Source organism: Dasypus novemcinctus, chromosome 5, assembly GCF_030445035.2.
Source record: "Dasypus novemcinctus isolate mDasNov1 chromosome 5, mDasNov1.1.hap2, whole genome shotgun sequence".
Lineage (NCBI taxonomy): Eukaryota > Metazoa > Chordata > Mammalia > Cingulata > Dasypodidae > Dasypus > Dasypus novemcinctus.
The window spans coordinates 12,288,799-12,360,191 of record NC_080677.1 but is presented as its reverse complement, the minus strand read 5'-3'; the positions used below and the strand labels follow the sequence as shown (position 1 = coordinate 12,360,191).

Below are 71,393 nucleotides of genomic sequence, written 5' to 3'. Positions count from 1 at the left end.
ATGCTGCAGAATGAGACTCACCATCCCACTGTTTTGATTACTGTAGGCTCTGTAGTAAGTTTTGGAATAAGGGTATGTAGTCCTCCAACTCTGTCGTTTTTCAGAATTGTTTTGGCTATTTGGGACACCTTATAATTCTGTATGGATGCGAGGATGAGATTTTTCATTTCTGCAAAAACAACTGCTGGAATTTTTATAGAGATTACGTTGAACCTGTAGATTACTTTGAATAGTACTGGCATTTTAACAATATTAAGTTTTTCAATTCATGAACATGGATATTGTTTTAGTTTGCCAAAGGGCTGCCAATGTGACGTACCAGAAATGTGTTGGCTTTTATAAAAGGAGTTTATTTGGGGTAAAAGATTACAATTCCAAGGCCATGAAATGTCCAAATTAAGATACCATCAGAGATGTTTTCTCACCAAAGTCAGCTGCCATATCGCGAAGCAAGATGACCACATATCTCTGCTGAGGTTTGAGCTCAGCTGAGGGCAACCAGGCAAGGGCTTGTCTCTTTCTGGGCCTCTTCTATCAGTCTTGGCTGCTCCGTACTCTTCCCAAGTTCAGCTGCAAGCTATCCGACATCTGGCTTCTCTTTCCTGGGGCCTTAGCTCTTTGAGCTCCTCGGGGGTTTCTCTCCTTGCAGCTCAGCTGTGGGTGAAACTGTTGTTCTTCCTCTCACATGGCAGGTTCAAATTTGGCAACTTCCTTTTCCTATTAGTGACTCTGTCTGTGTATCTCCATTTTTATCAGTAAAAGGGTAGAGACTCAACCTGTGTCACACCTCACTGATATAGCCCAATTGAAAGGGTCTCACACCCACAGGAACGGATTAGTTCACAAACATAATCTTTCCCTTTTGGGAATTCACCAAATTAGAACTACCACAGATATCTTTCCCGTTATTTAGGTCTTTAATTTCTTTCAGCAGAGTTTTATACTTTTCAGCATACAAGTCTTTTACCTCCTTGGTTAAATTTATTCCTAGATATTTTGTACTTTAGATACTATTGTAAATAGAATTGTTTTCTTGATTTCTTCTTTGGATTATTTATTGTTAGTAAATGCAACAACTAATTTTTCTGTATTGATCTTGTGTCCTACAACCTTATTGAATTCATTTCTTAGCTCCAAGTGGACTTTCTATAAGTAGGTTCATGGCATCTGTGACTACAGATAGTTTTGCTTCTTCCTTTTAATTTGGATGCCTTTTGTTTCTTTTTCTTACCTAATTGCTCTGGCTAGGACTTCTAATATGCTGAAAAACAGTGGTAAAAGCAGGCATCCTTGTCTTGTTCTTTATTTAGTCTTTCATCGAGTATAATATTCACTTCAGGTGTAATGTTGAGAAAGTTCCATTCTATTCCTAGTTTTCTGAATGTTTTTAATCATTAAGTGCTGCTGAATTTGTCAAATACTTTTTCTGTATCTATTGAAATAATCATGTGAGTTGATTTTTTAAAAAGATTTATTTATTTCCCCCCATCCCCCTCCTCCCACCCTACTGTTTCTGCTGTCTGTGTTGTCTTCTCTTCTCATTTTCTCTCCTCTAGGATTCACTGGGATTCGATCCTGGAGACCTCTGATGGGAAAAGAGGTTCCCTGTTAATTGTGCCACCTCAGTTCCTGGTTTCTGTTGTGCTTCACCTTAACTCTCCCCTTATCTCTCTTTTTGATGCATCATCATCTTGCTGCGTGACTCACTTGTGCGGGACACTGACTCACCACGAGGGCACTCACGCAGGCACTCATGCGGGCCCTGGTTCACTGTGCGGGCACTCACACAGGTACTGGCTTGCCATGCAGCATACTTTCTCTTCTTTTTCACCAGGAGGCCCCAGGGATCAAACCCAGGTCTTCCCATATGGTAGGTGGAAGCTCTATCACTTGAGCCACATCTGCTTCCCGAAATTGATTGATTTTTGCATGTAGAATCATTGTTGCATTACTGGAATAAATTCCACTTGGTCGTGATGCATAATCCTTTTTTTCCCCTTCTCTGGTTGCATCATTGTCTTTTTGCTGCATTGCTTCACCACACTGGGGCCTGTGCCTCACATGCAGGTCTGGGACACCTTTTTTCTTTTTTTACCTGGAGGTACCAGGGATCGATCCTGGGTCCCCCTAGCCCCATATGGTAAACGAAAGCTCAATTGCTTGAGCCACAGCCACCTCCCCATAATCCTTTTATATGCTGTTGGATTCAGTTTGTCAGTATTTCTTGAGGAATTCTGCGTCTGTATTCAAAAGGGATATTGGTCTGTCATTTTCTTTTCTTGTGCTGTCTTTATCATACTTTGATATCAGAGTATTGCTGGCCTCGCAGAATGAATTAGTAACTGTTCCCTCTTGAATTTTTTATAGGGGTTTGATAAGGATTGTGGTGTCAATTCTTCTTTAAATGGTGGGTAGAATTCACCAGTGATTCCATCTGGTCCTGGACTTTTCTTCATTGGCAGATTTTTTTTTGTGGGGGGGGCGACAAACAGGAGGCCAAGGATTGAACCTGGGACCTCGTAGGTGGGGAGCTAGCACTCAACCACCGAGCCACATCAGCTTCTCTGAGTTGGATTTTTTTTTCTGCTTGTTGTTTGTTTTGTGTTTTCAGAAGGTACCAGGAACCAAACCCAGCACCTCCTGTGTGGGAGGCAGCACTCAACTACTGGAGCCACATCTGCTCCCTGGGAAGTTTTTGATGAGTGATATAATCCCTTTAGTTACTTGTAATTAGCATATAGTTGGATCATATTTCTTTATTCATTCTGCCAGTCTCTGCCATTTGACTGGAGTGTTTAATCCATATGCATTTAAGATAATTATTGTTAAGGCAAGACTTCTGCTATATTACTCATTGTTTTTGTATGTTTTATACCTTGGGGAAAAGTTTAATGGAGTGTTTCATTTTTCTATAACTTCCATTTGTTGGCATTTTGATGCACTTGGCTTTTCCCAACAATCCTATAGATGAGGTGATAGTATTCAGGTTTTACAGATTGGAAGATGGAGGCTCAAAGACTCAACTTAAGTTACAGAGCTAAACTTGAAGCAAGCGTTCTTGTTCTAAAACATGTGCTGTTTCCAAATTGAGGATCCTACAGCATCTTTGCTTCAAGTGTATCACTGGGTACAGGTGGGGGTTCAGAAACACATTCAGAGGGGAAAATGGCCTGGATTTCTGTGGTTGGCATCAGATCATTTCAGACTGGCTTTTATGGACTTCCTGGATATGAAGAAGCCACATCCAGAAATGTAGAAAATCCTCCTGATGGTGACCCCACATGGCGGGCCCACCCTTCTCCCTGCTGAGGCATAGGCACCAGAGGCCTGGAGCCATTGAGGAAACAGAGATGTAAACCAATCTTTTTCTTAATAAAGATTTTATTTATTTATTCTTCCCCCCGCCCCTTGTTGGCACTTGCTGTCTGCTCTCTGTGTCCATTTGCTGCCTGCTCTGTGTCTGTTCATCTTCTCTTTAGGAGGCACCAGGAACTGATTCTGGGACCCCCCATGTGGGAGAGAGGTGCTCAATCATTTGAACCACCTCAGCTCCCTGCTTTGCTGTGTCTCTCATTGTCTTTTCTCTTTGTGTCTCCTTGTTGCATCATCTTGTTGCATCAGCTCGCTGCACCTGCCCATCGTGCCAGCTCAATGTCTTGCTCTTCTTCTCCAGGAGACACTGGGAACTGAACCCAGGACCTCCTGTGTGGGAGGCAGGAACTCAATCTTGAGCCACATCTGCTTCCCTAAAACCAATCGTATCAGACAAGAACCTCTTTCCTCTCCAAGTGATAACCAGAAGGAATCAGAAGTTACCTCTAGGCTTTAAAACCAGTGGTCTCACTTCTGGCTGCATAATAGAATTGCTTGGACAGGTTTTAAATATCCTATCTGATGTCCCATCCCCAGAACAATACCCAGAACACCAGAACAATTAAATAAGTCTTGGGGGGAAGCAAATATGGCTCAAGCAGTTGAGCACCCATGTTCTAGTCAGCCAAAGGAGTGCTGATGCAAAGTACCAGAAATCTGTTGGTTTTTATAATGGGTCTTTATTTGGGGTAGAAACTACAGTTACCAGGGCATAAAGCATAAGTTACCTCCCTCACCAAAGTCTTGCCACATGTTGGAGTAAGGTGGCTGCTGCAAGGATTCAGCCTTCCTCTTCCTTTCAAGGTTCTGTGGTCCCAGCTTCTTCAAATATCAGCTGTAGAGCTGAGAAAAGTCTCGTCTCTCTCCTGGGGTTCATTTCTCTCTGGGCTCAACTACTCTGCTCTCTCCACAAGGTCAGCTGTAGACTATCAGGTGAACTGCTCAACTCTTTTCCTGGGGCCTCTGCCGTGTCTGTGGAGCTGTCTTTCTTCTCTGGGTTCTGTGTGTTTACTTCCCAGGGCTCCAGCATCAAAAATCTCCAACTAACTCCTGTACCATGTAGTTATCTCTGTGAATCCCCGCCCCCCAGTGGGGCAGGGCTTCAACATCCTACTGATGTGACCCAATCAAAGCCTTAATCGTTACTTAAACAAGTAAAAGCGAAACCTCTGAATTTAATACAATCTAATACACCCTGGGAAAAAGACTAGTTTACAAACATAATGCAGTATCTATTTTTGGAATTCATAAATAATACCAAACTACTACAGCCTGCCTCCCACATGGGAGGTCCTGGGTTCAGTTCCCACTGCCTCCTGAAAAAAACAAGACAAGCAGATGAAAAGACCAACTCAGGGATGCAAATGTGGCTCAAGTGATAAAGCCTCTGCCTACCATACAGGAGGACCTGGGTTCGATCCCTGGGGCCTCCTGTTGAAAAGGAAGAGAAAGTGTGCCTACACAGTAAGTCAGTGCCGCATGGCGAGCCAAGTTGTGCGGCAAGCCGAGTGCCCACGTGGCAATCCAGTGCCCACATGGCAAGCTGAGTTTTGCGTGGTGAGCCAGTGCCTGTATGGTAAGCCGATTGCCCATGCAGCAAGCTGAGTGCCCACACAGTAAGCCAGTGCCCATGCAAATGATTCACGAAGCAAGATGATGATGCAACAAAAGAGACGAAGGGAAGAGTCAAGGTGAAGTGCAGCAGAGACCAGGAACTGCGGTGGCACAATTGATAGGGAACCTCTCTCCACATCAGAGGTGCCCAGGATCGAATCCTGGTGAATCCTAGAGGAGAAAGACAAGAAGAAAAGACAAAAAAAGAAATAGAGGGAAGCAGATGTGGTTCAACTGACAGAATGTCTGCCAACCTAATGGAGGGTCCAGGGTTCGATACCCAGGGCCTCCTCACCTGTGTGGTGAGCTGGCCCACACGCAGTGCTGCCGCACGCAAGGAGTGCCGAGCAATGCAGGGGCACCCCCACCTAGGGGTGCCCCACGCACAAGGAGCACACCCCGCAAGGAGAGCTGCCTTGCATGAAAAAATTGCAGCCCACCCAGGAGTGGCACGGCATACACGGAGAGCTGATGCAGCAAGATGACTACAAAAAAGAGACGCTGATTCCTGGTGCTGCCTGACAATGCAAGCGGATGCAGAAGAACACACAGTGAATAGACACAGAGAGCAGATGATGGGGGGGGGGAATAACTCTTTAAAAAAAGAGAGAGAAGTAGATAGAGAAGATCACACAGCAAGTGGACAGGGACAGCAAAAACAACAGGGCAGGGTAAGGGGAGGAGAAGGGGGGAAAATAAATGAAAAAACAAATCTTTAAAAAAAAAAAAAAGACCAACTCAGGAAAGCCGATGTAGTTCAGTGGTTGAGTGCTAGCTTCCCACATACAAGGTCCCAGGGGCCCCCAGTACCTCAAAAATAAATAAATAGATAAATGAATAAATAAATAAGTCTTGGGAGTTGGGACCAGGCGCCACCCTTTTAAAATGCTTCTTAGATTAATTCCACTTTGCACCCAGAGTTGAGAATCAGTGCCCTAATTTCAGAATTTATTTGGGAGAGCTCTAGAACTATATGCAGAGACCCCTTTGGGAGAGAAGGCTGGATGAATGTTCCTTACCCTTCTTCTCTCCCACAGGTTTGATGGGAAAAGACTCTAAGCGTCAGTTTTAACCTTGAGATGACTGGCCTCAGCCCAAGCCCACCACTCTTGGGTCACAAGGCAGGTAAGGGGCCTGGGGGGTGTCTGGAGTTCTTTGAGACGGTCTGTCCAGCTGGGCCCAGTGCAGGCCACCAGGGGCTCACCTAGAGGACACGCAGAGCCAGCAATGGACAGGCAGTGTGAGCACCCTGTGTGAGGGGTGTTCCTCTGAACCTGCTCAGATCTATCGAGCACAGTCCAGCCTGGAGCACAGGTTTATTCCCTGGAACTCCCTAGAATCCAGCCTCAGGGAGAAGGCTCCCCAACCTGAGTAACATCCGCCCCCACTTGGCAAGGATTGTTAGCCAAGACAGTTCTACTCAGGGCAGTCTACTTACAAGGACTGGCTTACCTTAACTCAGAACTGCTGACTTGAAGTTTTGTACATCTGTATTCTTTACACTACCATTGGCAATTCATTTTCTCCTAATACTCAACCCATTCACCAAGACTCCCAGAGGCTCTCAGCTCTAATTTAGGAAATAAGTCAAACCACCACTGAAATCCTATGAGGTAGAGCAGGGAGGTGTTTCAAAACCATCCTGTCTTGCATATAGGCAGACAGAGTAGCTCTGATCACATATCTCCCCTAAAGAGTAAAACCCACAGGCTTGTTCTGTGAGTTCACGCTCCAAGCTGCCACCCCCAATTCTTCCTCTGTTGGGGCAAAGGAAAAGCATGCAGAGGGCAGGTTCCTACCTGAAAATCTATGAAGCTGTAACCATTCAGCTTTGAGCAGTGCATTTCCTCCACCCAGTGAGAGGAGCCCCAGGGATGTCCACTACCCTGACGTTGGAACTGCAGGGAATTAGAAACATCTCCAGCACCCCCAGCATGGCTGGGAGTAGATGCATAGGCATCTGCACCAACAAAGCCAAGATGGAGGACTGTGCCGCACGTTAGCCAATAAGTTCCAAATGTTAAGCCAATCCATTATACGGTATTTGTTGTAGTAGCCGGGAAATTAAAACAGTGTCTCTTGGGTTCCTCAGGCTCTACTCATTTTCTTTATTTCTTCTCCTCACACTGGATAATTTAATCATTTTTGCTTCAAGTTTGTGGATTCTTTCTTTTGCCTGCTCATATCTGCTACTGAATTCCTATAGTGAGTTTTTCGTTTCAATTATTGTACTTTTCAGTCCAGTATTTGTTTCATTCCTTTTTATAATTACCATCTCTATTTGTTCAGACATATTCCTAATTTCCTTTAGTTCTTTTTCCATGATCTCCTTTAGTTCATTGGACACATTTAAGGCAGTTGATTTAGTATCTTTGACTAATTCCATAGTATGAGTTTCCTCGGGAGTGTTTTCTATCAGTTCCTACCCCCTCCCACACGCAAGAAAGTATGGTAAATGGACCATACTTTCCTGTTTTTCTTCATGTTTTAAAATTTTTCTGTTGAGAACTGGACATTTTTGTGGTGCTTCTGAAAAATCTAATTCAGTCCTCTGGAATTTGCTGGATTTTTTGCATTAAGAGCTGGAGCCATATTTTTTTTGGTTTTTCCAAATTATTCTTGCTCCAAAATGTGGAGAGGAAAGGAAAAAAGTGTATTGTCTGTCTCTTTTAAGTTTCCTCTGCCATTTGAGTCTGTTGGGGTTGAAGCAGTGGCTAATCTTTGTGGAAGCCTCCCAGTAATCAAAAGCCATGATCAACAGTCAGACTACACATTCCGATTTTTGGAAAGCAAGGTCTTTATGCATACCCTGGCATTAGCAAGCCACACAAGGATGGTAGGCTGTGGTCCACACAGCTGCCTGCCACAAGGATGGGGGGTGGGGTTGGGGATAGTAGCTGCTACACAGAAGTTGAAATTCACTGTTATTTACTGACCTTTACCAGCCTCTTCATCCAGCTTTTCCCTAGATGCTGCAAGTGTTCCACTAGACTCCAGAATTCCAAAATAGTTAATTCAGACAGTTCTGCCAGTTCAATAATTGTTTCAGTGGAGAGAAAATTTCACTTTACCATCTTTCCACAGTCCTTCTCTGACAGTAAACACAATCTTGGATTGAGACAAGGAACAAGAAACAGTGGGATACCTGGCCTGGTTTCATATCCTGGCCTTTCTGTCTGATAATTACATGACCCTTGAACAAGCTGTGTTATGTGTCTTCTCTAAGCATTAGTCCCCCCACCACACACACACACCCCTAGTACCCACTTAGTAATGGAAATGCCTTCATCATGCCTGCATGTCATAAATGAGGAAGAAGCCCCGTGGTGCCTGAGGTGACAATGCTCCAGGCTGGTCATGGACAAGGCAGTGCTGACCACCAGCCTGTCCACTCGTGAACCTCACACGAGGAAATGGCCTGCCTTCTGTATCGGTCTCTCACTTGCTGTATCTTATCCGCTCAGATCTACTGAGCACAGTCCAGCCTGGAACACAGGTTTATTCCCTGGAACTCCCCAGAATCCAGCCTCAGGGAGAAGGCTCCCCAACCCAAGTAACATCCGCCCCCCACTTGGCCAGGATTGTTAGCCAAGACAATTCTACTCAGGACAGTCTATTTACAAGGACTGGCTTACCTTAACTCCGAACTGCTGACTTGAAGTTTTGTAGATCGATGTTCTTTACACTACTACTGGCAATTCATTTTCTCCTAATACTCAACCCATCCACCAAGAAGACTCCCAGAGGCTGTCAGCTCTGATTTAGGAAATAAGTCAAACCACCACTGAAATCCTGTGAGGTAGAGCAGGGAGGTGTTTCAAAACCATCCTCTCTAGCATATAGGCAGACAGAGTAGCTCTGATCACATATCTCCCCTAAACAGAGTAAAACCCACAGGCTTTTCCTGTGAGTTCATGCTCCAAGCTGCCACCCCCAATTCTTCCTCTGTTGGAGCATGAATGTTTTGACATTATTCATAATAGCCAAAAAGTGGAAACAACCCAAATGTCCATCAACTGAAGAATGGATGGACAAAACATGGGATAGTCATACGATGGAATATTATTCTACAACCAAAAGCAATGAAGTTTCTGACACATGCTACATAAGGATAGCAGCATGTGACCTGGAGGAAGCCAGGCCCAGAAGGCTACTTCCTGTATGGTTCTATTGGCATGAAATGTCCAGAAAAGGCAAATCCATAGAGACAGAAAGTAGATTCGTAGTTGCCAGGGGTGGAGGGAGGGAGAACTGGAGTGACTTCTCACAGATACAGGGTTTCTTTTTAGGGTGGCAGAAAAGTCTGCATTGTATAGTGGCGATGGTTGCACAACCTTTGAATTTTAAGGTATGTGAACTATATCCCAATGAAATACATTCATAATTTTTTAAAATTAAATGATACAGATTTTTTAAAAACTCACATACACAGCCACAGATATTTACTTGTTCATTCTTTCATCCAAGGAACTGTATTCCCTTCCGAGCATGCAGCCCTTTTCTGATGAACAACCTGCTCCACTGTCCATGGGCTACTACTCATTACACAACTCTGAGAGGTTCTGCCACCACCAAGCTCTGCTCCAAGAGCATCACCACCTGTAGCACTAGTCCCAAGGCAAATTCTGGGGCCTCTCTGGTCCTGGAGATGTCTTTAGGTCTAACGCAGGAGCGGCCTCTGCTGTTGTGGACACTCCAGAATGGGGAGGGAAGACGAAGTTACCAGTTTGACCCCAAGACTTGGGTCATGTGGCAGTTTGAGCAGCACTGGCCTCCAAGTCTGACCGCTTTTCCCTTTAGCAGGTCAGAGAATTTCAGCATCAACCCTCGAAAGGGGGACTCTTGGAAGAACTCTCGACCCAGGCCAGACTCTCCTCCTACACCTGGGAGAGTCACTCCCACACTGCTTGGGGCAGAGTCTCCCGAGTCTTCCCTGGGGCTGCCCAGGCTAACCTCTAGCTCACCTTTAGATCAGTCTTTCTGTTTAAAAGTTTAAATACTTGGGTCAAATGTTTGCTAAGCAGCTATTAATCTATTTTGGGCTCTGCACCTCTTCAAACATCTGGTATAAGTGATAAATTCTCCCCAGAAAAAAAAGATCCACACACCTGATAGTCAGGAACTTACTGACTGGATCCTATCTTTGGACAATGATCAGCCCCCATGTAAAACCTTGATCCACAGGGAGCCACTAGGACTGGCTTCTGTGTGGGCCCTTGAGATGCTGATAACATACTTTAAAACTATCCCCAGGACAAAAGAAGTAGTTTGAATCAATCTTTAAAGGAACTGGTTAATATTCAGGGACACGAAGAGAAGTTTCCAGAGCCTGAAACTGAGGTCCAGGAATAAGCAGGGTGAAGCTCCCACTGGAGTTCAGTTCAAAGATGGCACCTGGGAGTGTCCGTGGCTCTGGGTGGGTGGGGTGGGGGGAGGTTTTGGTATGTACAGGTCCACCAACTTCTTAAAATTAGTGTAAATCCAGGGAGCAACGGAAGCTTCTAAAGCCTGCAGCTACTGGAGATTCCCTTTTGCATTTCTGAGAGGAAAGGCTGCCTTAAATTTGTTAGTGAGACCTCAGAATTCCAGAGCTGGGTACTCTGGTCCCTGGTTTCAGACCTCAGGGGAACCCGGCTCCCAGAGCCCAGGGCAGGTGCGACACTGGGAGGCCGCGTGCCACTCTGGGCCCCAGAGCCACGGCAGCGGGTGTCGGCAAAGGGGCCTGGGGCGGCCATCGGAGCCGGGGCCTTGCTGGCTCGGGCCGAGGGTCCGAGCACCATGGTGGGGGCCTCAGTCAGCACGTGGTGGGGGGGGGGAGCCCGGCGTTTCTGAAGCCAGGAAGTAAGAATCAGGGGCTCTCAGGAGAGGGCTGGTGCCGCTGGGATCAGGCCCCAGGTCCAAGGGGCGGCGGGCGGCCCTGGCAAGGGCCCGCCAGGCAGGAACACGGGCTCAGGGTGGCAGTGGGCCGAGATGGTGTCAGGGAGGCCAGGCCAAGAGAAAAGCCCAGGGGGAGTTCCCGGGAGGAGCCAGCCGGGGCTGAGCCTGGAAGATGGGCAGTTTGGGAGAAGGCAGAGAGCAGGTGGGCAGGCCCAGCAGGGCAGGACACCAGCTCAGCCGCTCAGGCTCACAGCATACGGCAAGTCGCTCCCTGCCTTTACAGTGGGGATCGGCATCCTTTATGGTGGTGAGACCTGCCTGGGCCCAGGGTCTGCACCCCAGCTTTCTAGCTGAGAAGCCTGATTGTTTTTTTCCTGTGCAGCAAACACAAAACTCTCTTTCAGGAAGGGGCCCCAAGTACACCAAACTTACAAAATTGACACCCTGTGGGCAAGAGACAGGGTATACGGCAACATTATACTTCCCGCATGGTATTCCTGTAAAACTATAGCAGTCCTGTTTGAAAAAATTAAAAAAATTGTGGAGCGGGTGTAGCTCAGGGGTTGAGCACCTGCTTCACACGTACAAGGTCCCAGGTTCAATGCCCAGCACCTCCTAAAAATAAAAAGCCAAAAAAGTAAATTTAAAAACAAACGAATAACAAAAAACAACAAATATCCTGACACAAACCTGACAGCCAACGTATGGGTTTATGAGAAATGTAACCTGGCCGACCCGCCGACCACGCGGCCACCCTCACTTGGGGATGTGCCATGGGTGGGCAAGGGGGGCTGGCGGGCTCGTCCCCCTCTGCTGCCCGGACTAGGTGCCATGGTGCCCCCACTGCCCCGGGCGCTGGGCCCCACAAACCTGCAGGTCCAGGGAGCACCAGCGGCCACAGGTACTGTGAGCCACAGGCACGGGACATCCAAGTCAGGAGACAATGCCGGACTGGGCAGTGAGGCTGGTGGTCAGCAGGTTCTGGACGGTCACGCCAGGGGGCCAAAGCCCAGTGCCGTAGCCCACCCACAAAGAAGGGCAGGTTCGGGGGGGGGGGGTCGGGGGTGCCCGGGCTGCTCCCTGGGTCAGGGCCTCTGCCGTGAGCGGGCCCGGCTGGAGGGAAGCGAGGGGCCCTTTGCCCCGAGGCTGGCGGTGCAGTGCAGGCTGGGCACGGGCAGGGCAGCACAGCCTTAGGGCCCCTGTCCGGCCTGTGAAGGCGCCCGCTGTCCCTTACCATCCCCAAAGCCAACGGCCCAGGCCGCCCCGCCGGAGCAGCGCCTGCAGACACGCAGGGCAGCGGGAGCCAGGCCAGAGGCTGCAGGCTGCAGGGCAAGAGGGCGCCCAAGCCCAGCTCAGCTGCCCCCGGCATTTACCGCTGAGCTTCTCACTAGTTTCGGGGTGTCGGAAGAGACGCGATATGGGCGAACCCCACAGGGCAGGAGCAGAAAGCCAAGGCCTCTCCTGGACAGTGGAGGGCTCGGAGATGAAGCAGACGTGGTCGTGCACGGAGAGGCGGGAGAGGCTGCTCCGAGGGCCTCCCGTGACAGGGCAGGGGCTTCGGGGCAGGCGCCCTTAAAGTGGCGTCTGAGACGTGGCTCGTGGGGCACAGAGGCATTCTGGGCAAAGGAACGGGGGGGAGCAGCAGTGAGGAGTGGGGCTTCTCTAGAACTAGGACTTGGCCACCAGCCCAAGGGCCACACCTGCCTTGCATGGCCTGCAGAATCAGAACGCTTTAAACAGGCAGAAAATTTCATGACCCATGAAAATTACATGAAATTCAAATGTCGGTGTCCACAAATAAAGTTTTATTGAACACAGCCACACCCACTCTTTTCCACGTGGTCTACTGGTTGCTTCCGCGCCACAGCGAGCGACCGCCCAGCCGTGAGCCTGCACAGGCACCTCCGGGCCCTTTGCGGTTTGCCAGCCCTGGGCCAATGGTGATTACAGAAACACGAGGGAGGAGCGGCAAGCAGCACTGGCTGAGAGGCCCAGTCCCTCCGGCCTGACGAGGACAACGGCACCCAGGTATGGAGTCACCTGCCTCGGAGACGTGAGCCAGTGCTGCTCGGTGCAACCCCCACGGTCCAGAGCAGGACCCTCCGTCCCCGCCAGCCCCTAGAGCCTGCACACTAGAGGGGGAAGGGGCGGTGTGTTGTCTGAGCACGTATATCCGTATTCCTGAATAAAAAATATTTATTCTCCACGCCCCCTCAAACCCCAGCCAACCACATCCCATTTTAACTGACGCTCCTAAGCCTTCGCCGGCACCAGTCAAGCCCGCCTCCGTGACACTCTCCCGCGCCAAGGACGGGGCCCGGGCTTCGAGGGGTCACCCCTCCAGGGGCCCCTTCCAGACCCCCGATGCAGGCCCCATCATCCTCAGAGCAGGAACACTAAGGCACAGGGAGGTGGAAGTGCCACGCTGCCAGCCGTGCAGTCAGTCACTTCATTCATTCACCAAGCATTTATTAAGTGCCGACGACCTGCCGGCACCGTGGGGGTACAACAGGGTGGGGGGATTCTGTGCAGTCAGACCTGCCCTCAAGGAGCTCACAGCCTGGGGGCAGACGTGTAAACAGGCCATCAAACGCGCCGAGCTGCGTGGAGGTAAAGACAAAGTGCGGTGGGCCCTGGGCGGGTACGGCCGGCCCCTCCAGGGCAGGGAAGGCCTCACACTCCATCCACGAACCCCGCGCCAGGCCTTCCTCAGGACCGCCTCGCTCCCCCACCCCGGGTGGCCTCTGCTGCCCGGCATGGAGAGGCTGCGACGGCCACGGTGCGGTTCGGTGGGAGTGGTGGGCTCAGAGGGAACCGAGGGGCTCCGAGCCGGGAAACAAGCGCCTGCCTGTGAGCAAGCCCATGCCCAGGCACTGGGGGCCTCCTAAGAGCCCGGCGGGTGGGGGGGGGGGCTCTCACACCCATGGGCATCTCAGCGCTTGTTTCTCTTGCTAACGCTGCCCGGGAGCCCCCGAGCCCCCATCTCTCGTCCACCGTCTCTCCCGCGCCCGGCCGGGTCCAGTCCTGGCCGCACGCCGCACCCAGTGGACCCCTCCTGCGCGCAGCATCCCCCACGGGTGACTGCGCCCGCCCGCTCACAGCCGCCTCACCACCTCAATGAGCTGCTGGATGTTTTTGTTCTGGTTGGAGAGCCCGTTCCTGATGTTCTCGAGCAGGCACCTCTTCAGCTCCAGCACGGCCTCGCTGTACCCCCGGCTCACGGAGGCCATGGGGGGCGCGCCCTGCCACAGGCCGGGGATGTGCCACACGTGCTGCCGCGCGGGGTCGCAGAAGGCCCTGTGGGCCGACGTCCGGGCGCTGGCCCCTGGCCTCTCCGCGCCGCCCATCTGCTCCAGGAGCGGCCGCCTATCCCGCGGCCTGGGGCCGGGGGCCAGCGTGTCCTGCAGGTTCTGGAACACAAACTGGAAGCTGGGCAGGTGCCCCGTCTCCTCCAGCCTCAGGAAGGCGTGCAGCACGGCCAAGGGCACGTCCCTCGCCTCGGCCAGGCTGACCACCGTGACGGTGCTCAGGCCCATCAGCAGCGTGGCCAGGGACGTCTCCAGCTCCAGCCGCTCCCCGGCCGTGGGCGCGGCCCCGATGAGCCCCCCGGAGTCTATCACCAGGATGTGGTCACAGCCCAGGTCCTGGCTGAAGCCCTCGGCCACCCCCACCAGCTGCATGAAGGCCCCCCGGGGGCGGCAGCTCCTGCCCGTGGCGAACCGCAGGCCGAACATGGTGTTGAGGAGGGTGGACTTGCCCGTGGCCGGTGCCCCCAGGGCGGCCAGCACCACCAGGCGCGCCCGCCGCTCCAGCCGCAGGTGCAGCTCCTTCAGGAGCCCGGTGACCCAGCGCAGCGGGACGCTCAGCACGCTGCCATCCACCAGCTCCAGCGGCTGCCCCTGCAGCAGCAGCTCCAGCGCCAGCCCCGGGAAGTGGGCAAAGCGCCTCTGGGCGGCCGGCAGCCGGCCCGCCTCCACCAGGTGGCTCTCGGCCTCGAAGCACTGCGCCATCTCCCGCACGAAGTGCTCCACGCCCACGGGGTCGGGCCGCTCGGGGGGGCCGTCGGGCGCCCCGCAGCGCTTGGCGCGCAGGCTGAGGAGGGCCTCGGGGGGTGGCCGGGGCCTGCGCTGGGCCACGCGGGCCAGCCCCAGCTCCATCCAGCGCAGGAAGTACTGCCTCTCGCCCGGCGAGGCACTGCTCACGCCGGCCACGAACTCCTGCACACCTGCCGCGGGCGGGTGGCGGTGCTGCTGCAGCCGCAGCTCCAGCAGCCGGGCCCGCAGCTCGGCCCGCGGCCTCTCGGCGGGGTCCCCGGCCCAGGGCGGCCGGCCCAGCTCCTTCTCCACCTGCGCCGCCTTCCGCCAAGGCTCGCCCTGCAGCCTCAGCTCGTCCCTCCGGTAGCCCTCGGGGTCCTTGACCCTGCGGGTGATCCTCTCCGCCCGGTCCTTGGCCTTCTGGCACTCCCCGCAGTCCTCATCCACCTTGAGGCCCAGCCTGCGGGCCGCACTGGCCATGTCCTCCACGGACACGCGCCTGCAGGGCGGCCGCAGCACATCGCGCACGATGGCCTGCACTCTGCGCACGAAGCCCTCGCCGTCGGTGCTGCTGACCTTCACCAGCACGTGCGAGCAGTCGATCTTCAGCACGGGGATGAGTTTGTTGAGGAACCGCAGGTTCGAGTTGCGCTTCCCGCGGTAGGGGCTCAGGACGAAGTAGAATTTCGCGGCGGAGCCCTTCATGGAGTACAGCAGCTTGTACTCCTTGCGGCTGATGTTGTCGGTCAGGATGAACACGGCCGCGGAGACTTCGGCCAGCAGCTTGAACTGCAGCCAGTGCGACCCGAGGTCGCCCCTCAGGTTCAGGAAGGCCACAGGCTCCGCGAAGACGTCCGCGTCCTCCCCGCCGCTCGGGAAGAACCAGGAAATCTCCACCAGCCCGTCGGCGATCTCCCGCGGGCCGGCGCCCAGGGTGAGGTCGCGGTGCCAGAAGCAGTCCCGCGGCCGGGGGCCCGCGCCCAGGACGGCGTTGAGCAGCTGGGACTTGGAGTTGCTGCTGACCTCCATGCGCACGAAGGCGAAGGCGGGCATCCTGGAGAGGACCACGCCGTCCTCCTGCAGGCCCCCCGCCCCCCGAGGGGGCTGCGTCCACCACGTCCTGACGACGCCGCGCAGCGCCCACAGCAGAAACGTGTGCTGGTGGCTGTCCGAGTCGGGCAGCACGAGGGGGAGCGCAAACTGGCAGAGCGCCATCCGCAGGAGGATCTCCTGCTGCAGGAAGCCGTCCGAGGAGAGCAGGAGGGCGCACAGGAGGTCCAGGGGGTTCACGGGCGCCTCGGGGGCCGGCAGCTCCGAGAAGGAGTAGATGTCGGCGGCCAGGTCCTCGGCCGGGCCCCAGTCCACCGCCTCCTCCTCCAGGCGGCTCTCCTTCTCGGCGGGCCGGGCGTCCAGCGGCGTGTCCAGCACCATGGTGGTGCTCCTGGCCTCGGCGTTGAGGGCCTGCAGCTTCCTGAGGAAGTTCCAGGGCAGGTCTTTGGGCACCTGCGGCGCCCAGTTCTTGAGGCTGTCAAAGCTGATCTGCAGGGACTCGGGGAGGCTGAGCTTCTGCACCTGGTACGTCTCGAGGCCCAAAAGCGACAGCATCTCTTGGAGCCTGCTTCTCTCCACTGCGGGAAGAAGGGAACTCATTAGGGCGGCAGTCGGGCGGCGAGGGACCCACGCCGGCACCGGGCCCACTGACACCCAGCGGCGGCCCAGGAGCCAAAGCAACCGCGAAAGGAAAGACAAAGGCAACCGAGGGGCCCCGCCTAGGAAACGGGGGACTTCCTGGAAAAGCCGGGACTGCGGTGCCCCTGGAGAAGCGGGACGTTCCCAGCAACACGGAACCGGAATTTAAGGGGCTCCACTGAACGGGCCGCTGCCCCCAGGCGCTGCGCGCAGCCCATCTCCCACCAACTCTCACCGGGGCGCCTGCGCTTCCAGGCGCACACACTGAGGCGCAGCGGAGCGCTCAAAATCAGAGCGAAATGGCCATTTTGTAAATCTGAGGCCAAGAACACAGCTTTAAATGCCTTCCACGTTAAAAATGCCCAGTGCAACGCAGAGGTGGATGAGAATCGTGGTTGACAGCACAAATGCACGCGTGTCCCTCTGAACTAGAACGGATGTATGTCACTATTGCAGGGAGGTGGGAAAAATACAATTAATGAAACCTATGACTATAGTTAACAGCAACACTGTACCATTCTTGTATCAGCACAAGGAAGTACTGTGTCAATAATGAAGAGTTTGGAAAAATATGCCAAATGTATGCTATGGACCATAGTCTGATGATATTATTTTATAATCCGTAACAAATACTCTACCACAGTGTGGTGTGTTGTGAAGGGATGTTGTACGGGAATTCTACACATGCGTAAGATAAAAAAAAATGTTCGGTGCAGACTGTTTTAAGTCTGCACTTATTTGTGCAGATCTACAAATGTCACCACCTTGATCCAATATAAAATCTTACAACTAGTAAATGTTCAGAACAGCAGAGCTACTTCCAAAAGTATGATGCCTCCATCCCCAGTTCCTGTCCACAGCATCTTACCAACTTTCAAACCAGTGCAACTGGCACACTTTATGTTTGTGCACAAAACAGATAAATACAAATCTCCCTGAGCTCTGGCCTTTCCCCAACCCCTTCCTCAAAAGAGGACGCAGCGCTTGTGATCGGCTGCCTCAGACGCTCGTGGTAAATACTGGATGAGCACTGGCTAGCTGACCAATTTCTGATCTTGCCCTAGAAGGTAAAATGACAGATTTAAGAGGATCTCGTTCCTTGGTAGGGCCTCTGTCTACAACCTAATGTCTTTTCTTCCTTTTTTTTTTTTTAATTATTTTTTTCTTATATTTTTCCTTAAATTCACCCAGGGGATTAGAGTTCCAAGGACAGGTGGCTGAAGAGTTCAGAGTACTGGGGAACTTGGGGCAAAAACCAAAAGCCAAGTCACGCTGCACAGAAACTCCAGTTTCTGAGTTCTGCCTGAAGGAACCCAGGGACATCGTTTTTCTTACCCCAGCTTGGAACAGCTGCTTCTGTCAAGTGGCGTGGAAGTGAAGGGCAATGAGGGAAGGGTAGAGCAAACAACTTGCTGACACACTGTCAGGCCAGGCAGGGGGTGGGCGGCGCTGGGCCCGGCTCCTGCCGGTGGAAGGAGCCCCTTGCCAGGGGGACGGTCCTCACACCCGGCTGGGCGTCAGAATCACTTTCACTTTCGTGAGCTTGGTAAAAATAGCAGCTTCCCCACTCATCTCCAAAGATGCTTATCACTGTGTCTGGGTGGAGCTGGGTTATTCTAGGTCGTTAACAAGCTCCCCAGAGGTAGTGGCAAATTATCATGACTGATACAGGGAGGTTTTGTGGCCGAGGGCACCGGTCAGTTGGAGTGGACGCAGCACGTGCCTCCCCCCGATAATTCTGATGCACAGTCAGACTGGAAAACCCCCAGCCTTTCAGTGGAATAGAGACAGAAAAAAACGAGAAAGAGAGAAAATGGCATACCTGCTGGGAAGTCATTGTCCTGAGCCTCATTTGAACCATCTAGGGAAAAAGAAAGGAAAAAGGAAGTGTGAATCAAGTAATGTGACTTTGTCAAAAATGTGATTTGAGCCCAACTCAGAACCCTCCCTCTTTCTAAGACAGCAACTTTTCTCAATTGTTCGAACTACAAAATTCTAGTTATTTGCCACTTTACCCATTCCCTCTCTCTGCCCGCAATCCAGTCTGTTGCCGAACCCCCCATAGTTTCTACCTCCATAATGAAACTCGCAATCATCTCCTTCCATCTCTCTCCATTCCAAATCTAGAAGGAAAAAAAGACAAAACATGTATACATACGCATTGAATTTCATCAGCAAGTTAGAACCTTTCACTCAAAAGCTCAAGAGAGGCTCTGGTAGTGGATTTTTATTTTTAGTACAATTATTAGCTTCAGTTAGTCCTATGTTAATTTTATTTATATGGCACAAAGAAGTAATAGCTACTACACAGGAGAGTGGTTTGTTCTAGGATATAAGCCTTGTGGAATTTACTAAACTTCTTGAAAACAAAATATAAACAATTTGGTAAAACTTCTGTAGATTACTCTCTTGATTTTATAAACTATTATACAATTTAAGTTTATACAAATTCTTCGGCTCAATTTCAAGATTCACCACCTCCTATGAACATTATGTTTACTCTATCGCAAGGAGTTTTGTAATCTCTTAAAATGATGCTCATATCAAAGTGTAAATACAGCGGGGGATGGTTTGCAGAGTGGGGGAAGGGCTGTGACTTGCAAGTGTAGTGATTTGTCCATCACCACTAATACCTAGATATGTCCATCTATGCTAATATTTTCATTACAGAATGGATAGTGCTATTCAAGTGTTTACATTAGGGAGGAAAGAGACCTTAAAAACCCTGTATCTTGGCTTACAACTACATAATAAGAATGACAGGAGATGGCTGGGAGCAAACACATCTGTTTGTCTTGTTCTGACTTTTGATCCACTCTCAAATCCTCAGAGAAAGAAAAACTAGAAAGACCGCCATTCCCAGTCTGCCCTGGGACAACTGCAGTTTACATCTGTTGTCCCAAAATAACCCCCCTTTCTACTCTAAATGGCACGGCACCGGCGTGGCAGTTACACACGCTCAGATCGGGGTGCTGTGTTCCTCACAAGTGCAAATATTCATTGGTTTAAAAGGGAATTCTTTTTCGAGCACGTAAGGGAAGCCTACAAGACCCTCAGATCAAATCTTCCTGTAAAGGGAAAGCCAAAAGCCTTGAGCTTCTGTTATTTTTGAGGCCGGTGATTTCCACTCATGTGCTGGGCTGATGCCCAAATCCCATTAGCATCTGCTCCGGGGAAGGCCCATCCACCGACTCTACCTGCAATGGCCAGGGCTGTTCGTCCTCCTGACGCTTTTATTTCTGGGGCCACTTCTCCCAAATCTGAATGTCTGAAACAATTTGAGAAGAAAACGACCATTAAAATAACGAAACCACTTCCACCTGTCAAATCAACTACATATGAAAATTCTCTTGGAGAGCTTTTAAAAACTACAAACCCTGGGTCCCACCCCCAGATCCACCAAATCAGAATCTCTGGGAGCCAGGCCTGGGTGTCGCTGCTTTTAAAAACGCCCTCGATGGTGCTAGTGTGCAGCCACGGGTGAGACGCGCCCGCCAGTCTAAAGCCAGCGCCCTCTCGGACGGCTGCCAGGGCAGGACAGCCAATCAGAAAGACATAAAAATGTACATACCCTCTGACCAGTAATTCCACTTCTGGCCTAAGGAAATAATTAAGATTTAGTTACAAAGGTGCTGATGCCAGCTTTATATATAATAGTGAAAAACTGGACGCCTTTTAAAAATCAAAGTCCAACCGAGGGCATTATGGCACAGTCTTAACTCTGCAGCCACGACAAGAGAGCCTGTGGATCTCTTCTGGTGAGTGTGGACAGGTGTGGATGATGTGTTCATCGGTAGGGTGGAAAGTCAGGCGGTAGGAAGTGTATAAAATTATTATAATTTAATAAGAGGCTATATATATGCCTATATGTGTACAGAGATCTAGAGGGACGCTCATCAAAAGTTAACTTTATGGGCAGGGACAGGTGGAGGTGGGCAGAACTGCAAACAAACCTGGGACTCTTAAGTACGTTTGATCATGGTCGTGCAGCTCAAACTATTTGAGGCACATCGTAGGAACAGGCAACGAGCAGGTGTGTTGGTGTCAGGAGCCGGCGGTCTGTGGAAGGAAGGCCATGCAAGAATGGAGTGGAGGAAGCCACAGAGGGAGAGCAGAATTGGAGGCATGGTGTGAATGCGTGATTTCCAGGTGCGCATCTGTGCGTGTGCATGCACACGTTTATGGGTGTGAGAGCATGCATGTGCGCATATATGTATGAAAGTGTGCATATATGCATGTGTGCGTGCAGCACGTATATGGGTGTGCACGCATGTGTGCACGTATGCGTATGGGTGTGTGTATATGTATATGGGTGTGGGCCTATGCATGCGCATATATGAGTGTGCAAGCGTGTGCGTGCACACATATATGCACATGGGTGTGCGAGCATATGTTTCCTAGCTCTGTCTGGTGGAAGGGCCAAGAAGCCAAGACATTACAGCAGCAGTGAGCACCCCGAGTGCCCTTTGACACCGTTCTCCTTGAGGAAATGGCAGATTCCCAGCCTGGAGAAGGGAAAGTGCAAGACAAACCTGAGCAAATTATTTCAGAAAGTAAAGAAGTGCTGAAAAAATAATAATGGGGCACTTCAAAGGATGGAGCATCCTTCTCACGAAATCTGGGACCATTTAGGGCACCAAAAGAATGATGTACAGCAAATTAAACACAAAGCATTGAAAATGGGAATGATGAGTCCATACAGACAGTAAATCGATAAATAACTGGGGGAGAAGGGAGGCTCTTTCTTACAACAGAATGCTAAATGTGGAAGGAAACTGTGGCTGCAACAGTGTCCTTTTGCCAGAAATGTTGGTTCAGGCAAGAAGCATCAACAATGCTAACTCAGAGGAAAATGTTGGTGAGCAAGATATTTGCCTGTCTTCAAATGTCATACCCTCTCCCAGACTGCAAGGGAGAAAGACAATAACAAATAACTATACAATAGAGAACTCAGACAACGCTCTGACCAGGCGATCAAAACTCATATCCCCAATGGGGCAGATGGCACTGGGGACCTCCAGCCGTGCTGTCCGAGCAAGGACACAGCAGGACATGTGCGGTGATCTGGCTGCAAACCCAAACCCCGCTCTTAGCAGGTGGACAAGCCCAACAGGAAGACGTTCTGCGATCAGGAGAACTGCAGGATTCCCAAACGTCAAAGTCATAAACAACAAAGACCGACTGAGGAAACGTTCCAGATGAAAAGGTACTAAAGAGACATGAAAACCAAATACAGTACCTGATGCTAGACAGGGCCCTGAACTGGAGGAGGGAACCTGGGGGTCACGGAAATAAGGGTGCTCCCAATGTTAAATTTATGGACACTGATAACGGTGCTGTACTATTTAAGAGAATAGCTCTATTCTCAGGAAGCAGATACCAAAGGATTTAGGGATAAAGAGTCAGGATGTAAGCCGCTTACATGCAAATGGTTCAGAAAAAATGAATGCATTTTGTTTATATAAGTGCACATAAAGAAAGAGCAAGACAGAGAGACAGAAAATAAGCAAGAATGGTAAATGAGGTTAAATGTTAATAGGAGAATCTGGATAAGGAAAATTTTTATTTTTGTAACTTACCAACCAGTGGATCCCAAATAAAAAGTTTAAAGAGCTAATAGTGTTTAGTTATGTCTGCACAGTAGGACTTTAGTTTATTTTTGTCTCATTTGAACTTTTTAAATAGAAGACATGTGAATTTCATAAAACCAATTGAGCAATTAAAATGACACGAGTAGGGCATCAGGGCCACAATGGGACGCCCAGGTGCTTCAAGAGGACGTGATCATTGGATGTCCTTGGAAACCAATATTGTTCAGACATCAAACTTCAGTCCATCCCAGGCCTCAGGGACTGGAAGGTGGGGGAGTAGAGCTGAGCTGCCCCTGCAGAGAGCCCTCAGCAAAACGCGGTTTGGTGTTGATGAAATCTACCACCCCAGAAAGAATTTTTAAGGACCCTTGGTTGTTATTCCAGCATAGTCCTTGGAGATCTCATCCTCTCCTCCGGGAAGTTTTTCCCACTCTTCCGAGAGTTTGTCATTGTCGCTATTTTCATAGCTGTTTCCCTCCTGCAACTGTGCCTGCCTCTGATGCTGATAAAAACGGAAGGTGTCATGGTCTTCGCTTTTCTTCCACTTTTCCTGTAAAGAGCACACATCACTTTTGCAATAAGGGGAGGGCGGGGGGGGGGGGGGGTGTAAGGGCAGGACTGGTTTAAATTAGTTCCCCAGCCCAAGAGGGAACACCTAGGCCTGGGTCTGGCTCCACAGGGGCAGCACCCCCAGGACCCCAGGCAGGGGTTTTACACCCTGGGGCTGGCTGGACTTTCTCCCAGCTTGGAAAGCAGACCCCAAGGACGCAGCTTCCAGGCAGGTGCTGTTCCAGTCCAGTTGCTTACCTTCGACCCCTCTTTCCCACACAAGAAAGCATCGAGTCAGTGACATCATTACAGGCATGATCTGACTTACTTCTAATTTACTTTCTTTTTTGGTTAAGATTTATTTATTTCTACCCCCCCCCCCCCCCCCCCGTTGTCTGCTCTCTGTGTCCATTTGCTGTGTGTTCTTCTGTGTCTGTTGTATTCTCATTAGGCGGCTCCGGGAACCAATCCTGGGACCTTCTGGAGTGGGAGAGAGGCGATTACTCTCTTGTGCCACCTCAGCTCCCCTGTTCTGCTATGTCTTCTTACTTTCTCTCCTCTGTGTCTCTTGTTGCGTTCATCTTGCTGCCCCAGCTCTCTGCATCAGCTGGCACTCCTGCGTGGGGCGGCTTTTCCCACGCTGGGCAGCATTCCCACGCAGGCGCCACTCCTGCACACAGCTGCATTCCTGCATGGGCCAGCACTCCACGTGGGCCAGCTTGCCCTCACCAGGAGGCCCTGGGCATCAAACCCCGGACCTCCTATATGGTAAACAGGAGCACAATTGTTTGAGCCACATCCACTTCCCCTAATTTACTTTTTAAAAAATCATTTGCACTTTTCCCACAAGGGCAAGCTCCCGTGAGAATATGCCTCTCGCAAAGCACCTCCTTTATCCCTCTCCAGAAGAGAAGAGGGAAACACAGGAAGCAGCGCCGGGCGCGTGGAGGTGCAATGCCCAGGAAGCTGAGCCCTCCACGCGCCTTCCGTTCTGAGCGCCGGCTGCTCCGTTGTCCTCTGCCAGCTCACGGGAGGAAAAGCAAGACTTGCCGAAGAGGGCAACGCTGACAGCATGCCGACCCAGGAACAGTGGGACCAATCCCAAACACTTTAGAGTGAAAGAAAAACCACTGGCAGAGGTGTGCTTCATGCCTCGCCACAGGTTCCCGGAGGTGCACTTTAACTGGTGGGGAGCAAACTGGCTGTAAGCCAGGGGGCGGCAGGGCAAACCCTGGCAGCAGGGACAGCAGCAGTATCTTCCCATGTGTCAAACAGTTCTAAGCTGCAACTTTATTACAGGCACATCTTGTAATACTCAAATCTACCCTGCAAGGCCGAGGTTGTCTCGTTGTCCTCCCATTGACGAGGCCAAGGGCTTTGCCAGCATCAACAGGCCAGCCAGCCCCGGAGCACGAACGGGGGGCTTCTGGCTCCGCTCCTGCCCCGTGGCCTCAGGCAGCTTTAGGTAACTTACACTCACAGCAGGTGACAGTGGGGGCCGGGGGGACTGGTCGATCTGCCGCCCGCACACTGAGCCCTCCCGGAGTACGCAGCCCTGCTGCTTTGCTGCACCCCCAGACCGCAGAGCCCTGCGGGGCAACCAACCACAACATGGCTGCTGGGTGGCCCCAGTCACACACGGGGCACAGGTGCCTTTCTCTGCAAAGCAGTGTTTGAAACTAATATCTCTAGTGTTGTATTTCTGATTCCCAAAATAAGACAAATGGAAAAGACAGAAAATTGCCAAGAAAATGCCTTCACTTTTTCCTATTTGAAAATTACACAATATACTAATCCATCATCTCTCCCCTTTTACCTACACCTGCTGCCCCAGTCTATTCCCGTTACCTGGTATGGGGAACTGTATGCTGTTTTTTTGTTTTTGTTTTTGTTTTTTTAAGATACTTAGATTATATAAACATCACATAAAAAAATATAGGGGATTCCCATATGCGCACACTCCCCACACCTCCCACGTTTTCCCACATTAACAACATCCTTCATTAGTGAGGTACATTCATTGCAATTGATGAACACATTTGGCACTAAGTGTGGATTTTAGTTTATATTGTACTTTACATTCTGTCCCACCCAATTCTGTAGGATATGACAGGATTTTATAACGGCCTCATATCTGTCATTGCAATGTCATTCAGGACAATTCCAAGTCCCAAAAATGCCCCCATGTTACCATTTTTCCCTCTCCCTGCACCCTGTTTTATTCCTCCAAGCGTTTGAGTCTTTTTCTGGGGGCACATCCACTGGCCACAGGCTCATTTTCTTAATTAGGATAGTTTACTGTACGTCCTGTTTAGTAACCTTCCTGATTCATTTAACTAATCATGAATATTTCCTCATATCCCTAACTACTCTTGAAAAATTCTGTTAATATCAGAGATTTTATTTTTATGTTTTTTAAAGATTTACTGATTTTCCCTCCTTCCCCCTCCTCCCACCCCTACTGTTTTTGCTGTCTGTTTTGTCTTCTCTTCTCATTTTGTCCTCTAGGATTCACTGGCATTCGATCCTGGGGACCTCTGATGTAGAGAGAGGGTTCCTTGACAATTGCACCACCTCAGTTCCTGGTCTCTGCTGTGCTTCACCTTGACTCTCCCCTTCATCTCTCTTCTGACGTGTCATCATCTTGCTGCGTGACTCACTTGCGCGGGCACTGGCTCACCCGTGTGGGCACTCTCATGGGCACTGGCTTGTCGCATGGGCACGCTTTTCCTTCTTTTTCACCAGGAGGCCCCCAGGGATCAAACCCAGGTCCTCCCATATGGTGGAAGCCCTATCGCTTGAGCCACATCCACTACCCAAGAGATTTTTTTTAAGGCCAATAATCTCCTTGGCCATTCGGAATACATGTGACTCCAAAACATGAGGGAAACGTAGCTCTCAAGAAGTGAAACTGATATGAATCTATACTTCCTAGTTGAGCCCTGTTCTTTGCAGAACTGCCCTAAGCCTGAGTCAGGGATGGGTTTGGAAGTAAACCGCTTCAAGTCAACAGGTAAGGTCCTCTCGAGACCCCATGTGGGGTGCAAGGGCCTTGCAGGAGGTAGGACTCGGGGAAAACAAACTCTCAGAGCACCTGTAGGATGACGGAAAGGGCCTGTTGTGGGGACACCTGGAGGGGCTTATTTGCTCAGGGCCTCCCGTGAAACCAGCTGGAATTTAAAATTTAGAAAGTGGACCCCAATGTTGCTGCTTCCTCATAGCTCCCCAAAATGGCATCAATGCCAACCATTTCCCTCGCCTAGTTTTAGCTTGTAACAGTTTACATGTTTCCCTTCCAATATATTCTCGTTTTCCATTAGTGGTGCTCCCCAGGACATATCGTCAAGACGAGACAGTAGGGACCGAATGCTGGAAAGCACCTTGGTCGGTGGGCCAGCCCCTGCCTCCCCGCAGGTCGTCCCAGCCCCTCCGCTCCAGGGCCCAGACAGCTGCCCCCGCTGAGACTCCGTCTGCCAGTTCTCGCCGTGTTAAGCCCACAGTGGCTGGCTAGCGTTCACAACAGGCACCGCTCAGGGTTCCCTCTTCTCGGGCGTCACCCTCGTGATGGGCCCAATACCCCCCTTCCAGAAGGTCAGCCCAGGCCCCCCAGCCACGAGGCACCTGCCATGCTGATTCTCTCTCCACGGGAAAGGGTGCACAGCAAGCTTTCCTTTGCTCGTTTTTTTTTTTCCTTTTAGCCCCTTTCCCTTCCTTCCCCCCCCCCCCCCCCCCCCACTGACCAACAGAGCTTTTCTGTTTAGACCAGGAGATTCTGATTGAGGAGACCTGGACAGGTCAGTGCATAAGAATTACCCCGTTTTGTCAGCTGGGCTCGAACCCAAACCGTGCCTACTCCCTGGTCTTCCACTGAACCAGTTGAAAATGGAAGACCCTTTCACCACTTTCAATCAGCCTCTCCTTCGACAGTTCCCCGCCAGTGCCCAAACAAACAGGGGAAGCCCACCAGCAGGGCGGGGCCTTTGCTTTACACCCACCACTGCGGTGGCCTCAGCTGCGGAGCCTGGTTCAGCCTTGGGCTTGGTCTGCGTTCTGGCGGTGTGGACGCATTGTAAATGAGAGCTCCCGCAGGTGAGATCGCCACCAGCGATCCGGTGGACTTTCCTCCAGGAGTCCTTCATAAACAGAGTGAGAGTCAGTTGGGAAGAGGCCACAGGGAGCAGCCAGGAGCTGAAAGTCAGCGGGACCCAGAGAAGGGAGAAGATTCCGCCACGTGCCGGAAAAGCCAAGGAGCCTCAGGCTGGCGTCCAGCCAGCAGAGCCCAGCCCCAGGAGGAAGCAGCCTTCCAGCCTCTGCAACCACGAGCCACGGAGCTCCTACTGTGAAGCCAACCCATCACATGGTACTTGTTTTGTATATGCGAACCTAAAACAGCTCCTGGTACCACAAAGAGGGGTGCCGCTAAGAAAAACACCAAAAGACGTGGAAATGGCTTTAAAACTGGTAACGGGTCAAGCCTGGAAGAGCCGTGAGGTGCTGGTGGAGAAAGCCTAGACTGCTGTGAAGAGTCCACTGGTAGGAGCAGGGGGTCAGAGGGGCTGTGGAAGAGGCCGTAGAAGGAAACGATGGATGTGTCAGTGGACACTGGAGGGAAGGTGGTCCTTGTTTTAAAGTGGCGGGAACTTGGCGAAATTGTGTTCTGCTGTTGGCTGGAAGACAGAACTTACAGCCACCACGATGAATATTTGGCCGAGGTGTCCAAGCTAGGTGTGAAAGGTGCAGCCTGGTCATTTCCTTGCAGCTTACAGTGATGTGCAAGTGGAAAGAGATAAACTGAGGGTTAAACCACTAAGCAGAAGAAAACGAGTAACTCCTAACTTGGAAAATTCTCAGCCTATCCCGATAGAGGTGCTTTGCGCTGCGGGCCAGCAGCAGCTCCATCGGGGAAGTGAGTCTGCAGAGAACCGGGCTCCACGTGGGGGTTACCTGCTGGGCCCTTAGCTAAAGCGGGTGCAGCTGGCACCCAGGCAGCCATTTCAGAGGGAGTCAGGACTGCAAGCGCGGGACCCAGGAAGATCCGTGGAAGTCCTTCTGTCTGATGGTTGGGACCCCTGGGAACTACACACAGCCAAGAAGGCTTTGCGAAATTTGTATAAATAGAAGCACTGCCTGAAACGGACAGAGAAGGATGAAATGAAGAACAACCCCGAGGCCAGAACTCTGGAAGGCCACAAGAGGGGCCACCCACGTGTGATAGGGCAGGCCTCGCCCGCTGTTGGGGGGGTGCTGCCACCCGGGGCTCGGAGGCGGTGGGGCCTGGGCCCCCTGCTTCGTGGAGAGCCTGGCCGCCACGCTCAGGCTGGAGAAGGGGCGCGGCTGCCGCTCCACCTGGACTGGGGACAAAACATCAGTCCTGCCCTACTCTCAGACCTGACACCTAATGGGGCCTACCCTACTGGATGTGGGGGTTCTTTGGGACCCGTCCCCTTTTTCCTTCCAGTTTCTCCCCTCTGGAATGGGAATGTTTATCCTATGCCTGTTGCCTTTTGAAATCAAATAACCATTTTCCAGGTTCACAGGTCCACACGTGGACACCGAGGACAGACCACACCGTCCACAGATTCGGACAAGACCCCGTATGTGGCAGGACGTAGGGCCTGGGGGTGCTGTGGGGAGCGCGTGTGTTTGGTGGGTGGGAAGAACGTGTGTTTTGGAGGTCCAGGGGACGGGCTGTGGTGACCGATCTGGACGTGCCTCTTGGCCTGGGTCCGCATTCTGGTGGGTGTGGACCCTGTGGGAATACATAAAGCTGGCCAACTGCATTCGGCAGCTTTCACCAGATTACACGTCCCTTTTTTTTTTTTTTTTTAAGATTTATTTATTTATTTAATTTCCCCCCCTCCCCTGGTTGTCTGTTCTTGGTGTCTATTTGCTGCGTCTTGTTTCTTTGTCCGCTTCTGTTGTCACCCGCTTCTGTTGTCGTCAGCGGCACGGGAAGTGTGGGCGGCGCCATTCACGCTGGGCGGCTTTCCTCACGGGCGCACCCCCACGCGGGGGACACCCTTGCGTGGCACGGCACTCCTTGCATGCATCAGCGCTGCGCATGGCCAGCTCCACACGGGTCAAGGAGGCCCGGGGTTTGAACTGCGGACCTCCCATATGGTAGACGGACGCCCTAACCACTGGGCCAAAGTCCGTTTCCCCTACTCGTCCCTTCTATACAGTGACATGAGATGGAGAGAAGCCCTGGGGAGCAGCAAGGGATTGGAAGTCAAGGGGCCCTGGAAGAGAACGGAGAACTGAAACAATCATGAATTCCCAGCAACGAACCTGGTTCCCTCCCCGGCTCAGTGCCCAAAAAACAAGCCACTACAGGAAAACCATGTTGCCGGGACGGCAGTTCACAAACAGGCTGAGGTGCTAGCCCGTGCTGATCAGCACTGTATTACCAACTGCTCTGTGCCACAAGGGCTCCCATCTCGGCATTTAGGTGCCGACGGCTTCCCAGCCCCACCGAGAACGCCATGTCTGGGAAAAATGTTTTTTTTCAAAAATGAAGGAGGGATTACGACATCTCAGGTAAACAGAAGCTGGTGGAATTCATCACCACTAGCCTGGCCCTACAAGAAAGGATAAAGGGAGCTCTGCGTTTTGAAGGAAAGGACACCAGACCGACGCACGTGCAAAATGAAGATGCCTGGTAAAGGCCAGGTAAATGTAAATATAAATACCCGCACTATGGTATTTCTCATTTGTAACTTCACTTTTTACTTCCTACAGGGTCTAAAAGGCAAATGCATAAAATGTCGTGATAGGGAAGTGGATGTGGCTCAACAGATAGAGCGTCTGCCTACCATATAGGAGGTCCAAGGGTTCGAAACCCAGGGCCCCCTGGTTCATGTGGTGAGCAGGCCCACGCTCAGTGCTGCTGCATGCAAAGAGAGCCAGCCCATGCTGGGATGCCTCCGTGTAAGGGTGCCCCCCATGCAAGGAGTGGCCCCTGCGCAAGGAGTGGCCCCTGAGCGAGGAGTGGCCCCTGAGCAAGGAGAGCCACCCCATGCGAAACCACAGCCCGCCCAGGAGTGGTGCCACACACACGGAGAGCTGATACAGCAAGACAACAACAAAAAGAGACACAAATTCCTGGTGCTGCCTGATGAGAATACAAGCAGACACAGAAGAACACACAGCAAATGGACAGAGAGAGCAGACAACGGGAGGCGGGGGAAGAGGGAGAAATAAATAAATCTTTTTTAAAAATGTCATGATAAAGCAGTGGTTTGGGACTCATAATGTATAAACATGCCATTTGGGTCAAGAACTACATAAATGTGGTGGAATGGAGGGGCATAGGAACACAGTTCATGTGTGCTGTCGTAGTTGGTACCAAAGAAAAGGAGACCATTATGGACTGAAGATGTTTAAGCCCCATGGTAACCAAAAGAAAATACCAGAGACTGTGCAAACTCAGAGAGACAGAAAGTAGAGAGCAGCTTACCAGGGCAGGAGGGCAGGGATAATGGGGAGTTAATGCAAAATGAGTATAGGGTTTCTTTTGGGGTAAAAGGAAAGTTCTTTTATGAGGCAACTGCAACCTTGTGAATGTGCTTAATCCCAAAGAATGGTATTCCTGGGAAGGTTTGGGATGGAAAGATTTATGTTGTCTATATGCTCCACAATCAAAAAGAGAAAGAAAGAGAAAGTAAGGAGATGATGGCATTACTAGTGACAATAGTTCTATAGTAGAACACCAGTGAGGCTATGGGAGTTGCTGAGGGCAGGGAGAGGGAAGAAGAGATATGATGTGGGGGCATTTTCGAGACTTGGAATTGTCCTAAATGATATTGCAGGGACAGATGCTGGACATTATATATCCCGCCATAACCCACTGAATGTACTGGGGGAGAGTGTAAACTACAGAGTAAATTATTATCCATGCGGTGCAGCAGTGCTACAAAATGTATTCACCAAATGCAATGGATGTGCCACAATGATGAAAGAGGTGGTTGATATGGGAGGGGTGGAGTGGGGTGGGGTGGGGGGTATATGGGAACCTCTTATATATTTTAACGTAACATTTTTTGTGATCTATGTATCTTCAAAAAAATACAATTTAAAAAAATTCTTAATAAAAGAAAAATGTAAGAAAAAAGATGACAATGAAATACAATACACTATATTGGATGGGATCTAAGAATGGAGGATAAAGGCTCAAAGTGCCATTATTGGGACATTAGAAAAACAGAACGTCGACTGCAAGCTTTATAGCAACGTTACATTTCTTGAACTTGAGAACTGCACTTAAGGTGTTTACATAAGTGAACGCCCTCGTTCTTAGGAAATGTGCATGGCACACGCTTAAGTGTTCAAGGAGTATGGTGTATGCAACCTGCTCTCAAATGTTCAGAAAATAGATAGATGATAGACAGAAAAACAGATATGAGGGAGGGAGGACAAAGGTGGCAAAATCTTAAGACCTGGTGGATTTAGTGTCTAGGGGTGGGGTATGGTGGAGTTCTCTGTATGGGGTTCGCATTATTATTGCAACTGTCCTATAAGTTTGAAAGCATTTCAAAATAAAAAGTCAAAACCACAATAAAAAGGAATCATTGGAGCATATAAAAATGGAATACAGACTGTAAGTTTTATACTGATGTTAAATTTCTTGAACTTGAGAACTGCACTTAAGGTGGTTCTATAAATGAATATCCTTGATCTTAGGAAATGTGCATGGCACACTCTTAAGTGTTCAAGGAGTATGATGTGTACAACCTGCTCGCAAACATTCAGAAAATAGAGGTGGATGGATAAATGGATGGATGGACAGATGGATGGATGGGCAGATAGGAGAGGGAAGGCAAAGGTAGCAAAATGCTGAAATGGGTGTCTGGAGGATGGGGGTATGTTGCATCCTTCTGTGCAGGAGTTACATTATTTTTGTAACTATCTTGTTAGGTTTGAAAGTATCTCAAAAAGTCTAAAAAGATTGTGCTGGAGGGTGCAGGGAGTATGACAGAAGCCCGGGGGAAGGCCACACTGCTCTCTCTTGCTTTTTTGCAGTTAGAACCCGGGGAGGGCAGGAGGAGCCGCCCGGAGCCCAAGCCCTGTGTGTCTCTGGCAGTCAGGGACTCTCTCCCCTTCAGGGGAAGCAGGACGACAATCATGACAACAAACACCCCACGCTCCAAGGAAGACAGAAATTGTCCTAACCAGAAATTCCATCTCTGTCAAGGGTGAGTTCCCCGTGCGCAACGGGAAACAGGGCTCCCAGCGTGGCCGTGACCACAGGCAGCTCACGCTGAGTTCAGCTGGAGGAGAGCGCCCGCCAGCCACCTGCAGCACACCCACCTGCAGCACACCCACCTGCTGATCCACAAACGAGGCCCATGTCCCCGCCAGCACGCATGAGGTCGCCATAAAATTCCCATGAGGGTCGCAGCCATTGAGCAAGTTTCTAGAAGGCAGTCAATGAGCTCTTGGATTTGCCCGCATTTCTTTACTGCCAGGAAGTTTTCTAGGGCTTTGGGATGCATTAGTGAATAAAGCAAATGTCCTTGTGCTCTGGTGAGCTTACATTCAACACAGTGAGGGAGATGGACAACAGTCAAAAATGTCAAATACGGAGGGTATGTTAGAAGGTATTAAATGCAATGGAAAAAGGGAGTGGATTAAGGTAAGGGGGAGCAGGGAGGCAGAGGATGGTGGGGGGGACAGGTGGCTACAGGAAAAGGGGTGGTCCAGGTGGTCCTCTTGGAGAGAGGGTACAGGAGCAGAGCCCTGGAACCAGGTGAGGGAGGCGTCCCCTGGGGGAAGAATTCCGTGGCTCGGGGAGCAGACAGAGAAAGGGGCTGGAGCACCTCAGAGGAGCTCAGCAGGAGAGCAGGGTGGGGGAGCGGAGAAGGACAGAGCTTTCCAGGGCACAGAAGAGGTTCTGGCTTTTATCCCAGAGGAAGCGGGAAGGCTTCCGGGGTTCTGGGGAGACGGTGACACAGGAGAGAAGACGAGGCTCAGGTCTGGGTGGAGCAACCTGAAGGCAGGGCAGCTTGTGGGATTCTGAAGATCTACCCGAAGGATTTCAACAGACTGACTGGACACAGCGTTCCAGGAAGACAAGAGCCGAAGGATTTTAGGCTCCAAAGCACGGCAGAGCTCAAGGGGATCACGCACAGCCGCGGGAACGTGGCATGGGGGTGGGTCCCTAGCGGGCACCTGGACAGAGGACTGGGAGCGCTTGTGGGAGTCAACCCTACACTGTGTGCCAGAAAAGCACCATCGCTCTTTTCATAATGTCTACAGTTTCCACCTGGCAACAAGGTTTTAGCCACCACAAAGACAGACCCTTCCTGCTACTTATCCATGATAACAAAGAAATTATGGTGCTGGAAACCCCAAGAGAATCCACTGGAAGACCATGGCAAAGAACGGGAGAATCCATAAGCCAGGGGACACGTGAAGATTAAAATACGAAACTAGTTGTCTTCCTACATAGCCCTGTTTATAAGAGCTAGCAACAACAGCAAAGTATTTAAGGAAATACGTAATAGATGTGCAAGCTCTGTATGAAAAAAATGTTAAATACTGAAGAATATAAAAAACCTGAGCAAATGAAAAGGCATACCCGATTTTGGAAATAAAAGTTTTAATATAGTTTTTAAGTCCACAGTCACTTCCCACATAAGTTGATTCTATGGAAAAATATCTGTAAAACAATTGCAATTCTGGAAAAGATCAAAAATAAGTGAGGACAAAACCTGCCCAATAACAGAACATATTACAAACTACAAAGGTTGAAGCACTGGTTCATGAACAGACAGAAAATTCAGTAAAATGAGGGGCCACAAGTAGGTCCAAACACAGGTGGCTGTGAGCCCCAGGGGATTATTCAAGCCCCAAAACCTGGAAAAGATTAAAGGTCGACCCCTGCTACAGTACTCCTTTCGCCAAAATGAATGCCAATTGAATCTGAGACTTAAATGCAAAAAAACAAAACCATTAATGTACTGAAACAAAACATTAAAAACTTTAATCATCTCACCATAGGGAAAGGCACCATAAAATCAAAAGGTGATTGACCAACTGAGGGAAAACATTCCTAGCACAATGACGAAGGGCTCATTTTCTTAATGTATACAGAGCTCCTAGAAATCCACAAAAAACCACAAAGAACCAAAACAGAAACGAAAACATCAAACGACATCTCTAAAATATATTTTGGGTTAAAAAAATCCAATCTCCTACCTTTTCTGCTGCATATGCAGTGACTGATTCTGGAAGGATCCAGAGACTCAGCTAAGGCTTCTCTGCTTTTCTGGACAGGGAAAGGCCCTTTAATTTTCATTTTAAGAGACTTGGTACCATGTGCGTATATTGCCTATTTTAAAAAATAGAGCAACAGTTTTATGAAAAATTACAATGCAGAGAATCTAGAAAAGAGTTAAAAGACCACATCTGTACTACATTCCTGAACATGGAAGTGAAACCAATGCGCTGCACACAGGAGCCTCCCTGTATATAGCCGTGCGACTGTGACACCTTCTTTAAAGGAAAGCACTGCTTCTAATTTATTCCATTTCCAGGCATCTTTTGTAAAGTCATAATTGAAGGTATTAGCTGCTCTGTCAATACAGATTCTTATTCATGGGAACCCATGTGAACATTCTTATTCTAGCTCAATCCATTTCTCTGCAGTCGGAAGACAAAACTACATAATCCAACTCTTTGTCCATGCCCCAGCCATGAAATTTAAAACAATTGTAATAATCCTGCTTAGCTGGGTCTCGGTTTCCTCAAATGTAAAATGGAGATAATGCTATTACATAGGCTTGTGATAAAGGTTAAATAACTTATTAATGCAAAAGCACTTAGAGCAGTGCCTCACAGCGTAGTATTAAGTGCTGACTGTTATGAAATTATTATTGCTATTAAGACCTCTTGGAATTAGTCAGGATCTAAATTTAAAAAAATAAAACAAAACCCCCACAATATTCCCTAGCCATGATCTTTCTGGCTGAGGTGCACTGCTGCACTGGGTGGGCTCTTCTCTCTTCCATCCATTCCATCAGATGAAGCCATAGCATCATGGGGAGATCGGTCAAGTTTGGTGAGCCCCTCTCTGCAGAACTAGAGAGGTTTCTGGCCTATTCCAGCCCTCCTAGCTCTCCCATCATCTCGTGTGGGAAACACAGGAGAGTACCTGCTCACTGGAACATCCTAGATCTAAGCTGCCCTGGTGACAAAGATATGTTCCCTCTGCAGAAGCCTCAGCAGATGCTTGGCAAGCTAAGGTTCCTGAGGTACTTCTCCCAGAGACAGAGGTAAACATTGTTTGAGTTTCTCAGCACTTCCTCCCACAAAGTGTGGTTTATGCGGCCCCTTCCTATCCCTTACCCCCAGCCTGGCCAGAGGGATCAATCTTTCAGTAAAAAGCACCTGTGGGCTCTGGGTGTGTGGTCCAAGTGAGGCCTCTAGTGGGAAAGCTAAACCCTTCCAGAAAGGTGAAGCCCAGGATCCCCCACATTCCCCAATGATAGTGTTGGGGATCTCCATAGATAAGAAGACAAAAGGTTAAAATAGGGTTGGAAACCACTCAACCAATATGATGGTGTAAGATGATCAGGGGTGCTACCCCACAACCCCTGCCCGAGAATCTTTGCACAACTAGCAAAGAATAGCAGAGCAATCTTCCTCAAAACTCTGGAAAAGAGTTAAAGGGTTCAAGAGACTGGGCAAGTACCAAATCAAGAAAAGGCAGTGTCCTCTCTTCATAACTCTCATAGCTGTCCTAGGCATAACCTCTACCATGGGCACTGGGGTTGGCTGTTTACACCCAAAACCAGCAGGTCTACCAAAGTGTCTCCCTAGAGTTAACCAACAGCATAAAAGAACCCAAGGAAGAACGCTGTCTCCAATCAACGTCAGGTGGACACGGCGTCTGGAGGCACTTGGCCTTTCTCACTCTCATGGTCCAGTATATCATGGCTGTCCTCCTTTTGGGGCCTGCCTACCACCATCTTCTTTATCCTTTTAGTGGGACCATGTATTTTAAATTCTAACTAAGTTTCTTTTTCCAGAATCACTGCCTTTCAGAACAAGGTATTAATCATGTGGGGATTTCATCCAGTCAAACCAGGTTGCCAGATCCATCTTCCCTCAACCTCAACAGAATAACCAGAGGGTTTCACACCCTGACAGACAGCGCCTACTCCCCCTAACCAGCAGGAAGCAGCCACAGAAGAATGACCATCCCCCTTCAGCTCCCCCTTAAGAATAAGGATGTAAACCCTCCGAGGGAGTAGTTGAGGCACGTTAGTATAGGGAAGATGTCCTGTCACAGCTGGGACCCAGCAGAGAATGTGGCCAGCAGAGAACATGGCCGTAGACCCCAACCAGAAACCCTCTTCTACTAAGAACAAAGCCAGAAAGACCCCCACCTAGACCCTGACCCCTAGGTCCCATTAGGAACTCTTCCCAGGGTCAAGGGGAAGCCCTGGATACCTTCAAACAAAAGGCCTCCTCATTGGGTCCCTGAGAGCTAACAAGTGGGGATCATAAGGCAACCAATCAGAACAGCAAACAGCTGGGGCCCCTCCCCAACATCAGGAAAGAGGAGGAAAGGTTTTAAAAAACCTGGGGCCCCATGAGCACGACTCATCCTGTAGCACAGTCACAATCTATGTCTCAGATTGTGTACTTATCTCTTTTCTTGTTTCTTAATAAATTCTTTACTCCCTTGCCTGGAAAAAAAAAAGCAGCTTTAAAAATGGTTGGAGAAACTCATGGTACCCTTGATGGCCTGGCCCTCCACCCCTCCCTGAATGGTGGGGAGCAAACCTGTGCTCCCACTGTGAGTCCTTGGAGAGCAGAGTAACCCCTATATCCACACTGGTGTGCCTACTGTCAACGCCAGTATAGCAGGCAACAGCATGAAAGAATCTAGGACACCAGCCTCTGGGTCACCTTCTAGGAACTCGCCCTACAAAGAGAAGTAGCTCAGGGACAGGTAAGACAGTGTAAGAAACAATTAAGTCAAAGTGGCCTGAGCAAATGATTACTAGCTTTAAGATACATGGGAGTGGTGGGGGAAGGTGCTCTAGCCTATTTCATAGGGACTAGAGGGGGCATTCAAATTGCTGTAAATTGGGGAATTCCTAAGGTGAGAAGGTCAAGTGCAGGTTGAAGCTTAGGCTCAGAAAAAGACAGAGGACCCCGCAGTTCACTTTCTCCTCAGGCTGATCTACTTGATAGGAGGCTTAAACTCTGAAGGAGAGCAACAGCCACCATAGAGCCAATTTGCAAAAACAGTGAAAGGTGTTTTTTGCCTGGGTGTGTTTGTTTTTGTTAGCTCCTGGCACTCAAGGAAATTTCTGTCCTATCACTTCCTGGATATACACCCAAGGAACAGACAAAGAAACATGAAATGATGGTCCATCCAAATAAACAAGATAAAACTTCAGAAACCAACAACAAAGAACAACAGACTTTGGATATACCAGACAAACTTTAAAAAACGGTTCTTCAATATACTCAAGAAGATAAAAGAAAGCATAGAGAAAGAATGAAAGGATATCAGAAAAATGATGAATGAATATTATGAGAATACCAATAAGAAATAAATTCTGGAGTCGAAGACCACAATAACTGAAACAAAAAATTCCCTGGAGTGTTTCAACAACAGACTGGAGCTGGCAGAAGAAAGAATCAGTGAACTAAAATTTAAGATAATTGAAATGATCCAGGCTGGGGAGGACAAAGAAAAAAGATTGAAAAAAGTGAACAGAAAATATGGTGATGCATGGGAAAATACAATCAATATACCTTATGGACTACAGTTAACAGCAATATTGTAATATTCTTGCATCAACGTCAAAGAAGGTACTAAACCAATGCCAAGGGTCAATAATAGGGAAGTATTTCTTTTGGACTAAGGAAAATGTTCAAAAATTTACTGAGGCAATGGCTGCACAACTCCATGAAGAAAGTGAGAACCACTGGTACACTCTGTGTATTATGGGCATGGGACTGTATAACACTGTGAACCATGTGGTAGAAGATGGACTGTGGTTAACAGTACAAATAGAGAGTGTTCTCACATTAACTATAACAAATGTACAATAATAATACATGGCTGTTAATAATAGGGAGCATATGGAAAAAATACACCAAATGTAAGCTATGGACCATAGTGGTAACAGTCTGATCATATCCTTTCATAATCTGTAAGAAATGTTCCACAACAATGTAAGGTGCTGGCGATGTATGGAATTCTGCACATTTGGCATGATTGTTTTATAAGCTCACAACTGCTTTAATAAAAAAAATAATTTAAAAAAATTTGTTAATTGTTAGGAGGATTAGCGGCTATAATGCATATAAAGGAAGTGCACTTTCCTGGCATTTGGGAAACATTTCAGCAAATACCTATCATTATTATTCTATGAAGATGCCCCGTTTTCCAACTCACAAGGCAGAACTCATCTTTCCTCTTTGGCACTTTGAAAGAACACTGTTCATACCAGTATTAAAGTATTCATATTACTTTAAAATGAAAGAAAAGGGAAGAGAAGGGAAAAGAAACTAAAACAAAAAGTGTGTAGAGCCTACGAGACCTGTGGAACCCCATCATAGGTAGCAATATATGCATCATGGGAGTCGCAGAAGAAGAGTGAAATAAAGGCACAGAGAGATATTCAAAGATATAATGGCTGAAAACTTACCAAAAATAATGAAAGGCATGAATATGCACATTCAAGAAGCCCAACCAACCCCAAACAGGATAAACTCTAAGAGAACCATGCTCAGACACACAGTTGTCAAAATTACAGAATGCCAAAGACAAGGAAAAGTTCTGAAAGCTAAAACAGAAAAGCAATATGTTATGTACAAGGGAGCCCCAATCAGATTAAGTGCTGATTTCTCATCAGAAACCATGGAGGCAAGAAGGCAGTAGGACAAAATATTTAGAAGGCTGAAAGAAGAAAAAAAAAAAGTCAACCAAGAATTATTTAAATATAAATCAAATGTGATGGTTACAGTTTAGAATGTTAAATTTAAGCCCCATGGTAACCACAAAGAAATACCTGAGAAATATGCACAGAAGGAAATGGGAAGGGACTAAAAATAGTACACTACAAAAAATTAAATAAAAGTGAAAATAGGAAATAATGGGAGAACTGAGGGACACAAAAAAAGGTATGACTCACAAGGACCAAACAACAATAAGGCAGAAGAAAGTCCTGCATAATCAGCAGTTACTTTAAATGGAAATAGTTAAACTCTCCAGTCAAAAGACAGAGAAAGATACAAATTTTAGAAAGAAAAAATTTTTTTAAAAAAGACAGAGCTAGGCAAAATGGATAAAAAATAAAAGTACGACCCAAATATACGCTGTTTATAAGAGGCTCACCTTAAATCCAAAGACACAAGCAGGTTGAAAGTGAAAGGATGGAAAAAAAATACACCATGCAAATAGTAACCAAAGAGAGCTGATACAGCTTCACTAGTACGTACCTAACAGCAGAGCCCAAAATATATGAAGGAAATGCTGGCAGAGTAGAAGGTAGAAAGAGAAGGTTCTACATCAGACATAGAAGACTTCAAGAAACCACATTCAATAATGGACAGAATATCTAGACAGAATATAAATAAAGAATAAGAAGACTTGACAATTTTATAAACCAACTAAACCTAACAGACATAAGAGTACACTTCACCCAACAGCAGCAGAACACACAGTCTTCTCTAGTACACATGGGTACTCCAGGATAGACCCAATCACAATGGAACTAAACTAGAAATCAATAACAGAGGAAGAGTTAGAAAATTCACAATTATGTAGAAATAAAATAACACACTCTTAAACAACCAATGGACCAAAGAAAAAATTCACAAAGGAAATAAAGAAATAATCTTGACGTGAACAAAAATGAAAACACAACATACCAAAACTTCTGAGATGCACCAATGGCAGTGCTGAGAGGGAAATTTATAGTTCTAAATACCTATATTAAAAAAGAAGACTTCAAATCAAATACCAGTCCTCAAAACTGGAAGAAATAGAAAAAGAAGAGCAAATTAAATGCAGAGCAAGCAAAAGGAAGGAAATAAAGATTAGAGCAGAGATAAATGAAATGGAAATAAACAAACAAAAAATGGAGCGATTAGACAAAATCAAAAGTTGGTCCTTTGAAAAGATTAATAAAATTGACAAACATTTAGCTACACTGACAAAGGAAAAAACAGAGAGGATAAAATAACGAAAATCAAAAACGAAAAAAGGGACATTATTACCAACCCCACTAAAATAAAAAGGACTATACATGGATACTATGAACAACTATATGCCAATAAATTAGATAACCTAAGTGAAATGGACAAACGATTAGAAACACATAAACTACTTACACTGACTCAAGAAGAAACACAAGATCTCAACAAACCAAAAACTAGTAGAGATTGAATCAATAATCAAAAACCTCCCAAAAAGGAAGAGCAAAGGACCAGATGGCTTCACAGGGGAATTTTCCCAAATATTCCAAGACTTAATTCCAATTCTGCTCAAACTCTTCAAAAAACATGAAGAGGAGTGTAGCAGTTTGATATTATTGATGAATTCCAAAAAGAAATATTGGATTATGCTTGTAATCTGATCTGTACCTGGGCATGACTGAGTTATGATTAGGGCATTGAGATAAAAGGCATGGCAAAAAACAGAGCTGAGGGTTTTCTGATGTTGGAGTTTTTTGTTTTGTTTTGTTTTGTTTTTTAAAGATTTATTTATTTATTTCTCTCCCCATCCTCCTCCCCCCTACCCCCACCCCCACCCCGTTGTCTGTTCTCTGTGTCTATTTGCTGCATCTTCTTTTGTCCGCTTCTGTTGTTGTCAGCGGCACGGGAATCTGTGTTTCTTTTTGTTGCATCATCTTGTTGTGTCAGTTCTTCGTGTGTGCGGCGCCATTCCTGGCCAGCTCTCCTTACTGGGCACACACCTTGCACGTGGGGCTCCCTTACACGGGGGACACCCCTGCGTGGCAGGGCACTCCTTGTGCGCATCAGCACTGTGCATGGGCCAGCTCCACACGGGTCAAGGAGGCCCGGGGTTTGAACTGCAGACCTCGCACGTGGTAGACGGATGCCCTAACCACTGGGCCAAGTCCGCCGCCTGATGTTAGAGTTTTGATGTTGGAGTTTAATGCTGAAGATTTAAGCTGGAACCCTGGGATGTCAGCACGCAGAGGAAAGAATAGCCAGTCCCAGGAAGGAAGGAACGTTGAAACCAGAGAAAAGCAAGCCCCAGGAACGTAGGAACCCAGGAAGCCTGAACCCTTGCAGATGTTGGCAGCCATCTTGCTCCAAATAGACTTTGGTGAGGGAAGTAACTTATGCTTTATGGCCTGGTATCTGTAAGCTCTTACCCCAAATAAATATTCTTTATAAAAAGCAACCAATTTTTGGTATTTTGCATCAGCACCCATTTGGCTGACTAATACAAGGAGGGAACACTCTCTAATTCATTCCATCAACATCGCCCCTAAAGATACCACAAGAAAAAAAATTACAGATCAATATAATATACAGATGCAGAAATCTTCAACAAAATACTAGTAAACATACTCCAACAGCACATTAAAAGAATTATATACCATGATCAAATGGGATTTCTTCCAGGCACGCAAGGGTGGATAAGAAAATCAACTACTGTGTCTATACCATATTAATAGAACAAAGGGGGAAAAAAAACCATATGATCATTTAAACTGACACAGAAAAGGCTTCTGACAAAATCCAGCTCCCCTTCTTGATAAAAAAAATTAAGACTAGAGGAACACTTCTTCAACATGATAAGGGGCACATAAGAAAAATCCATTGCAAACATCTACTCAGTGGTGAAAGCTTTCTAAGATCAGAAGCAAGACATGCCCACTGTCACTACAGGTATTCAGTGTTGTACTCTAAGCTCCAGCCAGAGCAATGAGGCATGGGAAGAAAGGAGGCCTCCAAATTGGAAAGGAAGAACTAAAACTTCCCCTACTTGCAGATGATATGATCCTATCTATAGAAAATGCTGAAAAATCCACAACGAATCTACCAGAGCCACCAATAATAAACAAATTCAGCAAAGTGGTGGGGTACAGGATCAACTCAAAAACATCAGTAAAGCTTCCACACACTAAAGAGGAAATCAAGAAAAAATTCCACAAGCAATGAATGAAAAAAATAGATGAATGGGACCTCCACAAAATTTAAAAATTTGCACATCAAAGACTTTGTCACAAAAGTGAAAAGACAACCTACACAATGGGAGAGAGTATTTAGAGGCCACATATCTGATAAGAGTTTACTATCCAGAATATATAAAGAAATCCTGTACCTCACCAACAAAGTAACAACCAAGTAATGGGCAAAGCGGTGAACAGGTGTCGCTCCAGGCAGGGGATGCTTGGGGCTGCCACGGGACACGTGATTGGATGCCCCAGGTGGGGACCGGAACGGCCCTTTGTGGGGTCTGCAGGGAGAGGACCCCCACCCAGGAAGAGTGACACAAGACCCACAACGGCCTCAGAGAGCCGTTCAGGGCCGGACGGCGGGCCTGCCAGCCTCCTGAGCTGCTCTGCACGCCCCCGGCCGCCCTGGACATCAGCCCATGGCCTTGGCCCCAACGGGCAAGGAGGAAGGAGCATTTGGAACCCTCGGCACTCAGCCTCCCCTGCTGCCAGGAGCCTGGGCTGGGCCTGGCACTGCTGCTCCCCGGCAGGCCAAAGGGCGAGTCATCCGGTCACAGGGCCCGATGGCACCGGCCCCAGACGAAACCACCCGACCGGGTGTGGGCCCTGACGCCCAGGAGATGGCCTGGCACTCCCTGGGGAAGGAGGCAGCGGCCTGGGAGGTGGTCAGAGGGAGACAGGAACTGAAAGCTACCGCTTTACACGGTAAGAAATCCAAAATACCCCGAGGCAATTAGGGCAGAGAGGAGAAGGGCAAGAGAGCAGGGGGTCGTGGATGTGCACAGGCCCCACAGCTGACAGCTCCCTGGGGCCCTGAAACGCTCGGGGGGGTGCTGGCCGCACCACTGCAGCAGCAGAGACCCTGAGCCTCCGCCTTGGAGGGAAAAGCAGCCACGGGGCGCAGCCCGGGCAACTCAAAGCAGGACGCAAGCCCGGGGTCCTCAAACGCTGTAAAAGCCAACATGCCCCGGGCCTCTGCCCCTGAGGGTGCTGACTGAAGGCTCTCTGGAAGAAGAGGTTTATAAATAGGAGCAGGACACAGAGGCCCCGAGAGAAAGAGAGAACGGGGTGAGGAGGGGAGAGGGGGGGAGCGCAAGCCGGATGCGGGAGGAAACAACAAAAAATGAAATGGAAACAAAATCAACGATTAACCCAATTGGAAATCCAAAGTCTACTAAAAGAATTCATGCCACCCACCGCCTCTAAATTACCTTCCACAGCTGCTGAAATGCCCCAGGTGGCAAACCTTTGTGGACTCTGTCCCTGCAGAGGCTCAAATGAGTTACACCTGGCGAGCCCCCTAAATTTAAACATGGCTCTGTAATTCTAGGGGAGCTACTGAATATGAAAGAGGACAAACAACATTCCTCATCGTAACCACCAGAACTACTGCCCGGCCTAAATCCCCATCCTCTCAGCGGTTGTGCTAACAAACCCCATAGCGAGTATATCACAACGAGTAACCAATTACAGTTAAGTCTTTGGCACTTACACACTGGCTTGACAAAAATGCACCTCGTGGACGCTCCAGGTAAAATAGTTAATAAAGCCATAGAAATTAAAACAGGGCCTTCAAGGACTGAAATCCAGTGGACAAAACCTATTTAGTTTAGGGGTCATTATCCCCATGGCTTCTCCATGTATCAACCCAACTGGCCTGTCCTTAGAGTTGGAAAGAAGGCACCTCGCGGTGGAATTACCAACATCTTAATGTAGTGGTCCCATTCCTTGAGACCCCATACCCAACACCCATTCTTACTGAAATGACTGACTCCATCCAAAAAGCAAGAAGTTGGTTTTTTTTTTTTTTTGCAGTAACTATTTAGAACAGATATTTATTTGGCTATTATCAATTAGGCTAATATGTTCTATTCAGTGCCTCTACCTCGGAAGGGACAGGATACACCTTTACCAGGCTACCTATGGGCACCTCACGAGCCTTGCCATCACACTCATCTGTGCAGGCAAGCTCTCGCCCAGGACTTCCTCCAGGAGGACAAGGAGGACATTACATGGACGACATCCTCCTCCAAGAAACACTGCACTTGACACGCTCATTCAGGACATAAAAATACAACCAGAGACGGTCACCTCCAGAAAATTCCTAAGAAGAGCTTGGGAAACGGAGGGCCGCTCTATCCCTGACACCATCAGGCAAGAGTAATTGCCCCTTAGCATCCACAGGGTTAACACAAGCCTGACGCCTTTCAGGCCTCTTGGGGTTCTGGAGATAGCACATTCCTCATTTGCAAATTTTACTTAACCTCACTGAGGCTGTTACTTGCAAATCCGGAAACATATCCTGCCCTCTCCCTGCCCCACCCCCCAAAAAAAGGCTCCAGAGTCTGCTCACGGAATTACCATAGAGCAGGCACTCAGGAACCCCCACTCCTGCGGTCAGCAGTCCACTCACGATCACTCCTGGGGCCCGCAGTCCACTCACGATGGCCAGTAAGTTGCCTGTGGACGTCTGATGCATGAACTGCTCTCGAGGGCCCACGCCAGGCCAGTGCAGTGGCAGCTGCCGGCCACACCCAGGGCTCTTTGGAAGTGGAGGCCCTCCACCCGCTGCCCATTGCGTCCTGGGTCAGGAAAACAGCACCCCACCAGCCCAGCTACCATCCCCCTGCTGCGGGATGGTGCGCGCCTCGGCCCTCTGGCAGAGCCCACCTGCAGGAGAAGAGAGGGCCTCCCCTGCCCTCAGTCCTCGGCCAGAGCCGCTGATGCTGGGGGCGGCCGCCCTTCTCCCAGACCCCTTGGGCAGCTGAGAGCCCCCTGGGGTCAGCGCAACGGGCAGCACTGCGAGTCTGTTCGCTGTGCCAGCACAGCGCCACCATCTGCGATGGAGCTCGCGGGGAGCTGCTGCTCTTCCTCCCTGGTAAAGGAGGGGACCCCCTGGCCAACGGGGGCCCCAATCTGTCCATGTTTCCAAACTCTTTAGACCATGGCCCCTTTTGCAGTAAAGAACTCCGGGAATCTCCTCCCTCACAAATATGCAAAATATAAATCCAGGTCGCACATCTCTATATATGTGCTAAGGTCAGAAGGCAAGGCGTTGCCGGAACACACATCGCAGTCAGAGCTCCAGGCTCCACTGAGAGAGACAAAGGACCGATATCACTCCCCAGAATGCACAGCTCTCAGAAGGGGCCTTCAAAAGAGCTTCCACCTCTCCTGCAGGCCCCCGGCTGCCCACCTGGCTTAACTGAAAGGCTTCCCAAAGAGGTCCTATTTAAGTCACAGAGCAGCTGGGTCTCTACTGCCGCAGGCAGTACTCGGTCTAAATTCCCGCTCCCTGACCAGTGCCACCCAGGTTCAGCGGCTTTTGGCCGGCCCCAGAGGGAGCACCTCTAAAATCCTTGTTTTTGGTGACCACCCCATCATGTGGCCTGCAAGCTCCCTACGCCCTAGAAGTCTCAGCTGTCACCAAGGTCTAAACTGAAAGTCTTGTGAGGTCTGACTGAAGGTCGAGTGCATGTGCCGCCCGGCACCCGGGGCATACTGGGAGGGCCTCCCTGCAGCTCCCTACCCCACCCCGCTCCCCTAGATGAGGCCCCTTAGCCAAACAACCCCCTTACCAAGGGGACAAGGTGGGGCACCTGCTGATGCCCCAGCAGCCCAGCCCCGGGACCATCAGCCAGAGGCAGGCGCCCCACCCCCTGGCTACTACCGAGGGCCTCCCCAGAGCCCTGCTTGTTTGCTCAGTTCCCAAGCGCAACCCCCGTGTGGGGGGCAGTGTCCTCCTCCCCCAGGCGGTGAGAACCCACGACTAATAAACGGCCATCCAGCTCACCTGTCCAGTGCCCGCGCCACGCCCTCGGCCGTGCCCGGAGCCCTGGGATGGGAATCCTCCCTCACCAATCCGGTGAGGCAGAGGCGGTTAGAACAGCTTCTCTGATTAACACCATTATAAAAGGCATTTCGAATCCACACAGAGAGAAGGTACTGGTCAATAAATGGATGAGACACAGTGTGTGTGGGGGTGGAAGGTGGAACTCTTTCTCACATCATTCATTACAATTAATTCCAAGAGGTTTCAAGACTAACTGTGAAAAACAGCACGGGAAGACAAGCGATATTCCATCACAGAAAGAACCCCTGCAAATCAGTAAGACACGTCAACCCACAGAAAATGCAAAAAAGAGGGCCAAAAAAATGTAACAAGATGAGCAGCCTCATCAGTAAGCAAGGAAGAAAATGCAAATAAAGATGAGAGCTAATTTTTCACCCATCAGACACGCAGACCTTCTAAAGTCTCATCTCATCCTGTGTGGGGAGGCTCAGGGAACCCTTAAAATCTGGTGGTGGACAGGTAAGGTAGTACAACCATTTACCAGGATAATTCGATATATCAATTTTAAAATGGGCAGGCTGTCTGACCGAGAAGCCCAATTCTTTGTATCTGCTCTAGATAAACACTATCACAGGAACATAGAGAGAGACAAATGTGCAGCATTATCTTACAGAAAAAAAACTAGAAACATTCTTAACTCAATAATAGTAACCACATCATGGAATAATATGTAACTGGTAAAATTTAGGTAGATCTGTTCCTTGTGACATGTAAAAACTTCCAAGGCAGATTGTTAAGCAAATAAACTAAACTACAGAACTATATGACAGCATTTACATAAAAGCAAATACAACCAAATCCACACACAAAACCAAGACAGAGGAAAGAACATAATGCGTAAATGCAAAGGAAAAGGTCTATGAGGATACTTGCCAAATCAAGGCAGGGCGGGGGACTACTGCTGTATCTATAAGGCTGTCTTGAGGATAAAATTAAAAATATACCAAGATTTTAAGAGTGCTGACCTTAACTCGCTCAGATTACATTCTATTTTTATTTTGTTTCATACTTTTTTGTTTTTCAAGTTACCTATCCAACAATGTGGGAAAAAAAAACACCACCAATATTTTTTGCACAGGTAAGCCAGGTTTGTTATAGAAACTTCGGGAACTGCCCTTCCAGGGATGTGCATCTACTGCAGTTCGAAATGCAAATCTGGAAATTCAGGAGCACGGATGGTTGTAACACCAGACCCAAAGCCCCTTCGAGAATCTGATGGTCCCAGGAAAACACAAACCACCTCAAACAATTCATACAATTTCAGGGAACACAGGGACCCCAGAAGCTCGTCCATGAACTATAGTCCCTAGTTAAAGCCACGAAACGGATGCCATCATACAGAGAGAACGTTGAGATTAGCAGCAACTGACCAGAGACCCCAAGGACACCCCAACAGTCTGAGTAGTGGCAAGAAAGTCAGGCAAGTGTTAAAGACGAGAGAGGAGGGCTGAAGGAGTGGGAGCTGGTAAACAGGGTCCAGTTCTCCTGAAATTGCAGGAAGAGCCATTTCAGCAGAGGGCAGGGATGGAAAGCAGATGGTAACAGGCTGGTGAGCCAAAGGCACTGTCCTCCATCTCTCCTGACTCCGCTGCCTCCTCCACAAATGCTGTCACACGGATTTTCCAAGACTGACATTTCCCCCACTTAAAAACACCCTCAGGGAGCCCTGCTGTCCACAAAGAAGGTTCCAGTGCAGCCTGCAGCCAGGGCCCCAGCCGCCAGCTCCGGCCAGCGGGGGCTCATTTCGCCTGTGTCTTTTCCCCATGATGCCTCCATTCCTGCCGTTAACTTCAGCGCAATGGCTAGCAAATGGCTAAGGTCCACAAAGGGGCTTTCTTCTTTGCTTCCCAAGTCTCTCCTGGATTCGCTCCCAAAGGAGAGAGCACTGGTCTGGCAGACTCCACCTTCGAAAACAGCCCAGCCTCAGATCATCACTTCCCTCCCACCCCCCCACCCCCGTATCTCTGGACTTCTCCCCATAACACCAAGTCAAAGAGGTCTGACGTTTGCTGATCAACTGACTGACAGGCCAGAGAGCCTCAAGGAAGCCCTGCCTCCCTGGCTGGACTCCGCTCTACCAGGGAAGTCTGTCCAGTGGTTACGCCCATCCCAGGCGTGTCCACACCGTAACAAATGCAGAATTTCCCCATCAGATGAAATCAAACCCACTGAAAGTTTAGGGACCCCAATCTGCAACGGATACCCCCATATTAGTATAGATGACTACAGACTGGGCACGCATGCAGTGACTCACAAATCTTAAGTCTGCCCTACGGTCACCTATGACAGGGACCTCACCTGGGCCCTATGCGGTGCACAGCAGGGGACCACCCAGCATTGAGTCCGCCTCTGAGTGACATGCCCGCAGTGTGCCACATGCCTGCCCGGCCTTGCCAGCCAAATATATCACAATGTTTAGGGCAAGCCTCATGTCAGCCCTACAGAGGCTTATGTGCCGACACTGCTGTCACAGGTTCCCTGCCTCACCCTTCCCTGACACGCGGGGAAGGAATGCAGAGGAACCTTGAACCCCAGGGTCAATTGGATGGGCCTGTCCAGGGATGGGCAGTTGTTTATTCTGTTTATAAGCTCAAAGTACTGGGCACTCAGCTGGCAATGAGAAGCCCAGTAAGGCAGGTGCATGCTGCTCAAGACTTGGCTGAATTCAAATCCCTGCACACTCTTTCAAGCTCATTTCACGGGACCAGACCATCCCACAGTGCTGGCCTCACCTGGGAAAGAGCCGGGATCCCCAGGCCTGCGGGTTATACCTGGAAAAACCCTTGGATGTAAAGATGTAGCGCTTGAATCGCTATCACATCACCAGGTCTAAGTCCCTCTGGATGACGGACCAGTCAAAGGAAGACTTCTACCAACCAAAGTGATGACCTTGGTGTCTAAATTTCCTCGTCCGTAGAAGGATCGTGGTGGATTAAATCTGTCAATCCCAGATCTCATAACCTAGTAAAACTACCAAAACAAACAAAAAAGGGAATAACGGATGGCTGAAATTTTGTTTTGCCGAGTGAGGTTTTTGGGTTTTTTAAAATAAACTGTGTGTGTTACCATCGTTTCCGCACAGAATGAACACTTTGACAAGTAAAAAAAAAAAAAAAAAGTAGAATGCAGGCCAGGTCAGAATAAAGCAGGCCTCGCAGGGAAGGGCGGTGGGCGCCCGGCCGCGGCGCGGGGCTCGCCGCCTGCCACTCTGGACGCGTCCGGCGGCGGGAGCCGGGCATCATCTCCCCGCGCGCAGGCTGGAAACCGGGGGGCCGGAAGCGGAGGCCCTGCGCCCGCAGCGCCCTGCAGCGGCTCCGAGGCCTCCGCACCGCCCGCGGGGGCGCGATGACACATCTGCCGCCGGCCCAGGCCCCGCGCCAGGCCCCGCGGCCCGCGCCCGCCTTCCCGGCCCCGAGGCGCCCGCACCGGCCCGCACCGCGCCCTCCGCACGGGCGGCCGCGCCGCTCCCCTCGCGCCCCTGGCGCGCCGCCTGCGCTCGGACCCCCGCCCGGCCCCGCCGCCCGCCGGCCCCCGGCCCCGACCCGCAGCGCCCGCGCGCGCCCAAGGTCGGCGGGGACGGACCTGGCCGGGAGGGCCCGGGGGCGGGGAGGGCCGGGGGGCGCCCTCCGGCCGGGGTCCGCGGGCGGGGCCGCAGGCCTCGGGTCTGCGCTCCCGCAGGTGCCGGCGCGGCCCGACCCCCGATCGCCACACTCACCCCGGAGACGCCATGAGCGCGGCGAGGTCTCGGCGCGGCGCCTCCCCCGCTTCCTCCGCGCGGCGACTCCGCGCCGGGGAGGGGCCTCCGCCCGCCAGCCCGTCCGCCCCGGACGGCCGCGCTCCGGCGGGGGCGGGGTGGGGGGGTCGGGCACCAGGGGACAGGCCCAGGCGGGGAAGCCCGGGAGGGTCGCAGGCCTGGGGGAAGGGGGCGCGGGGTCGGGGGTCCCGGGGCGGGCAGCACTGGGGGGGCACGGGGGCGACTCGGGGCCGGAGGGTCGGGAGCCCGAGGCCAGGGCCAGCCCACCGCCCCAGCGCCGGAGCCCGCTGCCGCGGGGCCACCAGCCAGCGGGGGCCACGATCTAGCTGCGGGCCGGGGCCCACATCTCTGAGATTTGGTTTTAATTTCCTTAAGAAAAGCCTTTTGTTGAGCCCTGGAGCGGAAGGCATTGTCATTATTAAGCAACAGTACCTTTCCAGGTTCCTTGATGTGTGGTCTGGCCAAGTTTGCCTCTCTCAGCCTGTTATCCTCCCTAAAATGTGTGAAAATCATATTGTGAAGCAGTAAGGTATGCAAGACATTTTTATTACTTTATATTGAATTGGTTAGCAATAGTAATAATAATATAATATAATAATACTGAGTCTAGATTCTAGCTCCAAGGTTTCATCATACCGCCCACGAGCTGTGTGTATTTGGGAAAGTACAATTCCTGTCTCTGCAAAATGAGATATTCGGAAACGACAGCTCTTTAAATGAAAACTTAAATAAAAAGCTCTGGACAAATGTCAACATTGCTGATAGAATTTGTCGAAAGACAAATGGGCATGAGTTTGCAGAATACAGCATTTTATTTGGACAACAGAGTTTTGCAGCAACAAAGGAAGCCAGATCAGGTGGAAGAAGAGAAGTGACTCTGTTGTAGGGACGGCAAATGTTTGTAGAGACTTAAAAAGGAAATCAGCTGGACCCCTGTTGATTGGAGGAAGGTTTGTCCATCTCACAGGGGTGGGTTTAGGGCAGTGGGCTTTATCTTGTGTTGGGTCAAACCTAATGAACCAGGGGCTTGGTTGGCTATCAGGCCAGCGGCCTTGGTGGGGATTTCACGTTTCAAAGGATAAAGAGGAAACTGGAGGGAATTCAAGGAGGAAGTAGGGCATGGATTTTTGGGGCTCTGAGGTGTCTCCAGTATATTTCTTTATACAAGCATATCAATATTATGTATTATTAATAATCATTTTATTTTTTTTAGCTCCTAATAATAGGAAAAAGCAAAGTGATGGCTGAAATCCTTGGCTCTGGAGCCAGAAAACCACTTACCAGCTCTGTGACCTCGGGCAAGGCCACAGTTTCCTCACTTGAAAAATGGGGATAAGAATAAGTCCCTTCCTCTCTATTAGTACTAAATGAGTTAATATTGTAACGTGATTAATACTTTACCACATGGCCGCTTTCCCTCTCTGCAGAGGCCACTCGACTTTTCTGAGCCTAATTGTCTCCTTCAGTAAAATGGAAACTCACAATTGCTGCCTTGTGTTCAGAAAATAATTAATGCTCGGTAGATTAGAACTGATATATAATAGCCAAAGACCCAAATATCAGGAAAAATCAGGCTTAGGAAGGGTATGGGCGTAGGCAATATGTAAATGGCCTGATGGAAGACTGGAGTGTGCCCCTGGAGTCAGGGAGGTCAGATACATATTCCTTTTAGCTCTTTAAGTTTCTTAGGCTGCTCAAGCAAATATCGTGAAATGAGTTGGCTTAAACAATGGGAATTTATTAGCTTATGATTTTGAAGAAAGTCCAAATTGAGGCATCACCAAGGCGATGCTTTCTTCCAAACACCAGTGTTACCGGATCTTGTCTAGGTTCTCCACTATGCTGCAGAAATGAATTTCAAGAGCACAGCAGGTGAATTAGGCCAGTAATTTATTCAGATAGGAAGAGATGAAAAAAGGGAGAAAATAGCAGATCATGGGTCCCAAATAGAGAGTACAGGGCTGAAAAGTGATAAAGAGGCTGATTGACAGACTGCGATTCCCCATTATTGATTATAAATGCCCAGATTTTACTTGCGTGGCCATCATGGCAGAGGAAAAATGGCGAGAGCACAGTGCAGAAGGCAGAAACGGGTCCAAAAGCGAGAGGGAAGAAAGGCCTCGAGCCTGCTGTTTGAACCGTTAATTAGTCCACCCCTTTGCTAATGGCAAGGGAGGAGTTCCAGCTATTTGCTGTTCTGATTGATTACCACCCCCCCACCAGTCCCCCGTGAGGGCCCAATGATAAAGTCCCAGGGAAATATCAGGGCTTCTTCTGTCTTCTGGACAAAGTCTTCTTCTGAGTGGCAGAATCGTGGGGAAGGTCTTCCAGCAGCCATCTTGGGGTTATTGATGTCCACGTGGACTCCGCCAGGTTCCAGATCTATTGATTCCCTATCTTACTAGCCTGCTCTACCAGCATTCTGGGGTAGCTGCTGGCGATCCCCCGCTCCTCTGTCCCATGGCAAGGCTCACTGCAGTGTCTCCTCATCTGTGCCTTCTCTTCCAGGTTTCCTTGCTTTCAGCTTCTGTGGCTTCTCTCTTAGTCTGAATTTCATTCTCTTACTATTACTCCAATAATAGGGTGAAGACTGCTCCTGACTGAGCTGGCTGGGCCACACCTTAGCTGAAGCAGCCTCATCAAAAGGTCCTACTTTCAAGGGGACCATACCCTCAGGGATGGATTTGATTTAAGAATATATTTTTCTGAGCTAATACAGCTTCAAATCACCACACTCCACCCTCTAGAAACCCCCCCCCTCAAAAATACATGTTTTTCCTACATGCAAAATACATTCATTCCATCACTATACCCTAAAAGCCTTAAGTCATTTCAGAAACAATGCTTAGTACAAAGTCTTATCAAAATTGGCTATAGGTGTGGTCTGTCCTGGGGTACAATTCCCCCAAGACTGTGAACTGTGAAACCTAGAGAAGAAGTTATCTGCTTCCAATATACAAGGGAGAGACAGGCATAGGATAAATATTCCCATTCCCACAGGAAGAAACTGGAAGGAAAACAGGGGTCATGGGTCCCAAACAATTCCAAAACCAGGAGGGCATCCTCCATGAGATTTCAAGGACTAGAGTCACCTGTAGAAAGAAGTTTTGTCCGCCAAGCCTGATGGAGTGGCAGCCCCACCCTTTTCCATGCTCTCCCCAACCACTGGGTAAAGGTCCTCTTCAAGTTTTGGGTGGGAGCCATGCTCTCCACAATCCTTGGGGTACAGACTTATCCTCTCAGAGCACAGGGGTGGCAACGCTTTTCCTGAACAATGGGGTGGAAGGTCTGCCCTCTCCAAGTGCTGAGGCAGACTGGCCCACTCGATACACAGGTGGGCCCACTCTTGGTCCAAGACATTTTTTGATCCAGCCCTCAGCTTCCATGGTTCTGCCTTTGAAGTCATTTTTCCTTCGATCTTTCCCTTTTATTCCAGGCTGGTAACAGTTCCTTTCATACAAATTAAACAAAAACCTTGTTGGTTTTGCATGTAGTACACAGGGGTTCAAACCATCTGACAAAAAACTTTCCAGAGATCCTTTCTGGAAAACTGGAACTCCAAACCTGACCTGCAGAGAAATTGCTGACTAGTTCCATGTTCAGTTAAACCTGCACATGGAACACTATTTTCTGGGAGCTTGCTTTCCAGAAACTCAGAATTTTCCAAACCATTAATTTCTGGTTTCTTTGTGCCCAGGAGTTCACTTCTCAGCTTATCCCTTTCCTCTCACTTTTTACTATGAGCTGCAAGGAGAAACCAGGCTGCACTTTCCATGCTTAGCTTGGACATCTCAACTAGATATCCAAGCCCATTATTTTCAAATTCTGCCTTCCATCTGACATCAAGACTCACTTTTGCCAAGTTCTCTGCCGCATTAAAACAAGGGTCACCTTTCTTCCAGATTGTGATGACACATTCAACATTTCCATCTAAGGTCTCATCAGAAGGACCTTTATCATCCAATCTCTACCAAGCACTCTAGGCCTTTTCTATCCAGCCTCTACCTATTACCCACTTTTCCACATTTTTGGTATTTGCAACAGCAGCACCCCACTAAAATATGTTTTAGTTTCCTAGTATGCTCACGCAAAATACCATGAGATGGGTCAAGCTAAACAATGGGAATTTACTTCCTCATGACTTTGAGGCTAAAGGAAAGTCTGAATCAAGGTGTCATGAAGGCAGTGTTTCTTCCCGAAGGCCAGCATTCTGGGGACAGCTGATATCAGTCCTTGGCTCCTCTGTCACGTGGCAAGGCATGTTGCGGTGTCTCCCTATCTCTCCCTTCACTTCCAGGTTCCACAATGTCCAACCTCTTGCTTCCTGTGGCTCTCTTTCTGTCTGAATTTTATTCCTCTTACAAAGGACTTCAGTAATGGGATTAAGACCCCTCCTGATTGGGCTGGGCCACACCTTAGCTGAAGCAGCCTCATCAAGAGGTCCTGTTTACAGTGGGACCACATCCACAGGAAAGGATTAAATTTAAGAACATGTTTTTCTGGGGTACAGGTATCTTCAAACCACCATATAAGCTTTGTTGGCTTTTAAAATGGATTTTTAAATAATAAGTAATGCAAGTTCAGTGAATTTAAATCTCCTGCGCCTATGAGCCTATGAGCATTCATTGCATGGTGAACCATCAAATGTTTAAAACAGCCCCTGCTACTGTTGGATATAAATATTGCTGCCAGTATTTGTGGTTATAGGGAATGTGGGTGTTTTCACCTGCTAAAAGGCTACCAAGGCAGTATACCAGAAATGCACTCACTTTTACAATGGGGTTTATTAACTTATGAGCATACACTTCCAAGGCTGCAAAAAATGTCGAAATCAAGCCAACAGTAACAGTCTCTCCCCAAAGACCAGCTGCCGGTGATTCTGGACACCTCTGTCAAACGGGGAGGCACACAGCAACATCTCCCTTCTCCTCCAGTTCTTGTTGCTTTCAGCTCCCTGGTTTCCATGGCTTCCTCTTTCAGCTTCCGAGGGTTTCCCTCTGTCACTCTCTCCATAGTCATCCTGTTTATAGAGGACTCCAGTAAGAGGATTAAGATCCATCCTGGGCTATGCCTTACTGATCTAATCAAATGGCCCTTAACTGAATCCAATCTAAAGGTCCAGTCTACACTAGGTTCACACCCACAGGAATGGATTAGCTCAAAGGACATGATCTTTTTCTGGGGTCCATAAAAGCCTCAAACTACCACAGTGGGCAATAAATATCCTTGTAGCCAAGACTCCCTATTCTCTTCCATGACTTTTTCCTTAATCCAAATTTCTAGGGCAGAGGATATCAATATATTCAGGTTTTTGAGAATTATGATCTATGTATGTATACACAGAAAGCCCTCCCAGCATGCTCACCAACATTGAATGATAGGGTCAGTTTGCAAACACTCTTTCAAAATTTTAAAGTTATTTTTTATCATTTCAAATTTGATACATTAAACATTAGCATTTCACTAAAACTTTAATTTGTATTTTTCTGAAGAAAGACTACTGCAATACAGAGAATGCTTCAAATTCAAGAACTAACTGCAAGAATCTAAAAACCAAACAGAAAAGGCTTTTTGTTTATATGTTTCCAGCTTTTCTACTTTAGCAGATTCTTTTTTGGGGGGAGTGGCGCAAGCAAGGGGAAAGACCAGCAGGGTCTCCCTGCAGCCAGCTGATTCTCGGGATAAGCTGATAAGAGAGCACGTGCTGCGTTTTAGCTCTTGCTCAGGCTGGGGCAAACAGTTACAGGGTTTTGGGGGAGCAGAGAAGCCTAACTGAGATTTGGTCGAGAGAAAGCAGAGAGTAAGAAGAGAGCAATTTGGAACACTTGGTGAGTCTCCCTGTTATCAAGAAGACAAAGTCTGTCCACAAACATGATTAGGGGTAGAATAAGAATCACCGGGAGGAAGACTAAGGTTGGTCAGGTAGTTTTCAGGAATGGGCTGGTCCTCACATTCTCTTGGCTCTGAAGGACCAGCTGCCGAGCGTGCTGTTGGAGGGTTAAAGAACAGGCATTTAACAGAATATGTGCCTAGGCATATCATGAATAGAATAGCTATGAGCTATGAAAGGGCATAAAATTAGGAGCTGAAGTTTGGACGGAGCCAAGGGAGAAGACTCTGAGGTGCTGGGCCCACGGCATCACTAGATGGTGAGGTCAGACGGCAGTAGCAAGCCAATGAACTTCTCAGTTTGCGGTCCGAGTATTTTTGGTGATGGCATAGACATCAGAGAGGTTTCAGGAATGTATGCACAGCAGGCCCTGCTAACCACTGCCCAGTCCCCCTTGGGAAGGCAGAAGCATGTCTACTGCCAGCTGGGTGTAGAGGACCACTCCCTGGAGTTCCTGGAGCTGCTGGTGAGGATGGTGGTGGTGATGGTAAGTTCTGGTTATCTCCCAAGGGGAGCATGGAAACAGCAGAAGTGCTGGCAAACTTCCTATGTGGCCCACAGCTGCAGCTCCAGGCACAGAGGTTGCCTGTACGTGATCGGCTACAGCAGTCAAGTCTTTTTAATTTTTCCACAACTGAGTAGTCTTTATTAGACATTCCCCACATGTGATGATAAAACCTGGATAAAATCATCAAAAAGCTGTTGAAGGCATTGGAGAACAACAAAAAAATACAGAAACTGTGGAGGTATAATCTCTGAATAAAGGAGACATGTAATGATGTGAATGCCATGTCTATCAGGCTTTTCTGCTGAGGCATTTGACAATTTTCAGAGTGAGATTAAAAAGCCCCAAAGGGGTGGCAGACTCGGCCCAGTGGTTAGGGCGTCCGTCTACCACATGGGAGGTCCGCGATTCAAACCCCGGGCCTCCTTGACCCGTGTGGAGCTGGCCCATGCGCAGTGCTGATGCGCGCAAGGAGTGCCCTGCCACGCAGGGGTGTCCCCCGCGTAGGGGAGTCCCACGCACAAGGAGTGCACCCGTAAAGAGAGCCGCCCAGCACGAAAGAAAGTGCAGCCTGCCCAGGAATGGTGCCGCACACACGGAGAGCTGACACAGCAAGATGATGCAACAAAAAGAAACACAGATTCCCGTGCCGCTGACAACAACAGAAGCGGACAAAGAAGACACAGCAAATAGACACAGAGAACAGACAATGGGGGTGGGGTGGGGATAAATAAATAAATAAATCTTTAAAAAAAAAAAGTCCCAGGAGGAAGAGCTAGACTTTCTGGGATGAAGACAAACAGAGTGACCTTTTTGGAAGTAAAATATAGGAACTTCTGATTCCAAGTAGGATGTGTGGTAGGGGCAAGACAGGTAAAATAAATAATGATTAATTAAAACATGCATGCTTTCAGGACAAGGGAATTAAGCAAACTGAGAAAATTACCTGAACTAATATTCCAAAGCCTTGTGAGGGGAGAAGAGATTCCCATACATCTCCACACATGGATGAACTTGCTTTGTGTAGACCGTGAAAATCACAAAGAGGAAGACACTACTCAGGCATTAAAACAAGCACATCGGGAAACGGACTTTGGCCCAGTGGTTAGGGCATCCGTCTACCACTTGGGAGGTCCGCGGTTCAAACCCCGGGCCTCCTTGACCTGTGTGGAGCTGGCCCATACGCAGTGCTGATGAGCGCAAGGAGTACCCTGCCACGCAGGGGTGTCCCCCGCGTAGGGGAGCCCCACGCGCAAGGAATGCGCCCCGTAAGGAGAGCTGCCCAGCACGAAAGAAAGTGCAGCCTGCCCAGGAATGGCACCGCCCACACTTCCCGTGCCGCTGACGACAACAGAAGCGGACAAAGAAACAAGACGCAGCAAAAGGACACAGAAAACAGACAACCAGGGGAGGGGAGGGGAATTAAATAAATAAAAATAAATCTTTAAAATAAAAAATAAAAAAAAAAAAGCACATGGACAGGTGGCAGAGCCATGGTTCTATGTAGTCAAGTCAGTTTAAGTTGATCTTTCTTGAGAAAGGAATGTCACAGCCTCTTTCCAGGGCTGGGGTTTTAAGCCTAAGCTTATAGTTGGAACATGTTTTCATAGAACTTTTGGATTCCATACTGCCTGGGAAACTTAGTGTTAATGGAGTAGTTGAGGTAAGAAAAGAAGGCAATCTGGTTAAAGATTTGGTAGCAGGAACCAGTCCAATTAGCAGGCAGATACTAACAGGTGCAGTCGCCATGAATAAAATATGTCTCCTTAGGACCTATCATGGAAAAATTGTCTCATGAGGATGCATTTTGGAGGTTTTTGGAAAGGTCTCCATTTTGGAAAGTACTGAGGTTGAAGAGGGTTCCTTCCCAAGTCTAGAGAAGAGCCAAATGGTCCCCAAGTGAAACCCAAAGATGCGCTTACATCTGAGACATAGGAATCTGGGGGACACTGGGGGCTTCTAAAGGAAAGGGAGAGAGGCAGGTTAGGAGAGGAACCAAGGAGGGGCCTTCCATCACAGCCAGGAAATCCCCCCGCCCAAGAACATGGCCGCGAGACCCCGCCTGGAAACCCCCTGAGGGAAGGCCTCTATGGGGGAGCAAAGCTGGAGAAGCCCACCCAGACCCTGCTCACAAGGTCCCAGCTCAAAAAGAAAATTTCACGCAGAAAGTCCTGCCCACTGGTCCCCCGAGAGCTGACAGGTGAGGAGAGAGGCAGCCGGGCGGGAGGGCAGGCAGCTGGGACCCCTCCCCAACAGGCGGAAAGGGGAGGAGGGAAGCCCAGCTTTCATAAAGCAGCCCCCGGGCCCCGGGTGCGTGTCTGCCTGGCGGATGCCCACACTTACATCTAGGGTGCCACTAATGCTTCTCCTTTTTCTTTCATTTCCCCAGAAACTTTTTTTTTTTTAAGATTTTTAAAAAAATTTCTCCCCCCCACCAGTTGTCTGCTCTCTGTGTCCACTCGCTGTGTGTTCCTCTGGGTCCGCTTGTATTCTTGTCAGCGACACCAGGAATCTGTGTCTCTTTTCTGTTGCGTCATCTTGCCGCGTCAGCTCTCCATGTGTGCGGCACCATTCCTGGGCAGGCTGCACTTTTTTCACACGGGGCCGCTCTCCTTATGGGGTGCACTCCTTGTGCATGGGGTTCCCGTACGCGGGGGACACCCCTGCATGGCACGGCACTCCTTGCGCGCATCAGCACTGTGTGGGCCAGCTCACCACATAGGTCAAGAGGCCCTGGGATTGAACCCTGGACCTCCTATGTGGTAGGTGGACGCTCTATCAGTTGAGCCAAATCTGCTTCCCATCCATAAACTTTTTACTGGTCTAATTAAACTGGCACATTTCTGAATTCTTTCTTATGATGTAGCCAAGAACCTAGAGAACCCAGCATGTTCCAAAAACAGGAGGACATAACCTGCACCAAAAGTGGGGTTGGGGGGGCAGATGTAGCCCAGTGATTGAGCACCTGCTTTCCACCTACGAGATCCCAGGTTCGATCCCCAGTACCACCTAAAATAAACAAAAAACCAACTCATTGGGGAGCCGATGTAGCTCAGTGGTTGAGCACCTGCTTCCCATGTACAAGGTCCGAGTTTTGACTCCTGCTAACTCCTAAAACAAACATAAAAACTCAACTATCATTGGGGAGGGAATGTAGCCCAGTGGTTGAATGCCCACTTCCCAAGTACGAGGCCCTGGGCTCAAACCCTGGTACCTCCTTTAAAAACAAAGAAAGTGAGGTTGCGAGACTGTCCTATGAGGAAAGTGAAGAAATACCATAGATTCTGGGGTCCTTGGAGGGACGGGGGATTAAAAAGGTAGGTTCCTTATGGAAGGCTGCAGTTGCAATGGTAGACATTATATAGATAGCAAAGGTGATCCTTCAGGGGATGGAGAAGAAGATACAGGGAAGCAGATTTGGCTCAACTGATAGAGCATCCGCCTATGACATAGGAGGTCCAGGGTTCAAACCCAGGGCCTCCTAACCTGTGTGGTGAGCTGGACCACACACAGTGCTGTTGTGCACATGGAGTGCCATGGCACACAGAGGTGTCCCCCGCATAAGGGAGCCCCACGCATGAGTGCACCCCATAAGGAGAGCCAAACGATGCGGGAAAAAAAAAGTGCAGCATGCCCAGGAGTGGTGCCACACACATGGAGAACTGATGCAGCAAGATGACGCAACAAAAAGAGACACAGATTCCCAGTGCTGCTGACAAGAATGTAAAAGACACAGAAGAACACACAGCAAATGGACAGAGAGCAGACAACAAGGCAAGGGGAGAAGGGGAGAGAAATAAATAAAAAATAAATATTTTTGAAAGAAAGATACAGAAAAAAAGGAACATTAAAAATAGTGAAGATGGGGGAAGCAGATGTGGCTCAAGCAGTTGAGCTCCCACCTAGCACATGGGAGGTCCCAAGTTCGGGTTCTGGTGCCTCCTAAAGAGAAGATGAGCAAGACAGTGAACTGGTATGCTAGGCAGGTGTCGTGACCTGGCACAACAAGATGACTCAACAAAGAGACAGAAAGAGGAAAGACAATGAGAGACACAACAAACCAGGCACTGAGGTGGCTTAAGCAATTGAGCACCTCTCCCACCTAGGAGGTCCCAGGTTCAGTTCCCGATACCTCCTAAAGGGAAGATGGGCAGACACAGAGAGCACACAGTGAATGGACACAGAGAGCAGACAGCAAGTGCAAACAAGGGAGGGGATAAATAAACAAAATACATCTTTTAAAAAAATGGTGAAGATGGGAAGCAGACAAAGTTCTCCTAGGCAATCTTGTTCCAGCATCTTGGATGGAAGCTGACCACCTCATGATGTCATCTGCTTGGTCCAAGGTTCTTGGGAAAGTGTCTGCCTCCTGGCATCGTCTGCTGCTGTGAGTCCTCGAGAAAGCCTCAGTTTGAGGACTTCCATTCAGAGTGACTTTTGTAACTTTTGAGCTGAGAAACATGACTTCGGGGCCGGGTCCCCTGGAGTTTGGCAGCAGTGTTGGTGGTAAAGAGGATGATGCAAGGACACTTCCAATGGGGTTCAGTTTTCTGATGCTGCTGCTCCCAGGGAACTGAGTCTCCAAGGCCTAGGATATGGAGTGGTTTGAAGGAAAGGACTGGAGAAAAGGCAGCCTCCACCTGTTGATGAGAAGTTTGGGTAAAATGAGTAGGGCCCTTGCAATAGTTCAGGATGTCGAATTTAACCAAGATAGAATCTTTGAGAGCCTAGGAAGGAACAGGGAATGTCCATGGGACAATCAGTTGTTATTTTTAAGAAGGTACTGGGGATCAAACCTTGGACCTCGTTGTAATCAGGATGCAGGCGCTCAATCACTCAAGCTACATCCACTCCCAGTCAGTTATTATTTTAATATGGGAACAGTTGGTGTGACCCAGGAAGAGAGGACAAAGGGCCATCAGGGTTGACAGCAAATCCTTAATCCACGGGAAACTGAATTCTGTCAGTTTAACAAGCTTTAATATTTTTTTAGGAGGCACTGGGGATTGAACCTAGGACCTCATAGGTGGGAGGCAGGTGTCCAATATTGAGCTACATCTTCTCCCCAACAAGCTTTAATTTTAATAGTCCACCAGTTATCTCTGTCATTGCAGATGACTGGGGATGGAAAGGACGATGTAATTTGGGGGATAAAGAAAGAACTTGGATTTTTAGATTATCGGTGAAATAGGTCCCTCAGTCACTTGAAAGAGCCAGTTGAATTTCTCAGGTGGAGAATACTCATTTTAATTAAAGTTTAGCAACAGTAGTGGAAGTGGCCCTTTTACAAGGCAAAGCTTCAAGCAAATGAGAGAACATGTAGACAATAGTAAGAATATATTTATAACTTTGAGACTTAGGAGCTGAATAAGATCTAATTGCCAATGGATAAAATTTTCTAAATGTCTGTAATAAAGTTTCATAGATAAATGATGTGAATCCCCAATTGAAAACCACTGGCCTAGAACATAATGGATTTAAATCAAGTAAGTAAACTTGCAACCAAGTTAACATTTAAAAAAAAATAACTGAAATTATAAGCGATAGCACAATATCGCTGTTGTCTAATATCAGGCAACACAGCACCAAGACTAACGAGCAGGAGCATATCATAGACAGCGAGGGCATGACAAACCTCTAGGGATTTTACATGATTTTAAAAATATTTATATTAACATGTTACCCATATAAATGTAACCCAGGGAAGGGTAAACAGGTTTTTTTTAATTAGCAATGCTTCCTATATAATTTATACAGTATCAAATAAACCTAATTATTTTTAGCACCTCTCTTTTTACAAGGTGAAAACACAAATCCTTTGTAAAAGAAACCTCAAAGTCAGTTTCAGGAATAAAAGATATCATTTTGAGTTAGATTTTGGGAAGCAAATCATCAAAATTTGTCAAAAGGGTTGAATACTTGCTTAAATAGGACTGTGGGTCACTGAGAAATAATACATGGCTACCTATTTAACCAAAGTGATGATTAAAAGTAAATGTAGGAGATAACTTGATTGTTAGAAAGAAAAAAAAAGGAAAAAAAAGAAAAGACAAAACACCTTAGCTCTTTTAAAAGTGAAAAAAATTGGTTCTTTTAAATAATCAAGGACATGATAAAGTCAACATAAAGCACAGGAAATTATTCTAAGACAAAGAATCTTTGCCTTCCAGGCAAATTACTCAAATGGTAAAGAAAAACATTTTAGAACCTCTTATGAAGAACAGACCAAAAATCCAAGAAAATGTTTTTCATTTTAACAGAAAGAAAACCAAAATCTCATTTTACATCAGTTGTATTAGTTAGCCAAAGGGGTGTGATTCAAAATACCAGAAACGGGTTGGTTTCTATAAAGGGTATTTATTTGGGGTAAGAGCTTACAGATATCAGGCCATAAAGCATAAGTTACTTCCCTCACCAAAGTCAATTTCCATGTGTTGGAGCAAGAAGGCTGACGACGTCTACAAGGGTTCAGGCTTCCTGGGTTCCTCCCTTCCAGAGTCTTGTTTCTCTCTGGGTTCAGCGTTCCTCTCTTCCTAGGCTTGCTTCTGTTTCCTCTGTGTGCTTACTTCCTGGGGCTCCAACTTAAGCTTCAGCATCAAACTCCAACATCAAAAAACCCTCAACTCTGTCCTTTGCCATGCCTTTTATCTAATGAATTGGCCCAATCAAAGCCTTAATCATAACTTAATCACACTCAGGTACAGACCAGATTACAAACATAATCCAAAATCTATTTTTGGAATTTGTAACTATATCAAACTGTCATACTCCACCCTCTGAATTCCAAAAAAACATTATGATATTTGAAAAAAACCTTAAATCAGTAACAATGCAAGTACTAAATCATATCACAATCAATTTAAAGAAATACAGTTTGTCTTGGGCCAAAGTCCTGTCTGCTATAGACCTCTGAAACTTAAAAACAATTTATCTGTTTCCAATACACAAATCAACAAAGGATAAATATTTTCATTACAATTAGGAGAACCTGGGAGGGAAACATGAATCATGGGTCCTCTACAGTTCAGTAAACCTGCAGGGCATCCTCCATTTGATTTCAGTCTGAGAGTCATTCTTAAGATGATGGTTTCTTCTCCTTGGGGCCATATGGGGACCCACCCTTTCCACCGGCTTGCCCAATGACCATTTTCTTGGTTCCACCTTCATCAAGCATCTGGGTGTTGACCAAGCTCCAGACCTCTCCCTCTAAGAGTTTTGGGGTGATGGCCACACCTTACCCCATCTTTGGGTTAGAGTCTTAACCCCCTTCTAGTACAGTGATGTGAAGACAACATTCCCCCTAAACTTTGGCATACAGGCTCAACCCACTCAGAGCAACAAGTTGACCACCTGGCCTTCCCTAACCTTTGGCATAGAGGCTCAGCCCTCTCAGAGCAAGGAGTTGACCATCTGGTCTTCCTTAACCTTTGGCATACAGGTTCAACCCTCTAAGAGCAATGAGTTGACCCTCTGGCCTTCCCTAATCCATGGGAAACAGGTCCACCCGTCTCAGACCTGTGGAGTGCTGACTTTAACCACCATGATCCTTGGGGAACATGCTCCACCCTCTCTATACCCTGGGGTGGCAAAACTCTCCAGAACATCAGGTGGGAATATCCACCCTCTTCAACTGCTGGTGCAAACTCACCCTCTCTTTTTTTTTTCCAAGAATTATTTCATTTTTTTCTCTCCCCTTCCCCCACATTGTCTGTTCTCTGTTTTCATTTGCTATGTGTTCTTCTGTGTCCACTTGCATCTTCTTGGTGGCACCAGGAATCTGTGTCTCTTTTTGTTGCATCGCCTTGCTGCATCAGCTCTCTGGGTGTGTGGCGCCACTCCTGGGCAGGCTGCACTTTTTTTGTGCTGGGTGGCTCTCCTTACAGAGAGCATTCCTTGCGCATGGGGCTCCCCTATGCGGGGACACCCCTGCATCACATGGCACGCCTTGTGTGCATCAGCACTGCACATGGGCAAGCTCACCATACAGGTCAGGAAGCCCTGGGTTTGAACATTGGGCCTCCCATATGGTAAGTGGATGCTCTATCAGTTGAGCCAAATCCACTTCCCAAACTCACTCTCTCCGTGCACATGGGTGGGGTTCCATTCTTGGCCCCAGGTGATGTCTTAATTCCACATCTCAGCTTCCATGGTTTTCCTCTTAAAGCTGTTTCTCCTTCAATCTTTCCTTTCCATGTTCCTTTTAGTCCAAGGTGACAGTGGTTTTGTTCATACAGTTCTCTCAAAAACCTTGTTGGTTTAGCATGCAAGAAACAGGGGTCCAAGCCATCAGATAGTAAGATTTTGATTTACAAGTTCCAAGTTTAGTTAAATCCTCCAATGGGGCACTTTCATTGGGTGCTTGATTTCCAGAGACTTGGAATTTCCAGAATTAGTTTCTGTTTTCTTTGTGTCTGACAGTTCAGTCCTCAATATATCTCTCTCCTCTAGCATTTTGTTATAAGCTGCAAGCAGATGCCAAACCACATTCTCTGGGTTTACTTTGGAAATTTCTTCAGCTAAATGCCCAGGTTTGCCATTTTCAAATTCTGCCTTCCATAAGCCAGGAGTTAATATTGCTTGGTTCTCAGCAACTTTAAAACACAGGTCGCCTTTCCTCCAGTTTCTAATAATAGTTTTCATCATTTACTTCTAAGGCATCATTAAAAAGTCTCTTTAGCATCTGTATTATCAACAGTCTCTTCAAAGCAATCTAGGCCTTTTCCGTCAAGCATCTCACAATTCCTCCAAAAAATAATACTTGCCCATTTATAAAACCATTCCAGCATTTCTGCAATTGCAAAAGCACTTCCCCACTCCTCGGTACCAAATTCTGTATTAGTCAGCCAAAGGGGTGCTGATGCAAAATACCAGAAATGGGTTGGTTTCTATAAAGGGTATTTATTTGGGGTAAGAGCTTACAGATACCAGGACCTTAAGCATAGGTTACTTCCTTCACCATAGTCTATTTTCAAGCATTGAAGCAAGATGACTGCTGACATCTGTGAGGGTTCAGGCTTCCTGGGTTTCTCCCTTTCAGGGTCTTGCTTCTCTCTAGGTTCAGGGTTCCTCTCTTCCTGGGGCTTGCTTCTCTTTCCTCTGTGAGCTTACTTCCTGGGGCTCCAGCTTAAGGCTTCAGCATGAAGCTCCAACATCATAAAACCCTCAACTCTGTCCTTTGCCATGCCTTTTATCTGTGAGTTCCCAACCCTTGGTGACACCCTAATGATGTGACCCAATCAAAGCCCTAATCATAACTTAATCATACCCAGGTACAGACTAGATTACAAACATAATTCAGTATCTCTTTTTGGAATTCATAACTATATCAAACTGCTACAATCAGTATACTATTTGATTCTACGCTCTTTTTTAAAAATTCTTATAAATAAACCCATCAATTTTCACCCAGTTTTGACCATGAGAAATAAAATTCTTTTTGTGAACCTTCTGTGACTTTTTGTATTGTATTAGTCAGCCAAAGGGTGCTGATGCAAGGTACCAGAAATTTTTTGGCATTTATAAAGGGTGTTTATGTGGGAGAGAAGCTTACAGTCACAAGGCCATAAAGTGTAAGTTACTTCCCTCACCAATGCCTGTTGCCACGTGTTGAGCAAGATGGCTGCTGGGCTCTGCAAGGGTTCAGCCTTCCTCTTCCTTCTAAGACTTCGTGGTCCCAGCTCTTTTGATCTCAGCCATAGGTTAGCATAAGGCTTGTCTCACCCTGGGGCTCATTCTTCTCTAGGCTCAGTTGTTCTACTCTCTTCACAAAGTCAACTGTAGACTTTCAGGCTCATCTCTCTTCCTGGGGACTTTGTCGTGTCTAATGAGCTGTCGCTCTTCCTCTGTGTTCTTCTTCTCTGTGTGTTTACTTCCATGTGAGCATCTGTTTTATCCCCAAGTGGGCTGGGACTCAACCACTGAGTTGCACTCTAATGATGTGGTTGGATCAGAGCCAGTCTTAACATAATTTAATCAGACATCTCGATTGAATCTAATACAATCAAAGTGTTATTATAACAGAGGAATCAACTAATTTACAAACAGAACCTGTATTTCTTTTTGGAATTCCTAAATAATATCAAACGGCTAAATTCAACCCTCTGAATTCCAAAGAGACATTACAATATTCAAAAGCCTTAAATAAGTAGCAATGCTAAGTACAAAATTACATGCCAATCAATTTAAAGAAATACAGTTTGTCTTAGAGCAAAGTTCCATCTGGCTGTAAACCTCTGAAACTTACAAAACCATTTATCTGCTTCCAATATACAAAGGGACAGACAAAGGATAAATATTTGCATCACCATAAGGAGAAATTGGGAGGGAAATGTGAGTCAGGGGTCCTCTACAGTTGAGTAAACCTGCAGGGCATCCTCCATTCGATTTCAAAGTCTGAGAGTCATTCTTTTTTTTTTTTTTTTTTTTTTTTTTTTTTAAGGTTTTTAAAGTAACATTTATTTTTTTTCAAACTTTTAATTGTGCAATATAGAAAACTGAAAAGCACAAGAAGCAAAGAACACAAAAGTCATCCAGAATCACAAGCAGTTTAGTTTGACATAACCTTTAGGTCCTGTGTGTGTATAGACACAACGGAGCATACATTTTTATCTAGTCAAGATCTCACAGAATGTATCATGCTTTATCACACATCATGAATATTTACCAACTCACAGCCCCAAAGCCATGAGATATTGTGATGACCAAGAATATATGACACCATCTCAGCGGGAAAAAAATGTATTCCTTTCTTGGGGACAAAAATATCAACAGGCCTCTATAGATACTGGCAGAATTACAAATACTGTGCTCCCTTAATAATGCTCAAGTTAAAGTGAGACAAAAGCAAGAGTACAATAAGTATAATGCTTCTAAGAAAATTCATTATCAGATCTATATTGAATTATTAGCAAGAACATATGTTTCTATTGAATTAACAATGTTTTCCTATGGTATAGCCAAGAGATGCTCACACACTGTTAGCTTCAAATGGAAATATGAACACATCTGCATATACCCCTCCCCCTGCCCTTCTGCAGCCAATTTAATGAACAAGTCCTGGTGCATACTGCTCAGAGGTGGTTTAACAATTCCACGTCAAAAATGCTTCTATTAACTAAAAAAAAAAAAAAAAAAGATATTTATAAATTCATTAATTCACTAGCTCTACATTTTATCATACATTGTCACCTCAAGATATCTAAAAAGCTTAGATGTGAAGTAAAGTATGAACCATATCTGCAATTAACACAGGTATTTTTACCAAAAAATGTACTTATAGAACTATGGTTATAATCTACAACTGTCTTCTAGATATAGAGTACTACCAAGGAGCCCTTCCCTTTGCCCTTCCTCATCTTCCTCACCCACCATTTCAAGGTGGATGGACAGAGGTCACTCCCAGAAGACAGTACATCCTAAAACTAACACAAGAACCTTTATATAGGGATTATTTTACTACCTCTATTTTTTACATACTTTGGACATTAGGTCTTGTCCTGTAATACACAGTAATAACTAAAATGCCTAGAGAACAATGGTCAGACAATCTGAACTTGTCTCACAACTCACAGGCAAAGAACCTTCCCTGGGCACTTCCTTCCCTGCCCCCACCACCACCCCATCAGCATCCTGCTCCAAGACATCTAGTTTAACAATCCCATTCCCCAAATAGTCATTCCTACGTATTAACAGAAAACATATCTGAAGTATTGTTTTACACTTTCTACTTTAACATGTTGTTTACTTCTAAACATCTAGAAAGACTAGCTGTTTCAAGCAAGGACTTAAGCTTGTCCACAATACACACAGTAGCACTGAATAAACCGCACACATAATAAAGGATATAACCCAAAAATGTCTTCTTAAAAGAACATTCCGGCCTATAATCCTTCCCCTTCTGACCTCTATCAACTTAGTGGTTTGCATTTGCAATGCTTAGAGGGGATTTTTTTTTTTGAACAATTTTGCTTTCACAAATTTAATTCTGTCGTTTTCAACAGTCTTCCCTATGAATTTTAACAAAAAAAAAAGTACAAAATGCATTAGTTTACTAACTCTACTTCTGTAATACACTGGCAACCTCTTTAACATCTAGAAAGACTAGATGATATAACATTAGGACTAGTTTGTCCATTATATACACTATTTACACAGAAAAGTAAAAGAAAATGCACAGAACACAGATGATGGTTTATCTTATCTAACTACAGACTTACTGCCTTAGAGCACTTGGCACTTCCTTCCCCCTCCTCCCTGAAACAGCACATAGTATGTAACTGCTGTGGAGGTGCTGTAACCACTCCATTTCCAAAAGATCTTTCATATGAAATTTAACAAAACAATATCTACAATGTTATTTCACTACCTCTACTTTTAACATACTTTGTGCACTTCTAAACATCTAGAAAGTCTAGATGTTTCAAATAAGGACTTAATTCGTCCACTATATACACAGTAGTGTTAAATAAACTATACACATGTAACAATGGTTATATTTGAAAGTGTCTTCTAAATAGAAACATTCTGGTCTAGAGCCCTTCATTTCTCCCAATCCCTTCTCTTTACTACAAACCCAGTGGCTGATTTACAGGCACATGTCACTTAGATGTGGTTTTACAATTTCATTTCCAAAAGCCATTTTCAGAAGACAGCATTTCTATGAATTTTAACACAAAGTGTACAAAATGTGTTAGTTTACTAACTCTACTTTTGTCATACATTGGCAACCTCTTTAATATCTAGAGACTAGATATTGTAAAATTAGGACTCATTTGTCCAGTATATATACAATATATACAGTACAGCAAATTTAAATGAATGCACATACAGGGCAAAAGATGATCAGAAATTTTCTAGTACACACTAGCAAACACCTTTTGCACTTTCTTCCCTCCCACCTCCCTCAAACCAAAGAACAAGAGTACAGTTCCATTTCCAAAGACAATATCCCACCAGTTTTTAAAAGCTATTTACAGTGTTCTTTTACTAACTCTATTTTTAAGCACATCAAGCACTTCTAAAATATTTAGAAAGACTAGATATTTCAAATAAGAACTTACTTGTCCACTACATACATAATGTTAAATAAAATTGAACACACATAACAAGGTTATAATCTGAGGTATCTCCTAAACATGACCATCTTGGCCTGGAACCACTCCTTCCTCATTCCCTTTTCTCCACCACCAGTTCAGTGGACAAGTACAGGCAAGTGCAATGCTCTGAGGTGGTTGAACAAATTCATACCGAAAGTCAATAACAGAAGACAAACTTTCCAATGAATTTCAACACAAAGTATACAAAACATGCTAATTTTACTAACTCTACTTTGTCATATACTGTGAACCCCTAGATGTTGCAAAATTAGGACTCATTTGTCCACTATATACACTATATACAAACCAAACAAAATGCAAAGAACATAACAGAAAAGTTTTGCCTGAAATTATCCAAGTATGGACATACTAGCAAATTACCTTTTGCAATTGCTTCCCTCCCACCTCCTCCAAATCAATGAATGAATATATAGGCAGTAGTATGCTACCCAGAGAGACGGTTTAGCAACCTATTTCCAAAAGACAGTATTTCCTATGAAACTGAGCAAAATGATATTTACAAAATAATGTTTTACTACTTCTACTTTTAACATACGTCGGGCACTTCTAAACATCTAGACAGACTAGATGTTTCAAATAAGGACTTATTTTGTCCACTATATACAGAGCGGTCTTGACTAAACACACATTTAACAAGTTATAATCTGAAAGTGTCTTCTAAATATGAACATTCTGGTCTAAAACCCTTTCCTTTTATCCCTCCCTCCACATCCCTCCTTGTGGGCTATAATGCTCAAGTTTTCAGAAGACAATCTTTCCTAGGAATTTTAACACAAAATGTATTTACTATTTTTTCATACACTGGCAACCTCTTTTAACATCTGGAAGACTAGATGTAAATTAGGACGTGTTTGTCCATTATATACACAGCAAAGTACAAAACCAAAAGCGGGCGGGAACACAGGGACAATGGTTAATCTTGCCTCATTCTAAACACACTAGCATAGAGCCCTTGCACTTCCTTATTCCCCCACCCCCAAACCAGTGCACAAAATGTGAACTATTCAGAGAGGTGGTTTGGCTATTCCAAAACCCCCCATAATATTTTATATGAATTTTAACAAAAAGATATTTACAAAATGTGTTCTTTTACTACCTCTACTTTTTACGTACGTCAGGCACTTCAGAACATCTAGGAAGAGATATTTTTAAAAAGTACTTAGTATTGTCAACTATACATAGGGTAGTGAGGAATAAAGTGACATACAGAACAATGGTTACAATATGAAAATATCTTCTAAATATGACCAGTCTGGCAAAGAATCTTCTCATCCTCTTCTCAGCCTTCTCTGCTTCACCTCCTCTAACCCACAAAACATGGATGTACGTGGCTCCCGGTGTCGCTTCCAGAGGCAGTCTAAATTCCATCTCCAAGTCATTTCCAGAAGATATTTTTCTATTTTTTTTTTTTTAAATAGATGCTCATTACAAAACATGTGATTTTCTAACTCTACTTTATCATACGTCGGCAACCTCTTTTCATCTAGAAAGCCTAGATGTAGCATAAGTTTTCTTTTAAAAGGTTGGGGGAAAAGTTGAGAGCAGCTTTTTCATATTATATACACAGGCCTTCTGTAAATGGCCAGTAAATCTTCCCAAAGGGAAGAGAGTCATTCTTAAATGATGGTTTCTTCTTCCTAGGGGCTCATGGGGGCCCATACTTTCCACAGGCTTGCTCAATGGCTGTTTTTTTTTATTCCACCCTCATCAAGCATTTGGATGGTGACTGAGCTCCAGACCTCACCATCCAAGAGCATGGGGGTGATGGCTACACTTTCCCCAGTCTCTGGGGTAGAGTCTCAACCTCCCTAGTACAGGGAGGGGGAGGCAACATTCTCCATAATCTCTGGCCTAAAGGCCCAACCCTCTCAGAGCAATGAGTTGGCCACCTGGTCTTCCCTATCTATGGGAGACAAGCCCATCCCTCTCAGACCTATGGGGTGTCGACCTTACTCTCCCCAAACCTTGGGGCATGTGCTCCACTCTCTCTGTAGCCTGGGATAGCAAAACTTTCCCTGAGCATCAGGCTGGAACATCCATCCTCTTCAACTGCTGGGGCAAACTCAACTTCTTCATACACATGAGTGGGGTTCCTCTCTTGGCCCAAGGAGATGTCTTAATTCCAGATCTCAGCTTCCATGGTTTTCTTCTTAAAGCCATTTTCCCTTCCATCTCTCCCTGCATGTCCCTTTTAGTCCAAGATGACAGTAATTTTGTTCATACAGCTCTTGCAAAAAGCTTGTTGGTTTAGCATGCAGGAAGCAGGGGGTCCAAGCCATCAAACAGTAAGACTTTCCACAAGTCTTTCCTAGATAACTGCATCTTCAATCCTGACTCAAATGTTCCAAGTTTAGTTAAGTCCTCAAATGGGG

The 71,393-nt window shown here is 47.6% G+C and overlaps 1 protein-coding gene and 2 long non-coding RNA genes across 10 annotated transcripts; 1 reads left to right on the top strand and 2 right to left on the bottom strand.

Moving 5' to 3' along the window:
• Nucleotides 1–12,647: 12,647 nt before the first annotated feature.
• On the bottom strand, nt 12,648–49,569 carry URGCP (upregulator of cell proliferation). 8 transcript variants are annotated; one of them, XM_058296717.2, is made up of 7 exons: nt 49,473–49,546; nt 20,540–22,727; nt 20,158–20,184; nt 19,784–19,854; nt 18,659–18,709; nt 18,409–18,447; nt 12,648–16,525 (listed from the first exon to the last, which is right to left on the bottom strand). In XM_058296717.2, exons 5-7 carry the CDS (start codon nt 18,690–18,692, stop codon nt 13,959–13,961), a joined length of 2,640 nt encoding a protein of 879 aa, XP_058152700.1. In that variant the 5' UTR covers nt 18,693–18,709; nt 19,784–19,854; nt 20,158–20,184; nt 20,540–22,727; nt 49,473–49,546; the 3' UTR covers nt 12,648–13,958. The 8 variants fall into 8 exon arrangements, with proteins under 8 accessions (XP_058152700.1, XP_058152698.1, XP_071071161.1 ...); XM_058296715.2 differs by having other exon boundaries at nt 20,158–20,645; nt 22,166–22,727; XM_071215060.1 differs by having other exon boundaries at nt 20,540–20,645.
• LOC131278455 (uncharacterized) lies at nt 49,266–50,999 on the top strand. Its single transcript, XR_009185737.2, has 3 exons — nt 49,266–49,323; nt 49,952–50,040; nt 50,725–50,999. It is a non-coding gene; the product is annotated as an uncharacterized lncRNA (long non-coding RNA).
• Nucleotides 51,000–66,376: 15,377 nt separating this feature from the next.
• LOC131278454 (uncharacterized) lies at nt 66,377–70,619 on the bottom strand. The gene is made up of 2 exons (XR_009185735.2): nt 70,229–70,619; nt 66,377–67,019 (listed from the first exon to the last, which is right to left on the bottom strand). It is a non-coding gene; the product is annotated as an uncharacterized lncRNA (long non-coding RNA).
• Nucleotides 70,620–71,393: the final 774 nt, after the last annotated feature.

Excerpts from the sequence above, each read along its gene's own strand:
- URGCP (XM_058296713.2), bottom strand. Across the intron at positions 18,710-19,783 it reads AACAGCCCTGGCCATTGCAG|ATTTGGAATGGAGAGAGATG; the intron begins GTAGAGTCGGTG and ends TTTTCCTTCTAG. Across the intron at positions 18,448-18,658 it reads TTGCGAGTTTCATTATGGAG|ATGGTTCAAATGAGGCTCAG; the intron begins GTAGAAACTATG and ends CTTTTTCCCTAG.